Genomic DNA, 72,089 nt, shown 5'->3' with positions numbered 1-72,089 from the left:
TTACGACGAAAGTGTCACATGAATTTGTCTCCAAAATTAAACTGATTTATGGAACTATGAGTCGTGGTGGTCCATAAATCTACCTCAATTTTGGGATAGATTCATGATGTACTCCCAACTGATGCCTAGTGGAATCAAGGCATGGCCCAACGAAGCCAGAGACAGCTATGAGGAGTCACCATGCCTTTTTTTTTATTTTTTTTTAAACTTAGGTAATTTCAAAAAAAAAAAAAAGGGAAGATTGGAGGTATTTTAGGAAATTAAATGTTTTTGACATTTGAAATAAAACCAAGGGTAATTTAGAAAATCAATGGCATTTTGAAAATGAAAATAAATGGCAACCTATGGAATTTCCATGATGCATTAAATTTAGCGCTCAATGAGATCTGAAATAAAATTTTGTATTTGGATTACTAGTTTTGGATCTGAATGTGATTATTTAGATCTGAATGGAATTTGGGATCCAAAACAGATAGTTTGGATCTGAAAGTGATGATTTGGACCCAGATATATCTGAAACTGATGCTTTGGATCGAAATTGATCTGAAAGTGACATTTTGGATCTGAACAGATCCAAACGTGATATTTTGGATTTGGATAGATCCAAAAGTGATTTCTTGGATGCAAATGGATCCTAAAGTAATGGTCTGGATTTGGATGGATCCGATAATGTCAGTTTTGATCTGAATGAATCTGAAAGTGATAATTTAGATCAGAATGCATCTAAAAGTAATATTTTAGATCCGGATGATCCAAAAGTAATATTTTGGATCTGGATGGATCCGAAAGAAATGGTTTGGATATGGATAGATCCGAATGTATCCGATAGTGTTTTGGATCTTGCCCGGACTTGCATTAGTTGAAATGGTTTTTCAAAAGAAGACCATTTCTTCTTTAAGACCCATTACGAGTTAGGCCTTTCCCTGACTGATTCAATTTCACTGAATCCATTTTGAGTTCATCTTTTGAATACTTGAATTCTTTTGGACATTAAAAAGTTGCTTTGATGATTGCACCCTAGTTAGATCACGTCATATATTGAATCTTCATATAAAGAATAATCCTAATTTCATGACATTCACAATATGATTCCTTATTTGTTGCTTAGTTTCTGGATTAATGTGAGATTATAGGCTGAAGATCTCAATTCTTTCTAATTGAATAGATATTTGAAAAGGGAAGCCATGACAAAAACTACGTCTTCTTGACTCTAAAAGAATGCAGCAGCCATGGCTGGAGGCAAGATGGCAGAGGATGGAAAGCACCTGTTAATGGAAGATGTCAAGTCCAACGAGTCTGGACAGTGGCTTTCTCCAAGCTATGAAGTTCTTGCTACTGCCAATAACAGTAACAAGGCAATGAACTCTGGGTTAACAAATGATGATCACAGGTATACTTCCAGCACAAGAGTTGGAAATGAGCTTGGATCTGGAAGGCCTCAGCTGCACATATAGCAGTTCGAGGTTTTTGTTGTCACCATGACCATATATGGTATATGGGGCTATGCATTCAGCAATGATAAAGTTGCAAAATATGTAGCAGATGTAATGCCATTTCTTGCGATGGCAACTTTTGAGGATGGAATTGGATGTGTTTACAAGTTAATTTACTAAATGCTTTTCTTTATTCGGTTTTACAGTGAAAGCACCAATTGTTGTTCATGGATGCATGACATAAATGTAACATCTAATGAATGCTTAGCACTTATAATTTGCTGAACATAAAAAATTATGTAGAAAAACACCATAAGAACAGGTAGATGGGAAATCTTTTTCTGACATATCAGCTTAGATAAACCAGTCATAGTTCTGAGCGTAGGTTATCGGTCCCCATCCCCATATGCAGGAAGTCCTTATGTAGCCTTTTATTATTTCTGTTGGCTTACACTACTTTTTTTCTTATCGGAGTTGAATAGGGCACTCAAGAAAGGGGTTATTTCAAACGACAAATCTGAACTAGACATTTACCATCACTCGATGAATCCAGTAAAATGGGACAAGGAATCTGATTGGGCCTCTACTCAGTCTTGCTTGCACTAACTTGTGCGAATTATGGTACACAGTTATATAAAGACTTTCTGAATAATTTGTATGAATTATGGTGCACAGGACTTGTGCTAGTAGAGAATTTGGATCAAGCCGACCTATTGACACCCGTGGTACCACCCAAAACAAGTGATTTCAAATTTGTGTCTTCTCCTTTAAAGTTTATTCACTTAAGAGTGTATGTTCAATTAGCTTTTCGTTTAGTTTTTTATGAACATTAAAAGAATATTATATTGTTTAGGTGTGACTCTTGCATGTTAAATGGAAACGAATGGTTGCTAGTACTGCCATATTATTTAGCAAAACAAACACGTGCATACGTTTGTACTTAAATAAGTGACCAAAGCATGAATTTTAGGCTTGGGCTATATCCAAGGGATAAATTTCTGTGAGAAGAGAAACGTAGAGGAAAAGGGATGTTTTCTCTTTGCATATATGTCGTGGGGGCACATTGGATATCACTGATGATCTGCCTTAAAAGCATGCTGCTGTGTCATGATGGAGCTTAATTTGGCAAATATAGTTTCATTATGTTCATTACTTATACATAATGTGCATCCTTGTTGTAGTATTGGAGGGGCAAGTTGTCTAAAATTTCAACTTTGAGCATGGCTTATTATCATTGCAATTTCATTTTTGTAAATGCACATGCTTAATGGTTTTGTAGAATTATGAATCATTTTTAGGTTGTGTAATGTTGTTATTAATGTTGACCACTTCTTGTTCCAATTCCACAGCTAGCGAAAATGGCACACTCTTTTAAGTATCAAAGTTATCATGTAATGTGAATTATCAGCAGTCATTTTTATAGTAAAAATGGTCCAAATTCAAGGCTGTTATTTGATATGTACATATCGGTATGTATTGAATTGTTAGTTTGCAATACATCAATGATTGGCATTGTTCATATGCTATTTGTTAGAATATCAACCCCCATTCTTTAGGCCATGCTTAAAATCGTTTTGAAGATTCTTACAATCCAATGGAATTTAGAAACTCGAATGTTGAAAGATGCATTTAAAAACTTGAAAATTTAGCAAAGATTTACGTAAAATATGAAATCAAATCCAAAAAATTTGAAGATCTCACAAGAAATTGAGAAAACTCAAAGAAAATCAAAGCATAGGAATTTGAAGTCAATTTACAAAATTTTGGAAAACTTAGAAAATTCTTTCAAAGATTTATATAGACATAGTAACATTCTTGAAATGATTTCAAAGATTCATAAGGGTTTTGAAAAGAATTTACAATAAATTAGAAAACCTCTCATTTTGTTGTGTATCTTGACTATGTTTGGATCGAAGAAATAGAAGAGAGTTCTAATCTGTTCACAAAATTGGATTTGGGATTTCGTCCTAAGATTTGGATCAGATGTCTAATCTGATCCGATCTCTGATGTTGGATTTCAGATTTGGATCTATGATCTAGAACAGAGGTCAAATCTAATCCAATCTACAATGTTGAAACAAGTTTTACTAATTTGGGTGCCGATAGCACCACAGGCCATCCGCGGTCGATCTCTCGTTCGCCAGTGACTCTAACGGCCATTCCCCATCAGGTATTTCAATGTCTCTCTCTCTCTCTCTCTCTCTCTCTCTCTCTCTCTCTCTCTCTCGCGCGCGCGCGCGCGGGCGCGTGCGCGTGCTCTTTGATCTCTTTCCGGCTCTTTGTGGCATACGGATTCTTGCTACCCATCGCTGGACTCTCTCTCTTTTTCATATTACCAACCGTCTGGGACTGGGGCCTTTGGTCCGACATCCCAAAATTGACCGTTGGGTATTAGGGAATAAGGTCTCCAGTCGGCGTCTCCAAATCACCCCTGGGACTGGGTTGTCTTGCCTAGCATCCATAAAATGATCCTCGTGCATCAGGAAGATTATCCCCTGGATGATTCCCCAAATCCTCCAACCGACCGGTAGAGAGTGGAGGGACTCGGGTTGAAAAATATCCAAGCAAAATCATATACCAACTTTTGAAAAAATAAAGGAAAATTTAGTGTCGAATTATTTATCTCGTTACATGCTTGTCTGGGATTCGTCATATTGATATGAGCTCAATAGAGGCCAATGCTGGGGCCCTTAGCTTGTATATGGTCCTGTGTTCTATGTCAGTCATTATTCTGATGGGTGATTTGTCACTTCCTGTAGTAGCACAAAGATGCTTATCTGCATGTATGCATACACTTCCTGTAGTAGCACAAAGATGCTTATGTCCATGTATGCATACACTTCCTACATGTTCTGCACATCTAGCATGCTCATCTTGAATCATTTGGCATACGGTTGAACTTTCATACTTCATAATTCTTCGTCTGGATTCAATCTAATTAAGAAACAAGGGTAGACTCAGAGCTTCTCAAGCCCACATGGATTCCCTCTTAGGTGCTTCACCATATGCATGGCTAGTTGATCCATAGTTAGCAAAGGGGTAGAGCTCGGCGTGTGCCAAAGATTGAGAGAGAGAGACGAAAGGTGGTAATTTTAACTCCAAATACTGTTTACGGGGAGGTCTTTTATCCCTACCAACTGCATGGTATACTTACATGACAATAAAATGGACGAAAAACATGATTCTTCCAAAAGGAATGGCTCGTAAGCACCTTAACATGCACAGAGAGTTAGCCTCTAATCTCCTGGCAAATAACAAAGGTACAAAAATTTCAAATTCTGTGTGCCGTTATTTCTGGACCAGCAAGAGCTTACTGTGCAGTACCCAAAGTAAACAAATTATATGACAAGTGAAACACCAGAAACATAAACAATTCAGATACTGCCATTTAAGCATCAGAAGAAAGAATAAACAGTATCAATAAAGATAGAAAGGAAGATCCAGTTAATTGCCATGGCAGGCCAAGCAACTGTCGAAGCTGGAAAGGGAAATAAAAAGATTAGTACACATACACAATGTCTAACGCGCACACACACAAGGACATACATATGCAGCAATTTTGGATTCCCATCATACAACTTCAAAAAGCAAGCAAATGCAAGAATGGCCAAATCAGGATTATAACTTAGCCGTACTTGCCTGTAAGGTAGAAATAGGACCATCATATTTGTGTTCATGCTTGAACTCAAAATGATGGAGAAAACAAGAGATCAAATAGGACTTACGTTTCCAGCACTAGAATAATGTGAGCAATAGTGGAATTTTGGGATAGTTGGATCATCAAAGCTGGAGTATCTTTCTACAAATTTTTCCAAGCGTTCAGCATTCAGAGCACCAATGGGCTGCTAGAACATATATCTAAATTTAAAAACAAATACATAAAGCTCAAACTGAAGAAACAACAAACTTCATAAGAAGCAATGAAAGGATATTGAAAGGTCCCTGTACGAAGATGGATCATCCAAATCTAAATCCTTTGAACAGTAGTCCGCAAGAATCCAAGGGAAAACAGGATACTGTTACAAGAGGCAACTTGTAAGACAAATTCTCAAAGAACAAACAACAAACAGGCTTGCATAGTTATTTGACAAAAACCTGAGTGATGTCATTATAACACCGCCCAGCAAGAGTATTTAGCTGCATTAGATACTCAAAATTGCTAATCTGCATCAAACATTATTTCATAAGAAGGCAATAATCTGGGCTTCACTGTTACAGAAAGAATCACATCAATGATTCAATCAAAATTTTACCTCCCACCTAGACCAACGCCCCATAAGCTGAGTTCTCTTGAGCAGCTGTTCTGGTCTGTATGAATAAAAATAGCAAAGAGCAGTTTAGGTTTAGAAGCATAGAGCACTGATAAGATGGTCCATAAAAAGAAAGGCAACTTGAACTAACCTGTGTTGTCAAATATATGTTATTTAGATGAGGTGTCGGTCTTGAACAATTGCTCCATATGTGTTTCTGCGTCCTTCAGCAGTCTGCAATAAAAATCACAATAATCTATTAAGCATCAAAGTAGGACATGATACTGCTATGCAAAGCTTAATAAACGAAAAGAGCAGAGAGGGATCATACCCCAAAATCAAAAAGGAAGTTTGACTGGTCGATCGTAAACAACTCCAGTGCACTTCTCCGCAAAAGGTATCTGCATCACAAAGCAACTATTAATTGAGGATATTACACCACTGTTTTTCCTTTTTTTCTCTAATTTACTTTTTTCCTTATTTTTGCATTCTGCGTAGAGGCGTTTCGGGTCATTAACTAATTCAGCCCCTTGAAATAGCAACTGAATATGCCCAGTAACTTCAAGGGAGACCCTGCCATTCCTTTGTCTACAAAATGAGGGTATACCTCCTTATGTTGTATGCTACTATGAATATTTAAGTTTAATAAAACTGTTTGTCTATGTGTGTTCTACAAGGTTTAAGCCTACGTGATTATTCTTTCATATTCTGAATATTTTAAAAGCTTTTGCGCAATTGCGTTACTTGTCAAGTGATTTATTCCATTCTGTCCTAAGCACATCAGTTTTAAAAGTATATTAAATTATAACTAGAAGGGTCTACATTATAGAAAAACTGGCATCACTGTTTTCAAAACATTCAGGAGAACCAAGATCCAAGTAGTGATTTTCATCCATAATTTGCCATATCTGAGTTAGTGCAAACGGAGCCAAACTCAAACGAAAAGAAAGTATCCTTTAGGTGATCTAAATTAAAAAGTTCATCAAGGGTGAGATTTGAATAGATTGATGATCCTCTGTCAGAGAACTAAATAGATCGTGTATTCTCTTCCTATAAAGACAACATAATGTTGTGCAGCCAAATTGACAGTGAAAAGTTAAGCATACAACCAGAATGAAATGAATGCATCCAACCTTCTACCAAAAAACTTGATGAAGAGACGACGTAGGCCAAGTCCAATCCGTTTTGGCACTTACTCCATTGTTTGAAGGAACTTCATCAACTAATTTATCAGCTATGAAGTTTATTCTCTTTGTAGTTACCTGGACAAAATTATTCAAAAATGCATTACCAGCAATATTTGTCCCCAAATTTTTGTTGCAGGAAAACAACATAGAAATAATGATATTCAGATGCGATACTAATATATGACTGTGAATATGCTTGTGTGACCAAGTGAAAATACTCCACCAAAATGTTTGTCAAGATGAACTAAAGCAACCGCTCACCTGAAAGGTTCCTCGTATGACTCGTAAAGGACGCACCATTGGTGAAGAAAATTTGACAACGATTCTTTCATCTGATTCACTCAGCATGTGCCCAGCGGTGGAAGAAGTGCTTTGTCTTTGATGTGCTTCAGAGACTTCAGCAACAGTATGGTCCACAGGAATCTGAATAGGCGCCTCAGCAACCATAGTAGGCTGCTCGTGATGACCCTTCACCTCTTCCCCTCCGCTCTTCCTATCTTGGATGTCATCAGCTTCGTCCCGACCATCATCTTCATTGCCACCTTCAAGTAACAAAGCCTCAGGCACAAGAATCAAAGCGCTAGAAGGAAGAACACCAGACAGTGAGGCTTCTGCGTCATTTCTGCGATCGATAGGCTGCTCCTGATCAGGTCTTATTGAAATATGTTCAAAATTTGCAGCCGCACCAATGTGCTTAGATCCACGATAATTTCTTCTTAAGCATCTTCTCATTCGAGAAGAACTTTCCATAAAATCCAACTTCCAAAGCTCCTTAAGAAGCGAAAACGTTCTCAAGTGAATTAGTTTTCATCACTTTATGCACATTATAGAGTGATGCAAGGGCCTTATAAATACTAAACAGAAAGAAAACCTAGCGATAAGTATAGTAATATACTCCCATTTATATATAGGCTTATAGATTACCTCACAGCTATGTGGGGAAGGAAATTTTATTTTCAAAAGAGAAATTAATTAGATGCTATGTCACACATGGCTGCACCCATGTCAACACGACGCCGTGTCCTTTCTTATGCAAGTTCTCCTTTTTTTTTCGTCTCCCTGTTTCTTTGTTTATGTATAGTAATACAGATTCAACTAAGAAACAATCTAAAATTATATATATTATGAATAAACATATTTATATATATATATAATAAATATATTATATATTTACAATTATACACCCTCGCCGCACCCTTGCCGATTAACATGTATTCTCATTAATTGTATTTAGCCACACAGAGATATATGGGGAAAAGAAATTTAAGTTTCCAAAACAGAAATTAGTCAGATGTTTTGCTCATTAAGCATGATGGTCTCTCTCCCTCTCTCTCTGTGATGACCAAGAAAGAGTGAGTGAAACTCCCATTACAAGATACTCAAGTTTCTAGATAAGTATTAGTAAGATGATATGAAGTCCTCTCTTCCAAATGATATTTACTATTAAAAGGTCTTTCCAAAAAAAGTGAGACCTGCACAACATTTTCTAAGGAAATGAACACTAAAAGATATTTAAGTCTCCCAAAAAAAAAGAGTTATAAGATGACCTAAATGCATCTCTAGCTCTCAACAATACAATAAAGACACTTGCAATTAAAACAGAATACAAATTGCTATATATATATATTGGCCCTAAGCATAAACTATAACCCGAGTCCAGCCAGCTCATTATGGACGTGAAACCCTTTAAGGCATCTCCACGTATCACATAGCTACCAACAAAGCTACCCTTATAAAAGCATGGTTGATGTCTTCAAGTAACATGCAATAAAGAAAGCTCCCAAGCTTCCCAGACAATTCAATTATATACAAAAAAATAAAGGATAAGTCTATCACACCAAGTGGAAAAATTGAAGCATATTACATGTGGAATCATAGACATTCCATCAATTATAAGAATATGTAATCACAAAGCTCCAAATATAACGGTCAACTCACCTGATTGGAAGCATAAAAATAACTCCTGCCACAAACAGTATTTTGGTAAGCAAAGGAAGACTAGGCACTAAAATGCAGAAAAGAAGGTTGGTCATGCAATGAAACGTGAATTTAAATGTAAAGACCCAGCAATGAGCACTTACTCTTTGGTTGGCACATGAAGATACTTCATGAAAGCTTCAGAAAACTGCTCAAAAAGCTCATGAACAGCATCAACAAAATGAATCTGAAACCAGAAAGTGAAAATGTTGAAGGAACAGCAGATTATCAATCTAGAAGGAAAATTAATAAAGCAATCACACCATACTAAAATGTATAAATTAATTATTTCAGACACATAAAATAACTTGGTGTAAGAATATCAACTTAGAGCAACAATATCTCAAAAAACCAAGCAAAACTCATGATCTTTCCAAGCAAAAAGCTAAACACTACCACACTAAGATAATTAGATGAACGGCATACCTCGCCTAGACCATCACTTGCCCCAAGCAAGAAGCCAACAATTGCAGAAAAGAGTGTACAGAAAATCTGAAAAGAGTGTATAGTAAATCTGAAAATCCAGAAGATAAATCTGCAAATAATAGCATATCAGTACGAGACTGCAGGAAAAAGAACTATTCAAAATCAAAGACAATGAGCAGCTGCAGGACATTTTCATGAATTACACTGTCAACGAAAACGGGGAAAAATGGTTCTACAACAAACAATATGGAAAAACTTAACCACCTGAAACAAACTTTTTAGCTAACACACAGTCATAAGACCCCAAACTATTAAGCTTATGAATTTGACGGTATCCAAGAACCAGAAACACCCTATTCTCCTAAATCACAATTCACCTACAGAAGTTTTGACTTTGCACACCTTGACTAACCGCATAACATTAATCAATAAAATCTAAAAAATGCATGGATACAAAAGAATCATCAATAAAGGAAATTAACAAATTTCAAGCAAAAACCGAGCTGTACGAAACATATTGAGGTATATACAGCACTATCTGTAAAGAACTGCATCCACGTAGTCTAAGGCTCTCCAAAACCTAACGAAAGCTCAGCAGCTGATGTTCCCTTCAAAGCCAAAAAAGGTTTCAAGTACATAGCCAACAAAATTTCAGTGAACTTAAGGCACAAACCCATCTCCACACTTAGGCAACCCAAGCTAGGGCTTTAAAAACATAATACATGTGTACAGACACTCCAAAATTTGCTACACCACATGCTATCATGAATCATACCTCAATGTAGCATGGCCAAGCCCTTAGCACCAGGCCATGCCCACCTGCTAAGTCGCTAACTTGCTATCAAATGGCCATTCCATCATTGGCCCAATTCAACATCTGATGTCCACCCCATTATTCCAAGTCTTTGCCAACTGCCTTCATGCTTGGCCTTCTCATAGGTGTTGTGGGTGCTACATTCTCAAGTGCCTCAATGTATGTCACTAGAGAACTAGACGAAGCCGAGGCAATGAGTAGACCCTAGAGCTTAGGCATGCATGCCTAGGCTGGACTAAGCACTCTAAATGAAAAAATATATATATAAAATAAAAATGTAAAAGCTAATAAAATGAAACCAAAATATTATTATATATACACATATATAAACATATACATGATTATATATAGTCACAAAAAGACTGACAAAATAATACAAAACTAAAGATCGTTAAATAATAAAAAATTTATTCATATAAATACACATACAATAACATCAGGTCTCTCTCTCTCTCTCTCTCTCTCTCTCTCTCTCTCGCTGGTTGGTCCACCAAAACGATTGTGATAGACACCAAAGCTGCTTGCTTGTAATTGTGTCTCACTGAAGGATCTATAATTTAGTGGAAGAGTTGGAAGGGGAGAGGAAACAAACATTGGCCACCGACGAGGCATTGAAAAAGGAAAACCAAGAACCTAAGACAAGAAAGTCAAAACAAAACATGACACTATGCAGGAAACTATTAAAGCAGAAAACAATTGCCCAACTCAACAAAACTAAATAATCAAACTAAATCAAAATCTGATCCTACTGAATACAAATCAAACCAATGACCTTAACCGCTGAACGTGCAATAGCTAACTAAAGGATCTATTCAACTAACCTGACACTAACGTGACACAAGAGAAACTGAGCATTATCCTCGTCTAAAACCATGAAGGACCTGAGGATATAAAACCCAAAACCCATGCAACTTCGATGAATAGAACCTTTCAAAAATTGATTGGCCCTTTTGAAAAGAGATAAGAGGTTCCATGACAAACTCAACCCTAAGTCTGGATTATGTTGAAGACACTCGGTTAAGATGGAATAATGGGTCAGGCTTAATCACTTGTCCCAAATGATATGCATCTCTTGAGACAAAGAAAATGGAATTCGTCACACTCAACATGAGTTGACTAGCTTCGAGGAGTTTCATTTATTCCATGAATGGACTAATGGTTTGGTAATGGAATAGCCAACATCTTTCAAGGACAAAGGGGATTGGGAATGAAATGACAAACATATTTCAAGACCAAAGGAAATTGATTAGTTCCTCCTATGACTAGAGATGTCAAGTTTTTAGTTTGAAATAGTTAAAAAATGATCAATTTAACTAATAATCATGAGTGCTCATGTTGTGCAAATAATATGTCCTTCATTTACACATAGCACCTACCGTTCAAGCATTAGGATTCATTTCGTGTCAATGTCGTCAAATCTCTAGAAGGGATGCCTTTCAATTTCCAAAATATGAACATAAAGGAATCACCCTCAGCATCTTAGGTAATCAAAAATATGAGAAGATATTGACCCTAAGACCACACATCTACCAAAGATTTTCACATTCAATTCCTGCGAGTTCAGCTTTCATGCCTTTGATCTCTTGGCAGACACCTTTTGCTTTTTTTTCCTCTTTTTTTTCTTTCTTTTGCCTTTAATTTTTTTTTTTCCTTGATTTTTTTTTTAAGGCCGACCTTCACCTTTGAGGGAATACCTCACCACCCCAAAGGCTACTACGAAGCTCCAGCGCTTTGGTGGTTATGTGTAGCTTTATCGCATATCCAACCCACTTCACCTTGTGGGTTTTCGACGAGACAAAGGTTCATAAGTCGTTATCTTCGCGGTATAGACATAAATCACCTATATGCCTACCCAGTACTCTTGATTACTGACCCAGAGGAACGACTACACAAGCTTCGAGCCAATCTCTCAACTCTCATTTTGCTACATGCCAAGATCTTACAAAGGATTTTGGCTTCTCTCTCAAGATATCTTCCTGTTAAATCCTTGCAAATGCTTGATTACTAGAGTCAATAGCATTTCCTAGTTTCGACTTTCTCAACTTCACAGGACCTTTCCTTACTGCTCATATTCAAGATCTTTTCAGTTTTCTTCTTCCACTGTTTGGCAACAAAAATTTGAAATTTTATCCTTTTGCTCAAGGAGGTACTAAGAATAAAGAAAAGCCACATCATTGTGTGAGAAGACACTTTTAAAATGTTTTTAAGCAAAACTCAAAATTATCACTTTTACAAAAATTCTTAACATCAAATGGTATATCACTAAGAGGAAGGAATTCTACTCTAAAGAAGAAAGTGAATGCAAAATAGCATAGGTTGGTTGGGTAGAAAAATGAACTTCACCAACTCTCCTAGAAACTTCTATACGAAAGGTTGGTTTAATAGTGATGATTTTCAATAAATGTTTCAGTCCTCAACTGATTGAAAGTTTTACAAATGGTTTACGTTAAGCTCATATCTTTCCCCAAAGGAAGCCCGAGATAAACCAATCCAATGTGGTGGGTTTTGTAAAATCATCAAGTGCATGATAATGACAACTACGGGATTGGACTCTGTTAGACTCTAAATGTACGTCTATCCAGCAAAGTTTGATCAGTCTTGTGCCCTGGTTACATGATTATAAACTTCAATTTCACAAGCTAATTGAAGTCCATTGTCAAAAAAAAAATAACAAAAACTTTCTTAAAGGCAAAAGAATACCAAAGTACAAAATGCTTAGGTTTATAATAATCAAGAAACTCCAGTACTTGCCAAAAAATCGTCATGAAATGTAACCATCAGAAAAGAAAAATGAAATCAAAGTATGAATTTAGTGTGAACTGTCTCCCAAAATTATTCAAAAATAGCCAAATTTATGTGGAACAAAATACTTATACAATAACAAATTAATCAGAGAGAAATTGGCCTGCAGCCTGCTTAGCAGCAGAACACAACAGAAACAACATCAGTGATGAACTATCATATCATGAGGCCTGCAAGAAAGGATTCAGGAGAAGAGCAGCAATCTTTAACATTGGCATGACAGATGCATTGTTTCCATTGTTGTTAGGCATGTGAGCTTATGCAGGCCACAAGAACATTTTACCTTCCTAGTCTAATCCCTCGAAAGTATTTTATGACTAAACAAAGGCAACAAAAACTCATGTTTTGATACAAGATCATGCCATGAATACTCAAGCCCATTAAGATTTATAATAATTTTTGTAGGATTGACCAATGGCCTTATCTGCATATGTTGGAAAGGAAACAATAAGACAGATGAAACATAAACAAAAGAACCATCATCGACCAGTTAGCAATTGGTATCTGCTTTTACTTACGTGGAGGAAATAGGCAAATGAGAATTTTGCTCCAAATACAGCAAGCCAGAAAATCATATATCTGCATTTTATCAATATGAAAAAACATGAGCACCCTGTTCATGGGACTGTGTGCCAGTTCACACAATAAAGAGTCAGACTTCACAACAGCCAAAAAGATTCATCCAGTCCAATGTGCCTAACAACCAAAAGAGTACAAGGAAAATGTACATTCCAATTGCACACAATTGGGCTTCAAAGGACCATTTATGTGTGTTTATCTAAGCGTTATGGGAAAGTTAGGAGGGGCATCTGATCTCCTTGGCTTATACATGGCTTGGTGACTAGATCAAGCTCATATTACCCTAATCAATTCATCTTTCAATAAATTAAAAGACAAAGAGGTTGTGTGGTAAGAACATAAATGTATTGTGAATTCAAGGAGCAAATAATAATCAAAGCCATTCAACATCTATTCAATTGCCTACTTAATAAAAGAAGAAATCCTAAGTATATCTGACAAAGAAACTTCTTCACATCCATATTCCTGGCATGAACTTAATGCACCATCTTCAGGATGGAAGTCAATTGCAGAGTATTGCATTTAGACAATCACAAGCATGAGGATAACAACATCCACGGCCACGACAACCAAACCAGAGCAAGAATAGCTCACTGTTCAATCACGATCTCAAAACAAAGTATAGGCGCATAACCAAATATTGATGCAAAAAGAAGTGACACATAGTAATTTTCAAGCATGGATAACTAAAGTAAACCACACCATGTGTACAGGTCAGCCTACTATTCCTAGTGGTTGGTGTAGTAGAACAGGCTTCGACTGTTTGATGGACCGTGGCACCTCCAATGCCATGGGCCTAAGAATCATGTGTGCCAGCTGAAGCATGCACAGTTCCAAAAGGTTTGTAGGAATAGTAATTGCCGTAATAACCAACCATGCGAATGGTAACCAATAGGTTTGCTGAACAGTTCATAACAAGATAGGTTTGCTGAACCACTGACACCAAAAGCAAAAAGCAACATCCCCACTTTTTCCACTATAACATTCCAAGTGTTGACAAAAAAGAAAAACGCAAATAATTTGCAAAGGACGGTTGTAGCTCGTAAAGAGAGGTGCAAAACAAATGAAAAAATAAATTTCTGAAAGGCCCCAAAATTTTGGAAAAAGGTGAAAAAACAATTAATTTCTGATCAACAAAAAACGTAAGGAAAAAGGGAACAAAGCTGACCCAGAGGAGCAATTGTTTGGAGTTTGGATAGTTTTCAGTTCGGTACTCAATGTTTCAAGGCAAAAGATATGGTTCCTCCAATCAAATAGGAGTATAGAACTAACATACATGTGATGATGCATAGACCTTGAGTAACAGTATGAACAACTTTCTGAAGATGAAGCAAGAAAATGTTGTGTTCCAAACATTCTTTGGAAAATTGGCACACCATGAATCAAAATACATGGGATCAAAGAACAATACTACGTCCAACGCTTGTTATCACTTGAAGGATTACCAAAAGAGGAGGAGGCAACATGTTACTTATTCACAGATGCATAAGGTTTGCTCTATTCTGTTATTACCCGTACCTTCAGAAACCCACCTTCCTGCACCAGCATACCGACACAGGTACGGGGACGTTTCCCTTGTGACCTATATTTCAAGACATCTTACTTTTCTTATGCAAGCAAAACTGTGGTTTCAACCCATTAGACACCAGTTATAGCTAAGATATTTATAGGAACCACCAACTTTCTTCAACCATTATATTGCTTCCAGAAGATCCCTTTCCTTTTTCTCTCTGTCACAAAATCATAACTCAAGAAGTAGCCAGCAACAGAAAAGTTAGGAATCTCCAGACATTTTCAGGTCATAGACACAGACCAAGACCATTACATAGACATGTCAATTACATCTGAACTCTCACATGGAACACTAGGTTGCAACAAATCCATCTTTGTAGTGAGGTGATAAGTGTATGACTCTATTCTAAGACTAACACCCACAAATAGAGTACATTTTAGGTCACCAAACGTAAACCTGCTTTTACCTACAGAAGGTGATGGTGTGAAGAACCAAGAAAATGGTAGCCCATGTCATTGACATTATAAGACGGTCCAGTTAGTGTGCGTGTAGAAAAGGTAAACCCATTAACAATACAAATGTCCATGAAAACCCAGTTAATAAGGTCTTGAAACTCAGAACAAACATGATTGTAAGATCGATGATGAGGACTTGCCAAGAATATCCAAAGTGTTGAAATTTGTATTGTTAATGGGTTGAAAGCACAGCCGCACACTGACTTGCCAAGAATATCCAAAGTTTCATCAGTGCTGTGAAATTTTATGACAAGCTTAGAAGATATAATGCATAGCCATTTAAATGTGAGCCTCAACATTGTTGACAACAAAAAGGAACAAAAGTGCAGAACCAAAACGCCGCTAGTGAAAAAGGTGTAGGAACAAAGAGTTGAACTGAAGTATAAGAAAGACAGCCAGGAATGCACCAACCAGTAAAGGAACAGAACCAAAGGTGTTTCAGAAGGCATTCTCAACTGAAACAGAAGAACCTTTTGTGAAATGCATGAACTTGGTACAAGAAATAACAAGGTACCCATTGACAAACCAAGATGAGCCATAGCACATTTTGTACAGACTTTCAAGTACTAGTCAATTTCTAGAACTGCTTGCTTTTTTTTATTTCATCAGCATAATGAATACTTCTCAGGAAACACAGCATAATGTATCTGTCTATTATAAAAATAATCACCTTTCCTTCTAAACACGTAGTAACATGCAGTACATGTTAGGTACTCATGTATTATTGTTATATGAATCTGCATATTAGACTCCGTGCTTTCTTTTATCTTGTATTTACTGTTAACCCTTCAATGGAGTTACTCCAAACCCCATTGATATATATTATTTTTCCATGAACTTAAACAATTATTTTCTATATCTTCGTAGTGAGGAACTCTTTTTACTATCTTTACCTTGCTGGTAAAGAAAGAACCTTTCCTAAAGAACCACTTTTCCCTATACAAAAACTATTTGTATTAATACGTACATGACCAAATTGGTATCAATTCCAGAATTTCAGATAAATTAGAAGACAAAAAGATACTCGAACAGTTCCTAGGCATTCTCAACTATGCCAGACCCTATATCCCGCAACTACACCATCTAGTTGCTGGCTTGTATGCTAAGTTATGAACCAATGGGGTAATATTCTTCAACCAAAAAGATATAGAATGGATTAAAAAGATCAAAAATTTAGTTATTAAATTAAAACCCCTTACACCACGAACAAGTTATGCTGATTGTATGGAACACAGATTCCTGATTCATTCCCAAGTTGTTCTAGTCTAGAGGATAAATTCATCTACTATAAACACAGTATCTTTCGGTTCCTTACAGTAGTAAAATTAAAACACCAAGAACAGTCAGGTACATATGTATACTATATATGGCCAAAAGGTATATTTCCTTTGATAGGTAAAGATTATTTGCGATGAAGGTTTGGTATTAATAACTTTTTGGTGAAGAGTCTGAGTTCCTCTCAGTCTGTGTTCTTTTCATTGCTTCCACTATTATGGGGTGCCAAGTTTGTGGAATTTACACAAAATCCCATAGAAACTATTGACATGTAAAGAAGCCATTGTGTTTTATTGTCAATAAGCACTAAATAACAGGACTGCCAAAGAAAATATATTTGTATATCCACTTTTATTATGATGGCACCCCATTGTTCTATGATTTGGGGCCAAAGTTGGGGATCATGTGCTGTAGTATATCAATTTCATTTTCTTGGTTTAGGGTTCTTACCCTAATATTATCTTAAGAAAATCAAAGAATAAAGCTCCTTATCTAAATAAAGATAAACATGTCAGAAAATATGATAAACAAAGAAATTATAAAAACAAGTTAAGTTGTATTGTTTGTCAAGAAAATACTCATTTACTGTTGTCCCAAACTTCTAAATGCTTACACAAAAGAAGCCATTCTTGTCAATACCACAAACCAAGAACTTATTAATGTAGACGAATATGCTAGTGATACAAAATCAATTTATTCCATAATATCCATAGAAGATATAGAAAATACAAAAGATATAAGTTCTAAAGAAGAAGATTATCCACTAATAAATAAATTTACTAAAAATAAAAAACTAAATTTGCAAACAGATGTTTTAGATGAATTCTTAGAACTCTATACTTCTAACAATGAATGAACCAGATTGTTACCACGACTGGAAATTCAAGGAAGGAAATCTAAATAAACAATGTTTCATATGTTCAAGATTCCCAAGTATGGAAAACAGGTGGAAATGTTATTTATGTCACAAAGAAATCCATAGACTTCGCTTAACCATTTTAGAACCAAGTGTTGATTTACCTATATCTTTCTGAGGTGAAACTTTCAAAAGGAGATGAGACAGAGCCTCGTCAAGTAATCATAACCTTCAACTAGAAGAACTAGCTGAAAATCCAAGAAGATCAACAAGAAAGAAGACTTTGTCAAGTCTTAAAACCCCGAAACCCTCTACCACCATAATGAGTGGAGAAGATTACAGGGCAGATATACTTACAATAGAGAACTTGCAATGTCTGTTCTAGAAAATCAAATAGAAACTATGCCTTTGCTGAGTGCAGAAGGTATCAAAACACTTAAAACTCGTGGATACAGTCTGATCCACATAGGTTTAATTGTTGTAAAAATCATACCTCTGCATAGGAGAAATACAGGAGCAAAATGCTGCAATGGTGGCATTATAGGTACCCTATAATGCCATTGAGAAAAATATTATCATAGTATCCCTGAAATTTAACAATGAAGATTTTTTTCCCGTTTCGTGTAATTGTGCATGAAACTTTACAATGGCTTCACAGTCAGTCTGAATAGAAAATTGTTTTCTGAGTATGAATAATATAAAAGCTTTTAAGGAATAAGAAATAGCTAGAAGCTCAATATCAATCAAAGACTAGAACAACTAGAAAATGACATCTCTATAGGAGTAAACCCCTACAACTTTGTTTTCAGAATACAAACGATCTTGGCAGGAACCAGTCCTAACACGGGAATGGAGGAAGCCCAAAAAGAAGCAGTTTGTAGACTAGAACAACTGAGGTTAACAAGTTGGAATCATATTAAAGAATTTTTAAGGGCTTATTATTATTACACCATTATTTCTGGAAATTCCTATGACTATGGAATAGGAGAAAGACTTTTTCAAAAATTCTCAGGAGAATTAGGGCAATAAATTGTGAAAGGATGGCCTAAATACCTCCAAATAAATCAACCCCTTAAAATATCACAAAATATTGCTTATAGAATAGGACATATATGTAGATGTCTAGAAAAGAAATGTTCAGAAATAAAAATAAAAAACAATTAAAGGGAGACCACTCCTTTTGTAAAAATATTTATACTCCTCAAAATTTTCGAGTATCATATGAAACTAGGAAGCCTATAAGGCGAAGACGAAGAAAAGATACGAAAGAAAATTTTAGAAGATCTAAAAAATATTTCTTAATAAAATCAAAGAATCAGGTTCCTTATCTAAATAATGATAAACATGCCAGAAAATATGATAAATGAAGAAATTATAAAAGCAAGTTAAGTTGTATTGTTTGTCAAGAAAATACTCATTTAGGAAGTTGTTGTCCCAAACTTCTAAATGCTTACACAAAAGAAGCCATTCTTGTCAATACCACAAACCAAGAACTTATTAATGTAGACAAATATGTTAGTGATACAAAATCAGTTTATTCCATAATATCTATAGAAGATATAGAAAATACAAAAGATATAAGTTCTAAAGAAGAAGATTATCCACTAATAAATAAATTTACTAAAAATAAAACCCTAAATTTCCAAACAGATGTTTTAGATGAATTCTTAGAACTCTATACTTTTGACAATGAATGAACGAGATTGTTACCACAACGGAAATTCAAGGAAGGAAATCTAAATAAACAACGTTTCATATGTTCAAGATTCCCAAGTATGAAAAACATGTGGAAATGTTATTAATGTCACAAAGAAATCTATAGACTTTGCTTAACCGTTTTAGAACCAAATGTTGATTTACCTATTCAAGAAAATACAAGACACAAAGAAAAAACAGAAGAAAGCGATTTAGAAAAAAGAATTAGCAGACTGGAAAACTATAAAGAAAAGATTGAAAAATTCATAATGAAAACTCAAGAACAATTTCAAGACTTACAAAAACAAATAAAAGAAACTCGTTCTTCCTCTACTTTAATGCATAAAGAAGTAAAACCGATGTACTTAATAAGTTTTCTTCATAAAGAAGAAACTGAAAATTTTTTCCACCAATATTAGTACAGTGTAAAAATAACAATAGGAAAAACTCTTGTAGATACTCAGGCTTTAATTGACACAGGATGCACAAATACTATTTTAGATAAATCTCTAGTAGATCCAAAATACATTAAACAAATGGAAAAACCTATCCTGGCAGAAACAATGGCAGGAATAAAAATATCCTATTCCGAATGCATCCCAAAAGAATTGGTTAAACTTCAACTTGTAACTACACAAGGAAACTTAACTCAATCCATTGATTGTCCAAAAATTTATGTTAGAGATTTAGATAGTCATCCTACGTATTTTATAATTGTCTTTATAGGATGCCATGAAGGAATAGTCATCTCTAAAATTGGCATGCAGCTCCTCAGAGAACCTTATACTACCTTCAACGTGGACTATACTCCACCTCTGTCCAAGGGGTTTTGGTATAACACAAGAAAGTACCTTGAGCCCGAAGATTAAAACAGAGCATAGGCTTATGTAGTACTAGATAAACAATACCTAATGTTTATTGGCTTAAGAACATAGTGTAAACCTTATACTCGATATTACGTGCAGAAGGTATGTTCCAAGTTGTTTATATATGGCTGTAACAAAATCCAGCCATAACATATTTATATAACTCATATATAGTATACATATGTACCTGATTGTTCACAGATGCCCATATGTACATAAGACTGTTATTGTCCACATTGGAGTGGCGTATTAGTGAGGATTTTTATTATGAAGGAGGGCCCACCCAAAAACAGGTGGAAAAGAGCATCACCTGTGTACATATGGGCAACCTGGTTATTAAGGGCTTATAATAACACTACTGATAAGTGCTAAATAACACGTTATACATTGTCTGGTTATATATGTAGTGGTTAACTAGGTTTAATCTGTTAGGTTTGACGTGTATAATCTTTTTGTATCCTCAAATATTAACCCCTATATGGTCATGTACTATAGTGTAATATACTATAGATGTTTGGCCAGTAACTATACTGTGGATAGTGTATATAGTAGGGTTATATATACTATCGCCCCTATACTGGTAATAGTGTATATATAGTATAGTAACATTCTATACAGTACTATATTACTGTATAGCATTGGAGTTTACACAGAGTGTACACTATGTAATTATCCACCGTTTACCTTATGGGTATACAGTGTACAATGTACCCTTCTATCATACAGTAACATATACAGCTGTACACGCACTATGTACCAACTTGTACATATAGTAGCCCTATACAATATGTTTACAGAGTGTTATAGGACTATAACTATATGGATAATAGTGTATATGGTACTGGCCATATTGGAAATACCTATGATAGTAGACAGCAGGCATATGTACAACCATATGTATAAGTATGTACATACTTAATATTTGCATCAACATTTGTACCGCTCTGCCTACTATCATAGGTACACTTATACTATATCACAAGTGATATAGTATACCTGATGGTGTAAACCTTGTATAGGTATATATACAGTTATGTATAGGTATGTACATATACAATATACTTCATTATATTTAGTATACTGTCAGAAAGCATATTATGTCATAATCTTGTGGCTGTATAGGCATATTAATACATAGATTAACCAGAACTTACTAGTACAAGGTTTAGGGTTTTGACAATAACATACGTTATAGTCTGCAGATGGTAATAGTATATAATACTGTATTATAACCGTATGTACTGCCCTTTAACCAACTAGTCACTATCACATGCAATATAATGGTCATGTGTGGTAACCTTTGTTACCACATGTACACTATGCGCCTAGGTACTTGGGAATATATATATATATATATATATAGACAACAGTATGTTATACATATTGATAAGGTGGATAATATCTAGTGGACATATGTGAACAAATCAAGCGTTTTGGCATATTATCAACCTTATCCCTATGTATAACATACTGTTGTCTATATATATATTCCTTAAAGCAACGCACACACTTTCTTGGTGTATGATACAATGTTCTTTATAATGTAAAGCTATATGACATGTCCCATATTATGTAATATGATAGAAGAAACTATGTATTAGGGCATATAGTATATGTTATAACATACTACATATAAAATGGGCCCACATGATAACATGTGTCTACTATATAGGGGTTAAACCCCTACACAGTATGTAACATATATGGCTTTAATATGTCAGGTTATAAGTCATATAGCTTTACATATACTATATGCCCATATTATAACACTAATGTATAACATTGTATACAGTGTACTATTATTATACCTTATTACCAGTATAATACCATATGTACTATTTGTATAATAACATGGGTATAATTGCTGGATATCATAATGTGTACATAACCATATACCATATATTATGTATGGTACTATACTACTATGACATGCACATCCATATGATAATACTTATGCTACAAACGTGGCAATATAGTAGTATGTACTATTATACTGTACATATACCTATTATGGTATATAGGGTTATAGTCTACGGTGGTCATAACCCTATATACCATAATATGTTGTACTACATATTATATAGTGTATATAATATAGCATGCTATATTATATCAGTACTATCCCAGGTATAGTACTGATATACATATATTACCTGTATACAACATTATAAGTTGTATACACTATTATACAACCATCATTGTCCTCTACATAGTTAGTTGTAATATATATGTCTATGTATAAGGAATATATACACAACATGGTAAGGTCACCTATATATACTTAACACTAAACAGATAAGGGGACCATTTATATATATGGTAATCTCTGTATAACAAAGGACCCATCCTATACTGGTTGTTAAAATTAGAAAGTTTGCTTTAAGTGTGGTAGTCATTTGATTATTTAAAAGTTACAGTTCTCTTTTGTCTTTTTACTACTTTATTTGTCCTACTTTTGTAACTGCCACAACCGTGCCCTAATCTCTCTTTAAGTAGAGAATAGAGCACGATATGGAATAGAATATTTTCACCGTCTCTCTCCCTCTTTCTCGTGTTCTCCCCTTCTCCATCACGCAACAAGGTATCAGAGCCACTGCTGCCATGATCGTCTCAGACTGCTGGCGTGATCTTCTCAGGCTGCCGCTGGCGTGATCTCCTCAAGCTGCTGACATGATCTTCACAGGCTACTGGCGTGATCTTCTCTTGCTGCCGCTGGCGTGATCTCCTCAAGCAGCTGACGTGATCTTCACAGGCTACTGTGTGATATTCTCTTGCTGCTGCTGGCGTGATCTTCTCTTGTCTCTCATATTTCTTACTGCATGGAGGAGGACCTGATCTCGCCTATGTGGAAGGCGTGATTAGATCCTCAAGTGAAGTTGATATGTTGTTTGTGGTTGTGGTTTAAGGGATGATCAGGTGAAGTAGAATATATGCAGATTTTATCTACGCTAGATGTGGACTTGCTGTGTGAGAGTTGAGGCAGAATATATGTGGAACTTATTTACGCAAGATGTGGACTTGTTGTTTGAGAGTCGAGGTTGGGAATAGTAGGAGCAGCAGCAGACTTTGTTTGTAAGCAAGTTTTTTCCTATTTTCTTGCTGTTTGGGGTTGTGAAAGAAGCTTGTGCACGTTTCTTATTTTTTGTTCCTGACGTCTGGGTGAAGTTGCTGCATATATATTTTATCTTGGTATTCTCATTCTTGCTGTGATTTATTATGGCTGAGAACCACAAATCAGAGGGTAGTAACGATCATAAAGGAGTTGGAAATCCCTTCTCCTATGGATCTACGGTTAAATTAGATGGACACAACTATGAACTGTGGTCCAGATCCTTTATGTTGTCAGTCAAAGGACATCAAAAGAGACACATAATTGAAGAGGATGAGCCTATTGACAAGTCAGGGAAGTACATAACCTGGGAAGAGGACGACAACATGGTTATGTCTTGGATTATGAATAGCGTCCAACCACAAATTGCTTCTACTATTACTTACTATACTACTGCGAAGGAGATGTGAGAATTCCTTAGATAGACATATTCACAAGATAAGAATGTGAGTAAAATCCTTCAAGTTGAAGAAGAGTTGCACAACCTCCGACAGGAAAATCAGGATTTATCACAATACATTGCAACAGTTAAAACTACCTATGAACGTCTGAAATTCTTGCGTCATCTATGCAAATCTTGTTATAAGTCACACTTTGAACCTACTATGGTTGCAAAGTTTCTTGCTGGTCTCTCTCTAGAGTATGCTGCTGCTAAGGATCATATGCTCACTGGAAGTGAAATTCCTGATCTCTCTGATGCATATAACAGACTTAGTCATCTTGCTATTAGCTTGTCTCAACCAGTTGGTGTGACGCCTGCCTCTGCCCTTGCTGTGGGGGGTGGTCGTGGTCATGGCTCTACCTATAGTGTCAGAGGAAGAGGTATAGGTTGTGGAACTGGGGGGTCGTGGGAGGTTCCAATGCACCTATTGTGGATAGATTGGACACTTAGAGGATCGGTGTTGGGATAAACATGGTCGCCCATCCTCTTTGTTGCAGGAAAGAAATATGGTCACCAAACAGGGCAAAAGCCTACTCACTCTTCTATGGGCTCTGCACAGACTGCCACTCTTACTGTGGAGGATTCTTCATCTAGTATAGCACCAGAGACAGTTACAGTTAGCATTGACAGAGTTGAGTATGAGCAATTTGTAGCACACAAAGCCTCACAGGCTTCAGCTTCCACAACATTGACTGATCGAGCCTTCTCAACGGGTCCTTCCACGTCTGACTCAGGTACTTCGTGGATTATTGATTCAGGAGCATCGAGACATTTCTGCAGTAGACCTGGGTCTTTCACTACTCTGCATAAATTTTCTCAGCCACATCATGTAAAAATTGCAGATGGTAGACTGTCACCCATATTGGGTTATGGAGATGTGAAGATTTCTCAGTCTATGACTATCCCACATGTTTTATATGCTACTAAATTTCCATCTCATTTACGCTCTGTTAGACAGTTGACTACTGATTTACACTGTTGTATTATTTTTGACCCTGGTTCATGCTCAATTCACGACTTGCAAACTGGGAAGACGATTGGTGGCGGCTATGAGAAAGGGGGTGTCTACATCCTGTCGGCTCCTATGGGTCTTGCTGCTACCTCTTCTACATCAGAGCCTACAGTCTTCCAGTGGCATCTCCGGCTTGGTCACCCTTCAGCACCCAAGCTCCGTTCTCCTACCTAATCTTTCAGTTCCAAAGTCTTTTCAGTGTGAGGCTTGTCAACTTGGCAAGCACACACGTAGTAGTTTTCCTTCGAGTCTTAGTCCTTCAAGTCAAGGGTTATTTGATCTTCTTCATGTTGATGTGTGAGGGCCTAGCAGGGTTGCTAGCCGAAATAAGTTTAGGTACTTTCTTGTCGTTGTTGATGATTATTCTGGAGTCAGTTGGGTATTCCTTTTGAAGGAAAGATCTGAAGTAATTTGTATTTTCAAAAACTTGATTATTGAAATAAAGACTCAATTTGGTTCTTTGGTTAAGTGTATTCGCACTGACAATGCTCTTGAGTTCAAATCATCTATTTTAATGACCTTTTATGTTGAAAATGGTATCTCTCCACAATTTACATGTCTTCATACCTCACAACAAAATGGAGTCACCGAACGAAAACATCGGCAACTTCTAATTGTTGCTCGTACCCTAATTTTTCATAATCATGTACCTGCATACTGATGGGGTGATGCCATACTCATGGCCTGTTACCTGACCAATCGTTTGCCATCATCCTCCATTGACAACAAAGTACCTATTAAACTTGTTTATTCCAATCGAAGCTTATTTTCCATTACACCAAAAGTTTTTGGTTGTACCTGTTTGTTCACATTCTTGGGCCTAAACGTGATAACCTTGCTGCTCAAGCCATTAAGTGTGTGTTCATTGGTTATCCTCGAAACCAAAAAGGGTACAAGTGCTTTGATCCGGTAACTCACAAAGAGTATATCAATGCGGATGTCACTTTTTTCGAGTCTCGGTCTTACTTTAGTCCTACTTCTGCATCATCTGAAATGTCTTGTCCTATCCCTTTATCTATCCCTCCTGTCTCGTTGTAATCTTTTCCATCTCCTACTCTGACTATGAATAGGTTTCAGGATCCTCCATTAGTCTACACTTGGCGATAGGACCCCTCTCATGGTCGACCATCAGACTCTTCTCAAGATGTGAGCTCCACTGAAGTAAGTATACCTGATGTTGTTCCTTCCGACGACTTGCCTATAGCCCTGCGCAAAGGCAAAAGACAGTGTACCATGCATCCTATCTCTCACTTTGTTTCCACTGCCCATCTTGATGATAACTTACAACAGTTTCTTAAGGCTTTGGCAGTTCATACTGTCTCAACTTGTCATCAACAGGCCTTACTAGATTGTAAATGGCGAACAACTACGCAAGATGAGATGGATGCTCTCGTACAGCGTGGTACCTGGGAGTTGGTCGATCCACCTGAAGATTGTGACATTGTTGGCTCCAAATGGATATTTACAGTCAAATATCATTCAAATGGGTCATTAGAGCGATACAAGGCTCGATTAGTGGCTAAAGGTTACACTAAGACATACGGGGTTGACTTCTTTGAAACGTTCTCTCCAGTGGCCAGATTGAGCACTATTCTCCTTATTATTTCTGTTGCGGTACACTCTGATTGGCCTATGTATCAGCTTGATGTGAAGAATGCCTTTCTGTATGGTGATCTTGAGGAGACTGTATATATGCAGCAACCTCCAGGGTTCGAGAAATAAGGGGAGTGTAGTAAAGTGTGTCGGTTGAAGAAGGCTATCTGTGGACTTAAACAAAGTCCCAGAGCATGGTTCCACAAATTATCAGAGGTGGTTCCACAATGTGGATTTGAACGATCTCCTTTGGATCATTCTCTATTCATCAAGAGGACCTCCACAGGTATAGTTGTTATGATAGTATATGTTGATGACATTATCTTGACAGTGATTGTGGTCAAGAAATATCTGCTACAAAGGCTTTTCTCCAAAAGCATTTTGTCACGAAGGATCTTGGTCACTTGTGATATTTTCTTGGGATTGAAGTTGTGGAGAACAAAGAAGGTGTAGTATTGTCTCAAAGGAAGTATGTTCTTGATCTACTGCAGGACACAATGATGCTAGGGACCAAGCCGGCTAATCTCCCTATGAATCCACGTATTCATCTTCATGATGATCAATCAGAACTAGTAGATTCCCGATCTTACAGGTCTCTCATTGGAAAATTGCTTTATGTTACTGTAACAAGACCAGACATTAGCTTTGTTGTTGGAAAATTAAGCTAGTTTATGGAAAAGCCTAGAAAAGTCCACTGGGATGCGGCGTTGATGGTGTTGAAATACCTAAAATCATCCCCAGGCATAGGTCTCTTCTTTAAGAAAGGTGAATCTCTAGATGTTGCTGCTTACAGTGATGCTGACTATGTAGGGTCTGTTGATGATAGAAGGTCCACAACTGGCATCTGTGTCTTTGTTGGGGGTAATCTCTTATCATGAAAAAGCAAGAAACAAAATGTAGTCTCTAGATCAAGTGCAGAATCTGAATATAGAGCAATGACTCAAACGGCGACTGAGATGACGTGGGTTAAATCTATGCTAACGAATATGAGTATTCATGTTCCTCTTCCTATGAAAATGTATTGTGATAACAAGGCTGCCACTTATATTGCAAACAATCCAGTATTTCATGAAAGAACTAAGCACATTGAGGTGGATTGTCATTATATTCGGGATCTTATAAAAGAAGGTGTGGTGTCTACGGTTCATGTAGCTTCTAAAGACCAAGCAGCAGATATGTTTACGAAAGCACTTCTGATTGGTGATTTCTCTAGATGTTGTGACAAGCTGAGCATGGTTGATATCTATGCTCCAGCTTGAGGGGGAGTGTTGAAATTAAAAAGTTTGCTTTAAGTGTGGTAGTCATTTGATTATTTAAAAGTTAGAGTTTTCTTTTGTCTTTTTACTACTTTATTTGTCCTACTTTTGTAACTGCCACAACCGTGCCCTAATCTCTCTTTAAGTAGAGAACAGAGCACGATATGGAATAGAATATTTTCACCGTCTCTCTCTCTCTCTCTCTCTCTCTCTCTCTTTCTCCCTCTCTCTCTCTCTCTCTCTCTCTCGTGTTCTCCCCTTCTCCATCACGCAACACTGGTTATAGTATAGGCACTATTATTGTATGGTATACTGTTATTCTCTGGAATATGCTTATAGTACCCTATGTTATACACATATATACATTACAGTATATACTAGATTATCATATTACATAACAATTATGATTATGAATAAAGTAGACACAACCAAAAACCCGAGGAGGAAGGGGAAGGGTTGACGGCTCCCTGGTAATATAGAAAAAGGGGTAGACCCATTAAGCACACGACCAGACATACGATTGATTAAATATGTACTCGTGAGAACAGCATCACCCCAATACTATTTTGGAAGATTCCTATGAAACAAGAGAGCCCTGGTGACATTAAGTAACTGACGGTTCTTTCTCTCAGCCACCCCATTTTGGGGGGAAGTATAACTACATGATGTCTCATGAACAATTCCCTTCTTTCGAAAGAAATTATCAACAGACTGACACATATACTCACAGGCATTGTCAGTCGGAAGATCTTAACATAACTTTCAAATTGGGTCTCCACAAGAGTAAAAGTTCAGCAAAAATAAGTTCACAATTTAATTCTTTCGTATTCTTACAGACAGAGAAGAGATTCAAGGGAAGATGCGGAACATGTAGAGCATTGTGAACAAGGAATTTGTTCAAAAGTGAGAGACTCTCTTTTCCAGCCACAGAAATAGAAGAACCATCGGCTAGAGAGACACGTTCCTTTCCTGAGGAAAGCTTATATTCGTGAAAAAACTTAGGATTGCCAATCATGTGGTGGGTAGCACCGCTATCAACAATCCACTCTCCCATCCAAGAATTACCTTTTTTATTTGAAATAGCAAGGGCACGGTTGATGTTCACATCATCTGATTCCTCAGGCTGACCGATATCACACTGACTTAAGTATGCACGAAGCTCACGAATTTGTTCACCTGAGATAGGAGTTTTCCGACCATTAGGGTTATTAGCATCAGAGACATTCTTCTTCCCACTAGAAGACCTTCCTCTACTATTCTTCTTTTCAGGATGCAGGTCCCAACAAAACTCTATGGTATGACCGGTTTTCTTGCAAAGCGTACATTTTGGAGGAGGTCGGGCAGCTTCCATAGAGGCATGGCTAACCAGAACAGACCTTTCATTATATGAGGTATGATCCCCCTTTCTTCCAGTTATAACATGGCGCCTTTGCTCTTCAGCTTCAACACGGGAGTAGACATCTTCAATACTAAACAATTCTTTCGAATTAAGAATTTGACTCCTTATACTTTCAAAGTCATCATTTAGTTCGGCTAAGAATAAGAATATCCTATTCTCCCATTCTTTGGCTACATGATGTATCTGGTCTTGGGGCAATTCCAAGTATCATCAGAATAGTAGTTAAGATCCTCCCATTTGGATGTTAAGGCTGCATGAAAATCTGCGACAGAGAGATCCCCTTGCTGTAGAGTATAGAATCACATTGAGGGAAAACGGAGTTGGAAGAATATGTAACTTGACAGTTTACCATTGATCTAAATTAGTCTCATGGACGGTTCACAATTCTTGAATATTGTTGTTCGCAATAAGGTTCTGACTTTGTTAACAAAATAGGATTATGTTCGACCATAATTTGCTTTGAAACCAGTGAGGTAAATGCATTTATTTATCTGGATCTCGTATTGCAAAATAGATTTTTCCCAATCCATCCGATTTGGAAGGGATTGGATTTACACTACACAATCCCTCCCTTTCCGTTTCTTTCCTTTCCCTCTCCTCGCATCCATCCAAACAGATTTTCTCCCTTTCCATCATTTCTAATTAGCCAACCAAACACAGGAGGGATTGCTCAATCCCTCCCTTTCCTTCCAACCAAACAGGAGAAAAGCCCTTTGCATCGTCGATTACCCGAAAAGAAATGTCACCTTTGAGGCAGGCCGATGCTTCTATTGCAAGTGATGAGAAGATCGAGTGGAGGCATTTCATCGGTGTGGACGACAAAGGCATGTGTTCTATCTCGATTCTCACTCGCGGCTGGCAAGATACGCTACCTCTCTGCTCTTGTTTGCTCTGATTCTTAGGATCTTGATACATCTCTCTCTCTCTCTCTCTAAGGGCGTCCGTTCGCTTCCTCCTTTGGCCGGCAACCATCGCCGGTTTTCAATGGTTGTTGGCAGCCCTCTCCGCCCTTAAGTTGTGTTCAGGTGTGGTTTCCTATTGGGGTTCCTCTATAGTCCATTAGGTTTATCATTGCAGGCTGGGGTCTTTCATTTCGGCTATGCGCTGAGAGTTTCGGTTGGGTTTCTTCCGTTGAAGTTGTTGCTGGTTTCTGACATTTGGTTCACCATTGGGTCGGATGCTTTGGTCACCACTTGGGTCGCTGCTTTTGCTTTCGGTTAGTACGCCGCTTGGGTCCCTAATGGTTCTATTGTGGGTCGCTGTCACCGCTAAGGTCGCTGATGTCCTTCTGACTGTGTCTACCGCCTTGTGTCGTCCCTTAGGTTGCTGTTAGGTCTGACGCTTGTGTCACTCTTGACATCTACCTTTTGGTTTGCCGCTGCCGGTTGGGCATGCCGTTTAGTTGATGTTGCTGTTGAGTCGCCACTACCGCTTTTGTTTGCTGCTAGGTCGCATTTACCATCTTTGGGTTTGTTGCTGGGTCATCACTGTTGCGATGGCTGCTGGGTGCTATGACTATTGTTGTGCATTCATCGCATTTGGTCAAATTCTAACCAGTCATCTTGGGGAGATTGGGCGTTTTTGCTAGGTATTGCAATTGGGTCTCTTCTGATAATGATTTGTCTACTGGGTTATTCACGTTTCCTTCTTCAATTACAATGCTTTTTCATGGATGGGAAAGGTGGCACTCAAGCTATCGGGCATTATCCAACATGCCTGATACTTACAATTTACTATGTTCATTTTTTGTTTGGTTTGTTGGCAGTCTCACTGCATTACATTTGTATCTTACTAGTGCCAACCAGGTCAGTGTTTTCTTTTAATCCTAAAGTGATACGTTTTATCTACTGCATGTAGTTTCTTTTCTATATGATCATATGCTATATTTCTGTTTGTTGTTCGAATCTATCCTGGTCGTATTGTTTTCTCGTTTAGAATACTTGATGCATTTGACTTCAGCTTACAATCATAGTGTAATATGCTGCTTCCTTTGTTACTCCGGACATGGATGTAGGTGTCATTGCCTGTTGGACATGTATATCTCATGTTTAATAAGTCTTGTATAAAGCATACATTTGGGTGGAGAAGTTAACGCAGAAAATTAGTAAAACTTGTTTCAACATTGTAGATTGGATTAGATTTGACCTTTGTTCTAGATCATGGATGCAAATATGAAATCCAACATCAGAGATCGGATCAGATTAGACATCTGATCCAAATCTTAGGACAAAATCCCAAATCCAATTTCATGAATGGATTAGAACTCTCTTCGCTTCTTCCTCAAGATATTTTCCTGCTAAATCCTTGCAGATGCTTGATTGCCATAGTCAATAGCATTTCCTAGTCTTGACTTTCTCAATTTCATAGGATTTTTCTTCACTGCTCATATCGATGATTTTTTCAATTTTCCTCTTCCATTGATGGACAACAAGAACTTGAAATTTTCACCTTCCACTTGGAAAGGTACTAAGAATAGAGCAAGACACATCATTATGTGAGAAAACACTTTCATTTTAAGCAAAACTGAAAAGTTTCTCTTTTACAAAAGTTCTTGACATCAAATGGTATATCACCAGGAGAAAATAACTATACTCCCTAAAGAGATGGATGAATGTAAAACTTGGCTGGTTAAAAGAAACGAACTTCACCAAATCTCCCATAAAAGTGGTCTTCTGTACAAAAGGTTGATTTAAGGGTGGCTCAGCCTAATTGAAAGGTGGTCACCTAGGCCTGGGTGGGTGGGTGCCTAAGTGCTCTTTTGACGACTAAGCAAGTAGCATATTTGGAAAATCCACACATCAACATGAATCTCATGATTGCAAAGTGTCAACCAATATGTAAAAATATAGCACAGCAGACACTGTCCTTTGTTCTAATGTAGGCCCAAGGGAAATTGTAATTGTTGGAATAGGGAACAAATACATATGCACCATGCATGTTTGAGTACAAATGGCATTGACAGCTGCCAAATGTTATTAGTTCATTAAAAAAAGGAATGTAAACTTTGAATGAAAGTCTGAACAAAACAAAAAAAATTTGATTACAATGACTTTTACATGCCTGCGCAAGGCTAGCTCTTTTCGGTGAATAGCCTTTTCTATCCTCACCAAGTTGGATATAAATCCCATATGGTCCATTTTTCAATAAAATCTGCAAAGAGAAAACAATATGCATGACAAACAACAGGCACAAAGAAAATGAACTTCCCATGGATTTCATTTGTCAGGAACCAACATGAAATACCAACCTTTTCATTAGAGGTTTGGTGCAAACCTATTAACTTTGGTTGGAAGCACGAGTCTGGTTTATCAACCACATCATCCTCTTCATCACCAATAATTGTTTTAGCAATGTACCTACAAAGGACATCGCATATCGATTAGCTTGACTAGATTGTTGAACAGTGTTTGGTACCACAAATAGCATTATACTTGTTGATGTGTTTTAATGTATGGGTCTGGATCTGGACCTGGTCCAGTGTTACTCCTGTTTCGGCCTGTTAAGGCTCTACTTATGTCTTTGTTACCCTAGTTGTCAAAGTGTGAATGAAATTCTAGTGAGAGAGTGTCTGGCTGCGAGTGAGCGCCAGGTATTCCCTATCGTGGTTTTTTATCCCTCGAGTCGAGGGTTTTCCACGTTAAGATCATCTCTTCCAGTTTTTCCTACTTTCTACATGGTATCAGGCCGAGCAGTTTCTGAGATCACTGTTCAGATTTGACGAAGAATCCTCGACTCTGTTTGGTTGAAGAATTTCTGTCCCCATGAAGTTTCGGTGGACCCTGACGAAGCTTGCTGGTTTGTTGTGCCTGACGGTGCACCTACGGCATTGCCTCTCTGTGCTTCCAACATCGTCCGAGACTGCCGTTCACCTTCTCCACCATCGTCAGCCTCTTTGGACTCCTCCATCACCCGTGGTTGTCGCCCGCTTTTGCAAGCTTCTCCACTGTCGACGCTCTGCTACCTACATCACCCACTACTCTCGTTTGTGTTGCCAACTACCCAGGTTCGTGTTGTCACTGTTACTGGACCCGACTCTGCTATTTTTTTTTTTGTCGTGAAGTTCCGGCGTCGTGGGATTTTGGTCGTCGTCGCCTGAGTTCTCTACCCAGCGCCACCTGCCCTGCCCGACGTGCTCTGTCCTGGGCTGCCTCATCCGTCCAGTGTCGTCGCTGATCACTTCTCTCAACACCCAGCAGTCTGCTTGCTGCCGCCTTGTTCCACGCTTGTTTTTTTTGTTGCAGTGTGTTTCGTTAGGCTGTTGTTGGCTTGGATCATGATTATGGCTGAATCTTCTTTCTCTATGGTTAATGTTGGTCAGACAGATTTTGGGGCTTCTAGAACAGAAAACATTCATGTCCAAGTTACTACCATTCACCTCACCAAAGAAAATTACTTTCAATGGTCTGCTGCCATCACTATGGGGATTGCTGGTCGAGGCCGTATTGCCTATGTAAATGGGAGGAAAGTTGAACCTGTTGAGACTAGTGCGGCTTGGGATACTTGGTTTCTTGAGGACAACCAAGTAAAAACTTAGATTGTCAATTCTGTATCCTCCAATATTCAACCCCTCATCCTTCACATGAAGACTGCGAGAGATATGTGGGATATTTTAGAACAAATGTATGGCCAGAAGAAGAAGAAGGTTCTTGTGTATCAATTGATGAAGGAGGGCAACTATGGTACAAGAAATGCAACATAAAAGTTCACCATTCAATATCCTTTGCTTGACCTATAATTTGAAAATTGCAAAGCAAGAGATTTCTTAATAAACGCTAAGCAAACAATTCAATATACGAAAAAAAAACACTATTCTAAACATAGATCATGATTTGAAAAAGTGAAAAAGAAATATGACTGAACAGACCGGATCGGATTCTAGTTCGTGGTAGTTGATCAAACTAGTTTGACAGTAATAAACTAAACATGGTTGATATTCAAGACCCACATACAATGGTGTAAAGATGCATGATGTGATCCATATTGGTAGGATTCAAGGTTACATACACAATGTAAAAAATAGATAATTTAATTTTTAAACATTAAGAATTCACCTAAAAATTTAAAAAAAAAAACACATGGAAATAAGAAAAAGTAAAAACTAAGAAAAATTTTCTCCATGGACATGGAATGCATAGACATAAAAATAACAAGTAAATGCTGCCTACGCTTCCGACAAAATGCATTTTCTATTAGAAAAAACAGAAATGACAAGTTAAATTACTCTCAACACTTAGACGCTCATTGAAACGAGCAAGTTTTCTTTGTATGTGACACACTCCTTGGGACCTTTAAATAACTTAGAACCTCTAGAAAATCTTTGACAACAATAGACTCTGGTACACCATGGATGTTCTGTGTTCATTTTGATGAAGTCAAGCTTAACATTCAACCTTCAGAAGTTTTAATAACATCAAGAGAAATTTCACCTTTATGTGGCTGGCGGATGATCATAGACTTCAACAAGACTATTATAAGGGCAACTGACAAATAGCTTTATAACAAGGGCATCTTGAATTGTTCTTGTTTTCCTACATGATCAAATATTCACATCCAAATCCACAATCTAAATTCATATCCCTACAAAGCCTGAAATCCATAGAGTGCATGAGGTCCACTTTTCCAACTGACTTTGCCCTCTAAATAATGGTAACTTTATGTGTGAACAATGATAGATAAACAAAACAAGAAAGTAATAAATGGGGCTAATCCATAACCCTCCAAAGTAAAAACTAAGCAACAACTTGAGCATCGAACAAAGTGTTGTGTTAAGTACATGAAAAAAAGAATACCAGCAGAAATAAGTAGCAATAGTCTACTGCCCACTATGCAGAACTACATGCATCAATATGAATGAACTTAAAAGTGCAAAGCTGCTTCAGTTTGAGGGTCACAAATTTGTCCATAATGCACATAAAATATATTTGAATGTAACTGAAAACAATAGGAAAATCTAAGAGTTTTGTGAGAAGTAAAAATACATGCATATATTCCTGATAATGCAGGCAGTCACAGTAATGTTCATTTTGAAAAATCATATTGGGTTCAAAAGAGAGATCTACTAACCACACCATTGCATGTAGGTTTGTTCTATCTGATGCTGCATTGCAGATTCTAGATTGCTAGAGTATCAACAACTCTTATTTTTTTCCTTTCTTGATATACAGAAACATAGAATTAAAGAACAAGGAATTTTCCTTTCTTGCTTCCTTTGCACATAGGAAGAGTGCATCATTGTGGGTGTCCAACTGTGAACATGCATGTGAGTGAGCAATCAATCAAGACAAGGGAGGGAGGGAGGGAGGGGGAGAGAGAGAGAGAGAGAGAGAGAAGGGTAGGTATAGGGCGTTATGTTGGGATACCTTAAGTAAGGAATATTGTGGTGACCATTCGAGCTGTAGCCCTCACATAATCACGGAGAACTTCCAAAACAGAATGTAGCTTTTGAGATGTAGCTGCATTGTTTAAATACACCAAGCTGGAACCATTTACCTCATATAAAATTTATGTAGTCACTCTCAAATCCAAAATGAGAAATCAAGCCTCCACCAAGTAGAGGCCTCTTGGAAATAAAAGACAACCACAATACAATTCAGGATCATGTCCAGTCACATGTAAATTAAAATAAACGGACCACCCAAGTCCTAGAGGAATAAAAAAAACATCAAGCCCTAGATTGATGACATAAAAATGCATGGATACAGACATGGGTGGAGCCAGAAATTAGTAAGGTGGGGAAAGAGGGAGGGGCCACAAACCATTTTTAAACAAGTATTGAAATGTTTAAGAATCAAGAGGGCTGAAGGCCTCAGCTGATCCTTTTATTACAGAACTATATACATAAAAGATTTTAACTGCAGTTAGAATGAAACAAAGAATAAAGATGAAACTGATGAAATTTATATAACTCACAAAAACAAGATTAGGTGAAGCCAAGGACACACCACTATGCAACTTTGAAAAACTTTTGAAAAATATCACCTAGTGCTTTTGAAAAGAAAAACACTAAGTTTGGGTTATGCAGTTAAGATGGAATAATGAGTTAGCTTTAATCACTTGTCCCAAATGGTCTACCTCTCCAAAGACAACAGAAAATGACGGATAATTCCTCATTCTCAGCATGATTGGACTACGTTTGAGGGGTTTCATCTATTTCACGGAAGGACTAGCAATTTGGTAATGAAATGGGCAAACATTTTTTAGACCAAAGGAGGATTGGTTAGTTCTTACTATGCCTAGGAAGTCTGGAAACATACAAGAGACGTCAAGTTTTTACTTTGAATTTTGAAATAGTTCAAAAATGATCAATTCAACTCATAAGCTTGAGAGCTCGTGTTGTGCAAATAATATAATCTTCATGTACCTTTAGTACCATACAAGCATTAGGTTTTATTTTGCATCAATGTTGTCGAATCTCAAGAGGGAATGTCTTTCAATTTCCAGAATATGAACAAAAAGGAATCATCCTCGACATCCTAGATAATAAAAAAAAGGAACAGATATTGACCCCAAAATCGTACATCCACGAAAGATTGTCGCATTCAATTTTTGCGAGTTCAGCCTTCATGTCTTTCATCTCTTGGCAGGTACCTTTTGCTTTTTTCTTGTTTTTTCTACTTTTTGTTTTTTGCATTTGCCTTTTTGCCTTTCAATTTTTATTTTCTTGTGTTTGAATTTTTTTTTTGGGGCCGACCTTCACCTTTGAGGGAATACCTCACCACCCCAAAGGCTACTACGAAGCTTCACCGCTTTGGTGGTTATGTGTAGCTTTGTTACATGTCCAACCCACTTCACCTTGGAGGTTTTCAACGAGCCAAAAGTTCGTAAGTCATTATCTTTGCGAAATAGACATAAATCACTTTTATTCTTACCCGGTACTCTCGATTACTGACTCAAAGGAGCGACTACACAAGCCCCGAGCCCATCTCTCAACTCTCATATTACTACCTGCCAAGATCTTATAGAGCATTTTGGCTTCTTCCTCAAGATATTTTCCTGCTAAATCCTTGCAAATGCTTGATTGCCATAGTCTATAGCATTTCCTAGTCTTGACTTTCTCAATTTCATAGGATTTTTCTTCACTGCTCATATCGATGATTTTTTCAATTTTCCTCTTCCATTGATGGACAACAAGAACTTGAAATTTTCACCTTCCACTTGGAAAGGTACTAAGAATAGAGCAAGACACATCATTATGTGGGAAAACACTTTCATTTTAAGCAAAACTGAAAAGTTTCTCTTTTACAAAAGTTCTTGACATCAAATGGTATATCACCAGGAGAAAATAACTATACTCCCTAAAGAGATGGGTGAATGTAAAACTTGGCTGGTTAAAAGAAACGAACTTCACCAAATCTCCCATAAAAGTGGTCTTCTGTACAAAAGGTTGATTTAAGGGTGGCTTAGCCTAATTGAAATGTGGTCACCTAGGGCCTGGGTGGGTGGGTGCCTAAGTGCTCTTTTGACGACTAAGCAAGTAGCATATTTGGAAAATCCAGACATCAACATGAATCTCATGATTGCAAAGTGTCAACCAATATGTAAAAATATAGCACAACAGACACTGTCCTTCGTTCTAATGTAGGCCAAAGGGAAATTGTAATTGCTGGAATAGGGAACAAATATATATGCACCATGCATGTTTGAGTACAAATGGCATTCACAGCTGCCAAATGTTATTAGTTCATTAAAAAAAGGAATGTAAACTTTGAATGAAAGTCTGAAGAAAACAAACAAAATTTGATTACAATGACTTTTACATGCCTACGCAAGGCTAGCTCTTTTTGGTGAATAGCCTTTTCTATCCTCACCAAGTTGGATATAAATCCCATATGGTCCATTTTTCAATAAAATCTGCAAAGAGAAAACAATATGCATGACAAACAACAGGCACAAAGAAAATGAACTTCCCATGGATTTCATTTGTTAGGAACCAACATGAAATACCAACCTTTTCATTAGAGGTTTGGTGCAAACCTATTAACTTTGGTTGGAAGCACGAGTCCAGTTTATCAACCACATCATCATCTACATCACCAATAATTGTTTTAGCAATGTACCTACAAAGGACATCGCATATCGATTAGCTTGACTAGATTGTTGAACAGTGTTTGGTACCACAAATAGCATTATACTTGTTGACGTGTTTTAATGTATGGGTCTGAATCTGGACCTGGTCTAGTGTTACTCCTGTTTCGGCCTGTTAAGGCTATACTTATGTCTTTGTTACCCTAGTTGTTAAAGTGTGAATGAAAATCTAGTGAGAGAGTGTCTGGTTGCGAGTGAGCGCTAGGTAAGTCGAGGTTTTCCATGTTAAGATCATCTCTTCCAATTTTTCCTACTTTCTACATGGTATCAGGCCGAGCAGTTTTTGAGATCACTGTTCAGATTTGACGAAGAATCCTCGACTCTGTTTGGTGGAAGAATTTCTGTCCCCATGAAGTTTCGGTGGACCCCGACGAAGCTTGCTGGTTTGCTGTGCCCGACGGTGCACCTAGTGCATTGCCTCTCTGTGCTTCCAACATCGTCCGAGACTGCCGCTCGCCTTCTCCACCATCATCAGCCTCTTTGGACTCCTCCATCACTCGTGGTTGTCGCCCACTTTTGCAAGCTTCTCAACTATCGACGCTCTGCTGCCTACATCACCCACTACTCTCGTTTCTGTTGCCCGCTACTCAGGTTCGTGTTGTCACTGTTACTGGACCCGACTCTGCTATTTTTTTTGTCGTGAAGTTCCGGCGTCGTGGGATTCTGGTCATCGTCGCATGAGTGCTCTGCCCAGCGCCGCCTGCCCTGCCAGACGTGCTCTGTCCTGGGCTACCTCATCCGTCCAGTGTCGTCTGCTCTTGCCGTCGCTGATCACTTCTGTCAACACCCAGCAGTCTGCTTGCTGCCGCCGTTGTTCCACGCTTGTTTTTTTTTGTTGCAGTGTGTTTCGTTAGGCTGTTGTTGGCTTGGATCATGATTATGGCTGAATCTTCTTTCTCTACGGTTAATGTTGGTCAGACAGATTTTGGGGCTTCTAGAACAGAAAACATTCATGTCCAAGTTACTACCATTCACCTCACCAAAGAAAATTACTTTCAATGGTCTGCTGCCATCACTATGGGGATTGCTGGTCGAGGCCGTATTGCCTATGTAAATGGGAGGAAAGTTGAACATGTTGAGACTAGTGCAGCTTGGGATACTTGGTTTCTTGAGGACAACCAAGTAAAAAATTAGATTGTCAATTCTGTATCCTCCGATATTCAACCCCTCATCCTTCACAAGAAGACTGCGAGAGATATGTGGGATATTTTAGAACAAATGTATGGCCAGAAGAAGAAGAAGGTTCGTGTGTATCAATTGATGAAGGAGGTCTATGCTCTATGGCAAGGGGATCTCTCTGTCGTAGATGTTTATGCAACCTTAACATCCAAATGGGAGGATCTTGACTACTAGTCTGATGATACTTGGAATTGCCCCAAGACTAGATACATCATGTAGCCAAAGAATGGGAGAATAGGATATTCTTATTCTTAGCAGGACTCAACGATGACTTTGAAAGTATAAGGAGTCAAATTCTTAATTCGAAAGAATCGTTTAGTATTGAAGATGTCTACTCCCGTGTTGAAGCTAAAGAGCAAAGGCGCATTGTTATAACTGGAAGAAAAGGGGATCATACCTCATATAATGAAAGGTCTTTTCTGGTTAGCCGTGCCTCTATGGGAGCTGCCCGACCTCCTCGAAAATGTACGCATTGCAAGAAAACCGGTCATACCATAGAGTTTTGTTGGGACCTGCATCCTGAAAAGAAGAATAGTAGAGGAAGGTCTTCTAGTGGAAAGAAGCCTTTCTCTGATGCTAATAACCCTAATGGTGGGAAAACTCCTATCTCAAGTGAACAAATTCGTGAGCTTTGTGCATACTTAAGTCAGTGTGATATCGGTCAGCCTGAGGAATCAGATGATGTGAACATCAACCGTGCCCTTGCTATTTCAAAGAAAAAAGGTAATTCTTGGATGGGAGAGTGGATTGTTGATAGCGGTGCTACCCACCACATGATTGGCAATCCTATGTTTTTTCACGAATATAAGCTTTCCTCAGGAAAGGAACTTGTCTCTCTAGCCGATGGTTCTTCTTTTTCTGTGGCTGGAAAAGAGAGTCTCTCACTTTTGAACAAATTCCTTGTTCACAATGCTCTACATGTTTCGCATCTTCCCTTGAATCTCTTCTCTGTCAGTAAGATTACGAAAGAATTAAATTGTGAACTTATTTTTGCTGAACTTTTACTCTTGTGGAGACCCAATTTGAAAGTTCTATTAAGATCTTCCGACTGACAATGCCTGTGAGTATATGTGTCAGTCTATTGATAATTTCTTTCGAAAGAAGGGAATTGTTCATGAGACATCGTGTAGTTATACTTCCCCCCAAAATGGGGTGGCTGAGAGAAAGAACCGTCAGTTACTTAATGTCACCAGGGCTCTCTTGTTTTAGAGGAATCTTCCAAAATAGCGTTGGGGTGATGCTGTTCTCATGGGTACATATTTAATCAATCTTATGCCTAGTCGTTTGCTCAATGGGTGTACCCCTTTTTCTATATTACTAGGGAGCCGTCAATCCTTCCCCTTCCTCCTCGAGTTTTTGGTTGTGTCTGCTTTATTCATAATCATAATCCTACTGTTAAAAAATTTGATCATCGGTCGATTAAAGGTGTTTTTGTAGGCTATTCTCCCACTCAAAAGGGGTATAAGTGTCTTGATCCCTCTAATGGTCGTGAATATGTCACCAAGGATGTTACTTTTCTTGAACATGTCTCTTATTTTGGTGAGAATCTTCTTCGGGGGAGAAGTATATGCCAAGGGAAGAGTATTCTTCAAGTCAAGAAATTCAATTCACAGATTTTCTGGATTACAAACGTGAAGAGAGTCAAGTCATAGATGTGCTAGAACATGAGAAGGATGAAGACTGTGGTGATAGGATTGTGGAGGAACGTAATGAGAAGGATGAAGACTGTGGTGATAGGATTGTGGAGGAATGTAATGAGAAGGATGAAGACTATGGTGATAGGATTGTGGAGGAACGTAAACATTTGTCTGGACAGGTTTACTCTCGCCAAAGTCTACGTATGGGCCGACAAAACTCTACTCTCAATCCCAATGTTATGTCTTCCCTGGATGATCCAAGTCATGCCCTGGTGGAGTCAGCTGAAAATGAGTTCCAGACAAAAGTTGCTAATGAAGAGCTACCCATTGCCCTCAGAAAGGGTGTCAGGTCATGTACTCAACACCCTATTGGTAACTTCATATCATATTCTAGACTGAGCAAGGAATACAATTGTTTTGTATCATCTCTTTCTTTGGTTGTGATTCCCAGGATTGTTGTTGAGGCTCAGAGTGATCCCAAGGGGACTTATGCAATGCAAGAAGAGATGGAATCCTTGAACAGAAATAAGACATGGGAGGTGGTAAAGATTTCTGAAGCGACTCATCTGGTAGGATCTAAGTGGGTTTACACCATTAAGTATAAGCCATATGGGAATATAGACAGATATAAAGCTTGACTTGTTGTCAAGGGGTTTAGTCAGAAATATAGGATTGACTACTTGGAGACCTTTGCTCCTGTTGCGAAGATGAAGACTGTCAGAGTCATTATCTCCTTAGCTATGATAAAGGAGTGGAAGATGTACAGACTTGAGGAACCTGAAAAATGTTGCAAGCTAAGGAAAGCCCTATATGGGCTCAAGCAATCTCCTCGAGCATGGTTTGAACAACTTAGACTTGTAATGAGACAATACGGATATTATCAAGGAAATGGAGATCATACACACTTTGTAAAGAGGAATGAGCAAAAGGTTACTCTTCTGTTGGTATATGTTGATGATATGATTGTCAAATGAAGATGAAATAATTAAGTTAAAGAAACTGTTGGCGATCGAATTTGATCTCAAGGACCTTGGTAAGTTGAAATATTTCCTTGGCATTGAAATTTGTAGGTCTGGTACTAGCCTTGTGCTAAATCAACGGAAGTACACTCTAGATTTGTTAAAAGAGACCGGAAAACTGGGATGTAGACTGGCTTCTACTCCTCTAGATGTTGGCCATAAGCTGAGTCTTAGAGATGGGGAGCCTCTCTGTAAAGAGGCGAAGAGAAGATATTACTTTCGCTGTGAAGTTGATTTATTTTACTCTCACTAGACCTGATATTACCTTCGTTGTGAATGTGATGAGTTAGTACATGCATGCTCCCACGGATGCTCACTTGAAGGCTGTCGACAGGATCTTGTGCTACTTGAAGAGGAATCCTGGCAACGGTCTCCTGTATGTTAAGCAAGACACTCTTGGGATCGAAGGTTATTCAAATGCAGACTGGGCAGGCTGTATGGACATTAAGAGGTCCACCTCTGGCAATTGCAGCTATTTGGAAGGGGAATCTCATAGTGTGGAGGAGTATGAGGCAAGACGTTTTTTCTCGTTGCAGTGCTGAAGCAGAATACAGAGCAGTTGCTATGGGAGTTTCTGAGCTTTTGTCGTTGAAAGTATTGTTGATTGATATTGGTATAATGGTTGAAGAACCAATGAAGATGTATTGTTATAACAAGTCAGAAATCAACTTGGCCAACAACCCTGTGCTACATGACAGAACAAAGCATGTTGAGATTGACCGACATTTCATTCGAGAGAGAATTGATGCTAAAAAACTTATACTTCCTTACATGACATCTGAAGACCAAACAGCTGATGTCCTGACCAAAGCCTTGTCTGCAACTTCATTTGAAAGAAATGTATCCAAGTTGGACATGTTTGATCTGTATGCCCAACTTGAGGGGGAGTGTTGATGTGTTTTAATGTATGGGTCTGGATCTAGACCCGGTCCAGTGTTACTTTTATTTAGGCCTGTTAAGGCTCTACTTATGTCTTTGTTACCCTAGTCGTTAAAGTCTGAATGAAATTCTAATGAGAGAGTGTCTGGCTGCGAGTGAGTGCCAGGTATTCCCTATCATGGTTTTTTATCCCTCGAGTCGAGGGTTTTCCACGTTAAGATAATCTCTTCCAGTTTTTCCTACTTTGTATAATACTATTACAGTTTTCACTAGCAGCTCTGACAAGGCCAAACAGATGCACATGAATGTAATATGTAGGTGTGTGGGGGAGAGGGAGAGTTGTACTACATCAAACTACAGCTCATGAACAAAAATAGGGATTCAAAGACTTGCAGGCAACAACTGCTGGTCTAGGATAAAATGGACAAAAAATAAAATCTTGGTTGTTACATTTGACCAATATGAAATAAAAAATAACTAGTTTTACATGTAAAATCTGCAGTTGATTTAGCCTTGGTAGGAAATTTATTAATGTAACATGTAACTACAATTTAGATTTTAATAACCATGTTTGGTTCAAACTCATATGTAGATTCAGATGGAAAGCTGCTTATCAAACTTGGATTTGGTTTTGAATTGGATCATATTTTCTTCACCATATATGAAGGATTGGGATTTGGTTTCATGAAGTAATGAGATCTCATGTCATGTAGAATATAGGCTTCTCATTAAAGATGAACCACATTGGACTGTGTTTCTCTTATTTCCTTAAAATTTTACAATACTATATCCAACCTACTTGTTCTTGCATAATTAGATTTAAAGTGTTGCAGAAATGTTAGCAACCAAATGCAATTAACCTAATTCATAACCAAAATTTAGACTAAATAAACAAGTTCAATTCATAGTTTTGCTCTCCTCTTTCTGAAGATGGAAAATTTGTCTGATTAGGGCACCCAAATCCGTCGGAGAGGGGAAGGGCGATGGGCAGGTAGGGGAAGCGAAGATCAACAAAAACACAAAAAAAGAAGAAGGAAACACTCACCTATTTCTGTAGGAGAGAAAAACGATGGGGACAGGCGCAGAGATGGAGGAGAAATCAGGGGCGGAGATGGAGGAGGAGAGAAAAGCAACAGGAGGAGAGAAAGGCAACGGGTCGAGGGCTGGGGGTCGGGGGCTCGAGGTTGGGGGCGGGAGGAGATGTTCTGTCTGTTCCGAGAGTAAGCTCGGATCACCGTGGAACAGAAATTCAATTATACTCTTGTTCAACCGTCTATTCTGTCCAGCCTGTCCTGTGTCCGGCGTTTGATGAAAAAATCAACTAAACAGGACACGCGTGTCCTGTGGCCATCAAACGACCTCTTAGGATCTTTAAGCCCTAATGGTTGATGCATGTGGGCCTCTTCTTTAGAATACCATGTAGGAATGCATGGTTGGTATCCAATTGTTTCATCCTTTATTCACAATGATAAACATGACAACTTTTCCAGTCATTGGTTTCACAATAGGATTATCTAGGTGTCAAAATAAGTTATTCATTCTCTTTGGTTGTACGCTTTGACAGTTGATTAAACATTGAACCAAGCAATAGAGCCACATACATGTCTTTTAGTTTTATGGATCAACTTGCAACTATTTTGTTTTCCAAGGGCAATTGACCAATTGACAAGTGTCATCTTATGAAGTGCATTCATCCCATGTAGTCATATGGTATCTATTTGAGCAGCTTGAAGAGTAGTGGGTTCAACCTCTTATTGGTCTCTTGGATTTTGACAAGGGATACCTTTTTAATTCAGGAATAAATCTTCTTTTCTACTTCCATCTTATGACTAAGTGATCATAGGATCAATCATAGCTGCTAAAAGTGGACTTCTACATGTACATGGGTTTAGTTTGGAGAAAGAAAATGGAAGTAAACTAGTGATTTAGATTGAGTTTGTGCAAGTTCGGGGCAAATGATCAAATAAATGGTTGATATTAGGCAAAATTTGGTGATGAACTATAAGTAGGTAAGTGTTGACTCTCCACAAAAGTACTTGGTGCACAAGATATGTATAACGAACTCAATGAAATTGTGATTGATTTCTAATAAGTGTTATGCAAACGCCTTAACGACCAACAATTTCACCACTTGCTATTTTGAGGGAGATTATGCACTTCTCAAATATAAAATTGACTGCTGTTTAAAAAAGACATACCTCAAAATAAATGAATATTTTGTGCTCCACTACATTGTAATATATGTATTTGATGATGGATGCCCATCACTATTGATGTCTGAACATTGTTTTATAATGCAAGCAAGAAGATCATGCCAAACCATAGGTGTGTGCAAATGGGTGGTGGAGCTAATAAACAACTCGAATCATATTGAAGAAGGCATGTTCAAGCTCAGTTTTATATGAAAAGGAGTTAAAAGCATATGAAAAAAACGTACCAAAGCCAAGCTCATTTATGAAGATTGATGCTTCACCCATTGATAGTGAATTGTTTGGTTCATTTACAAGCATTGACTTGGTATTACTAAAATCAGTATGTCATTTTTTTGCCTTATCTTGTTTCTTTCCAAGATAAAGTTTTCCTTTAGAAAAATGCTTTTGCTACAAAGAAGAAGGTTTGTTGATAATTTTTAATTATTTTTCATGTGAATTTTTTATTTTGAAACTAATATTATTTTTGTTTTATTGATTTTGAAGAGAGATTGTTTCATTAACACTTGTTTAAGTCCAAAATGGATTCATAAACAAAGGTAATGCTTAAAAGGTTGATTAGGGATGTTGGCTTCCAAATTACGACTAATTTTACCAGCATTTGGGAGGATATGTGAATGTAGTAAAACATTCATTAGCTTTGCCATGCTAATAAGGTCGGCGTTGGTAGGAATACCAAATATCCATGTTTATCATTAACTTCTGCATCAAACTTTGGAGGATGTTTTGGATAATTTCATTTATATTGGAATTTGAACAAGCTACACTTGTTGGTATCATCGTGTTGAGGTCACATCATTATCTTAATTTGTCAGAAAACTTCATCTCCAAAATCAATGAAGATGCTTCATATGGATTGTTGCATAATATATGTCAAACATTTAATGCAAATATCAGTATGAATGACTAAGAAGATAAATTTAGGGGACAGAATGAGAACCTTGAGTCATTTTCCAAGTCATTGAAAGATACCAAACACAAATTATTTCCATGTTGCACAAGATTTAGCAAATTGTAATTTTGTATGTACTTATTTTGTTTAAAGTATTTTAGTATGTACAGTGACAAGTCATTAACATGATACTAATTTGCTTAAGGAAGCATTACTTGAAGGTAAAACATTACCAAAGTTCTATTTGTGAGATGAAAAAAAAAACTATTGCACAACTATGTCTTAGCTATAATAGGGTTGGGAATGGGCATGCCCGACCATCAAGCAGTAATAGGATTATATTTATTATGTAATAAGATTATATTTACTAGATTATACTATATATATATAGGATAGTTCAATTTTGTTTGATACCAAATATTGCTAGATGGCTAAAAATTAAAAAACATGTCACTAAAAAAGTCGTTAAGTTGGCATTAGCCATGATTTTGGAGTCATGACAACTTATAATGGCTTTAGCAAGGACTTATGGTCCTTTTAGCATACATTTTTAAATTTTAACAATCTGACACATGATAACATTGGTGCCCAGCCTATGCAAATTGAAAGTTTTTCAAGCTGACTCAAGTGCCAAAATTGTAGCTAGAGCATGTCTTGTGGCATTTTCTGTTGATATTAAGGTTTCAAAGGTTATACTTCTTTATAATAATTGCTTCATCAATGAGATAAGATGAAAAAGGTGCTTGAAGGACAAGTGCTCCTGGAAATTTTCTAACATTGAGTTCTTTTGATGAACTAAACCCATAATTCATTATCATACTCATCATATTAGGTTTGATATTAGCAAATGATCAATTTAATTCATTTAAACCAATCAATTCTATTGATAGCAGAAGGCCAATCATTCTTGTATCATACAAGTTGATGTGCATAAAACAACTATATATTATATTGTATTTGCTTAAGTTTAGTGATCCTAGCAAGTATATGGATGTTGCAGTTTCTTATAGAAAACTTGAAATAATTGTGGAAAAATGGTGTTCAAATATATGATGCATGAATAAATGAAACATTTCAACATAAGCAGGTGCACTATAAATGACTCTCCAAGATATGCAACAAAACATAAAGAAACATGTTCTTTTTGCTCAAAAAATAGTTGCAAATTTTATTGTATAAGAAATTGTAATTTCTTTTCAAGAATATATTTCTTCACGATAAGCTTTCATTTTATGGCCGCATTGGATTTAGAGATGCTCTTGCTCTTCTTTTAAAGTTAGTGTTTCAAATTTACCATTTAATTGAAAAAATTTCCCTTGAATTACCATATTAACAACATAATTTGTTGAAACTTGATATAATGCATTTTAAAAGAATATTTATGGTTGTTTGTTTGGACACTAATGAACATTGAAGGAAAACCAAAAGAACACTTTGAATGCTTGTATGAATTTGCAAGGTATGTCTACATGAAAATTGCTTCATGCGATACAAGTTTAAGGTACCGATAAAATATATTCATTTTGCATGCTTTTGGATGGATAAAAAGCAATAAGATATTTTTTGTAGATTGATAAAACATGTAAAAGAGTCATATGCTTATGCAACAAACATTCATTGATGCGTTCAAAGGAAAGAATATAAACTGATAGGATTTAAAAATAATGAAATTTAAAAGTAATGAATGTCATATTTTGTTGCACCAGTTTCTTCTATTACCTAAAAGAAAAACATTATTGATAAAAGAAAAACATTATTGAAGAAAGTTGGCTAAGTAATTGTTGAATTTTATAGTTTTTCAGAGGATTATGTTCTAAAGTTCTACAAGAGAAAGAATTAGAAAAGAAATTTTTTCATACATTCTTTAATTTGAAGGTGATTGTTCCACCATTATTCTTTAATATTATGGTGCATTTTTCTATTCATTTAGCAAAAGTGGCAGCCTCGTAAATGTATCACATTGAAAGGTATACACTTCATTTTATAGTTTCAAGTTATACCGCTATAATTTTTTGTTTTTGTAATTAATCTTACGTATTTTAGAGATATTTGTGCAAAAGGTACACACTTCATTTAGTTGTGTTTGTAAATGAATATTAGTTATTGTTGATTATACTTTAATTTAGTTAGTATAATGTTTGATTTATGCATGTATGATAGATTAGAGTAAAACCGGAGGACATTGATTCACTTATTTCTTTTCCAAGCCTCCGTTTCTTCTTCTTTTTTTAAAGCTTTTCAAGGACTAGATTTCAGGGTTTTTCAAATTCAAGTCTATTTTGACATGTCAAATGTCTATATCTCATAATCTAGGGGGAAGTTAAAAAAAGGTTTTTTTTTTTAACATGTTAACTTTCAAGCAAATCCAATTTGTTGGATTTGGGCACCATTTGACCTCCGAAGTTCATTTTTTTTCGAAAGACTATCTAGAGACCATTGTTGCACTGTAGCAGGGGCATTTTAACAATTTAGCTAGATAGTTTGTTCTCTATGTTTGTTCTACATTAGTTCTCCAACAACTAGAATAATCATTTTTATGAAGTTCTTTTCTTAACTAGTTTTTTATTTAGTATTTAGTGTGGTTAGTTAGAAATTGCAAAGTAGGAATATTTAGAACTAAGTTTTCATTTTCTGATAGATTTATTTGTCTTCACTATCCTATTGTTTTCATTTTTGTAGGTTATCTTTAATACTTGTTCATCATGTTAAAATCTCTTTTAAAATCTATTATTGAAAAAAAATGCACCAATGTCAATGTTTTGAAATTTAATGATAGGCTCTCTCTTGTCCTCAAAAGAGAAAAGGAAAACAATAGTAGAATAGATCATATTCATGAGTTTCAACAAAGTTTGGGAACTTATAGATCCTTAAGAGAGGAAGGCTATTGGGAATAAATGAGTTTTCTATTAAGACTAATGAATAGTCTATCAAGAGACTTTAGGCTCTTACAAAGGGGGGACAGCTTTTGAGCTTGGAGACGTGAAAGACAGGGTGAATCAGGCTTCCTTCTAGTAGAATCAGTTCGTATATGAAGGTCCCTATCTTTCTCTTGATCTGGTAGGGCCGATGAATTTTGGTCTCAATTTCTTAGAACCCCATAGGCGTTGAATGGACCTGTGAGGTTGTTGTCATAGATAGACCTAGTTTCCCTCCTGGAACTATTGGTCCCAATGTCATCAATTATACTAAATCGTCATTTTGTTTCTGGCCGCTGCTTGTGGTCCTTGATGATAGCGTCCCTGCTGACCCTGACTGGTAACAAAGTGTGAGCATGTGTTATATACAAATTTTGCCCACGATAGGTAATCAGCCCATAGCTTGGGTCGCTGCCCTACGAAGCAATGCAAGTAGGTTTCTAGGCTTTTATTAACTATCTCTAACTAGCCATCCACTTATGGGTGGTAAGTCATGCTCATCTATAATCTTGTTCCCTGCAGTTGGAAGTGCTCTTTCCAAAACAAGCCAAGAAACAAGGAATTTCGATCACTAACAATGGAGTGAGGAAGGCCATGAAGTCATCCCGTTGTATCTTGAAATGCACATGCCACGGTTTTTGCCGTGTATGGGTGTGATAATGCTATAAAGTGTGAATATTTGGACAAACGATCGACAACCACCAAGATAGTAGATTTTCCTTACGACTTCAAAAGCCCTTCGATGAAATCCATTGAAATGCCTTCCCAAATCTAATCAGGAATTGGTAGAGGTTGCCGCAGGCCAGAAGATCTCTTTGTCTCTGACTTGTTCCTTTGACATACATCACAGGATCTAACATACTCCCTGTTCATGCCTACGAGAAGAAGTTGGCTCTCAAACGGCGATAAGTGCTCTCATGGAAATGCTCCAAGAGAAGCTGTGGGAGATCAAAATCTAGGGGAATGAAGATCCTTCCATTATATCGCAAGTATGGCTCCTTATAGCATTGTATCGGGCTGTTTTGTAGCGGAGTTCTAATTCTTCTTATTGACTCACTTTGTTGGTGGCCTTCCTTAGTTTTGTGCCATAAAGGAAGTTGTATCTGAGAGATGGCCATGAAGAGGTGGTCGGGCGGTGCACTAGCCTGTGATAGTCCGCCTGCTGCCATATTTTCTTTTCCCCTCTTGAACTGGACTTCAAAATCGAATCCCATTGCTTAAAGACCCATTTCTGTTACGTGGGGGATAAGACCCGTTGTTTTAGGCAATATTGCATACTATGGTGGTCTGTCAAATTTTGGAAGTGTTGGGCCAGCAAGTAATACTTCCATTTAAGCACAGCCAAGACAATCGCTCTGAGTTGTCTTTCATAGGTGGACTTATTGTGAAATGCAGGACCCAATGCTCTGGTGAAGAACGCCAGTGGATGCTATTCTTGGCTAAGCAATGCTCCAACTCCCTGTTCCAACGCATCTGATTCTACTATGAACATGAGCTTAAAGTCTGGCATTTAGAGAACTGTTGCCATACTGATATCCTCGTTTAGAGTTAGAGTGTTGAAAGGCTTCTTCAGTGGTCTGCTCCCACACAAACTGGTTCCCCTTGATAAACTCGATCAGGAGTGTGGCGATGATCCCAAATCATTGTGCAAATTGACAGTAGTATCCTACTAGACCCATGAAGAATTTGAGCTCCTTCGCTGACCTTGGCTGCTTCCATTCGCGAACTGCCTTCACCTTCTCCTCCTCTATGCTCACTCATCCTTGGCTGATCACGTGTCCTAGGTATGTCATTTGTGGCACTCCCAAGAAGCACTTGGACAACTTGGCATGGAGCTGGCGTTCTTATAGTGTCGCCATCATAATCCGTAAGTGCTGGAAGTGCATCTCCTCCGTTGCGCTATAGATAAGGATATCGTAAAAAAAAAAACTAGCACGAAACTGCGAAGGTAAGGCTTGAAGACATTGTTTATTAGTGACTGGAATGTAGATGGCATGTTGGTTAGGCCAAATGACATCACCCGAAATTCATAATACCTATCATGCATTTGGAAGGCCATTTTAGGACGTCTTCTGCAGCTACGCGGATCTGATGGTAACCTGCATGTAGATCTAGCTTGGAGAAATGGGTGGCACCATGGAGTTCGTGGAGCAGCTCCTAAATAGTGGGTATTGGGTACCTATCATTTAGCGCTCTGCACAAAAGCAACAACTCCCATCTCTCTTCTTCACCAACAGCACTGGAGATGCAAAGGGGCTTTTTTTTTGGCAGAATCACTCCTTGTGCTAACATCTCTCGAGCTTGCTTCTCCAATTCATCTCGCTATTATGGGCTATAGCGATAAGGGCGTTGCTTCACCATTGTTGCTCCTCACTGTAACTTGATCTTATGGTCACATGATCGTGGGGGTGGTAGTCCCCTGGGAGGGACTGTCAAATACCTGCTGGAACTTTGCTAAGAGCGTCTGCAAAGCTTCTTGGTAGAAGATGCTGGTTCTTGGTGACTTTCTGTTATCTCCTTGTGGTTTTATTGACAATAACAAACCAACGATGCAGTCATTCCCTTCATCATCTTGGTTGATGTTGTTTCTTTTGTGGTCTTTTTAGGAAGTGCTGCTTCTAGCGTGAAACGTTCATTCTCCTGTGGGCAAAAGTGCATCTTCATTCTCATGAAATCCCAAATGACCTCCTCAAGCTCCTCAGCCATTGGATCCCGAGGACCAAATCAGCTCCCGCGATGGCCAGTGTATACAGTTCTTTCAAGAATTGCTGACCTTGTATCTCCAAGACCTCCCATTCGCATTTGCCACAACATTTGAGGACGCTTCCACCTCCTACTACCATGTCGAATGTTGGTTGATTTTCAATCTCACACCCCAAGGTTTTTGTTGATTTCTCACAAATGAAGTTCTGAGTGGAACTTGTGTCCACCAGAATACTCACTTGTCTCCCTCTTAAGCACCCTTCCACTCTCATTAGCTGGGGCAGTTCATTCCCTGCTAATGCATGTAGTGAGATCTCTAAGGGTATCTCACCCGCTCCTTCGACCCCATGCTTCGTCAGCTCTTGTGTTTCATTGCTATCACCGGGAATTTCTTCCTTTTCCTCTACCAAATACATGTGGAGATATGAGGAAGGACCAAACTGTGCTTTCATGGCCTCCACTAATTCTTCCTAGTTGGGCTTCACTTGCTATAACAGTAACCAATGATACCATCGAATCGTCGATCCCTCGAAATGTACTGCCACGTAACTCACCTTATTTGTGTCAATCGTTCCTTAACATTCAAAGAACTGTTCTGATTTGAAGATCCAGCTTAAGGGATCTTATCCTGCGAATTTGGGGAAATTCATTTTCGCCGGCCTCCAACCATCTAGCCCATCGAATTCCTCCATCTCCCTTTCACTGGTAGACACCGATGGATTTGCTGTCTCATTTCCTAGAGGGTTGGAGGGCTCCTCACCTTTTCCTACTAGGTCATCTCTCGATGAATCTCCTGTCTCCATTCTCCTCGTGTTGGGGGAGTTAGAGAACCTATCTTGCTGGAGGGTTCTCCTTTATCATGGTTGCCAGCGATTGCTGGCCTACCATGAAGGTCTGCATCCTTTCATCTGCTTCTTGATTTTGTTGTTTGACCATCTGCAATTGGTGGTTCATGGTGTCAACTGCTTCTTCCATCCATGTGCGATGAGCTTCCACCACAGCGATGACCTCACGTGAGGTTACCTTGTCACCAGTTGGCTCTGATACTGTTGTCAGCTTCTTAGCTAACAAGAGGAAAACTCGACTACTTAAGGGCTCAGAGCCTCTTAGCCAGCCACACTACTCACGCGACCCAGCCACTACAAGCCCGAGCTTCCAGTGATTACACTAATCTCCCCTTTAGGATTACCCTCCTTCGACTTATATACAGCTCAATATGGTTGGGTTTATTACATGCCGAATCTATGTCTGACCTGCCAATCCCAACTCTAAACCCCTATCCATTAACTCTGTGACTATTACCATATACCATATTGACCCCTCACTGTCATACACTGTTGGAATCATCTTGTCGATCTCTACGACATAGCTCAAACCCAAAGATGGATGTCGCCATCAATGCTGACAGTTGCTCACCAAGTCCTTTGGCAAACACCACCTGTGCTAGCATTGTGCCCACCGTGAGTCCTCACCCAAACCACACTTGTGCCACATGCTAGGGTGTTGGTGGCCATGTTTTGAGGACAAAGGCTTCCAGTCGGAATCAATCAGAGATGCAAGTGAAACAGTCCCCAACCATTAGTGAATACCCTCCTATCCCCTTTTCGTGTTCGTTGGCCCTACACTAAGACTTCTATTCTATGCTTGTTCATTTCTCCCTTGAAACCCTACACCTAACCATTGATGGCTCTGTCCATGGCCGACCACACTTGCCAGGCATCTCTCAGCCCAACCGATTGCTTTCTAGTGTGGCTGGGCCTTGCTCAGTAGGTGTTGACCACTAATGAGCCACGCCTGGGTCGATCTGGCTGTAGTCGAGCCTAGCCTAGCCAGGATCAACAGTTATCGAGTCTCACCTGGCTTGCCCCAACCTTGGTCGAGCCCAGCCTGGCCAATGTCGAGTCTTACCTTGCCTATCTTGGCCCCGACCGAGCCTAGCCTGGCTAAACCCGACTATTGCCGAGCACATTTGATTTGTTCCAGCCTCAACCAACCCTGCTCCGGCAGCCTTGACCATTGCCAAGACTCACTTCCTATCTCAACCTTGGCTAATCCTAGGTAGGCCAGCCTTAGCCGCAGCCGATCCTCACCTAGATGGCCTCGGCCTCAGCTGAGCCCCATCTGGCCCTGCCTGGGTGGCCTCGGCCATGGTCAAGCTCAGCGACCCTTCATATAGCTGTTTCTAAGCCACGCCCAGCCCGTCCTAGCCTTGGCCCACACCAGCCCAACCAATTTTGGTTGTTGCAGAGCCACGACTAACCTTTCGTGGCCTTGACCGAGCCAGACCCGGCATCTATTGGCTCCCATCAAACCTGGCCCGCCCACATAGGCCTCTACCAAACCTCGGCTAGCCTGCTCCGACCACTACCACATCTAATCAATAAAACAGAGACCTTTGCTGAGCTCCATCAAGCCAAACTTAGCCTCGGTCAAGCCTGGCTAGATTGCTAAGGCCCGGCCCAAGCCCACTTAGCCAATGCGATATATATCTTAGCCTAGCTGGCTGGAGACTCTGAGAAGGACACTTTGCTTGGCCAGCCTCAGTCCCTAGCCACCATCCTCCCAGCCAGCCTTGGCCAGAGCCCAGCCAACCCTGGCCAGCCCTTGCCCTCTTCAACAAACTCTCTTTGTGTACACGATTATCTCTCTCCATCTCTACCTCCCTTCCTTCTCGTGTATGGTTTAGCTGATTGAATACTTACATATCTAGAGAGAGCGCATTGTGTCCTTTGTAGATAGTCTTTGTAGATAGTGGGTGGGTTATTTTGTACTTGAGGTCTATTGCTTTGGGACTTGTCTGGATGGGACGCTTGTATACTCATATCTGATTGACGCTAAGTGCAACTATGGATCCTAGGAATAGGTCGCACCACATCGAGAGTCACAACATGGAAGGGTTCATAACAAAAGAACGCCTTGCCCCTATCGTAATGATTGAGAATATAGAAAAACAAATACTTACAAACCCTTTATTCATCTCATAGAGGAAGTCTGATCAGCTCTTGAAGGGCTGGATAATAGCTACCTTGACTGACTCAATTCTGGTAGTTGGCCGTGAGACCTCTAAAGAGATATGGGACACTCTTATGACTTGCTTTGCTCAAGATTCACAAGAACATGAATTTTGTTTGATCTAACATCCTCCAACTGTATCAGGCCATTTAGATCGATATATGATGACTTGTGCACTATATGTAAACCTGTTGAGGATCGAGTAAAAGTATTATGGCTCCTACAATGATTAGTGCCTCAATATGCACACTTTGTAACTGGCATGCTAAAACCATCTATTCTATTATATCGTGATATAATTCCTCTTCTCTAAAGCCATGAAACTAGAAACAATGTTCATGATATGCTAAAAGCACATGTTTCGTCATATTGTGATCCTCTTCTCCAAAGCCATGAAACTAGAAACGATATTCATGATTAACAACCGCAGCTTGCCTATTTTTTTAATCGAAACAAATTTTCCAAGAAAAAACATAGTTACAAATTCAATAATAAGGGTCAAGGTTTCTCTCATGTAGTGTTTGGCAACAACATAATTAAAATCTTGAGATTTTGATCGCAAGATTTTAATCCTGGAATCAGCTGAATAAGGATTTGCATCCCTTTTAGGAAGAGATCATGTGTGGTTCATAGGAATTTTAATGCCAAGGATTCCATTTCACTGTTTGTCGATAGCTTGGAAAAGAATATTGATTGGCACTAACATTAGTTAACAAAATAAGTCCAAAATAATCTAATTTCTTATTTACAACAAAATAAACAAATAGTGTCACATCAAGTACAAAGGAAAAAAGAGCACAAATTCTTTCTTCTTGAGAATGCTTGTTTTAGCTTCAAAAGAGGTCAAGTAAAGTCGCAACAACAAAGTAAAACATAAGTTTGACCTTACAATATGCAAAAAGCACAACAAGGTCACCCTTGATATTCTCTTGAAGAAGATCTAGGGCAGGTTCCACTTCAAAATCGGTTAAAATTTAAAATGGGTAACAACTTTTTGAGGTCTTCTCAAGAACAAATGCCTACTATTACAACATCCTACAAGCAGTAGTACTCTCCTACACCAAAAGAGTGAAGAGGATACATGACTTTGAGACCCTTCATCGAGCATATACTATTGATTGTATTTTCTTCTTTTCTTCCCCCCTTGACCAGTACTGGAAACAAAACCCCTATGAGCAACAGTAAGCTCCCAAGACAAAAAAAAAAGGATGGTGAAAGTGCAGAGGAAGATGGGAAAACCATGAAATTGGAAGATGTGAAAACCATGACATTGCAGAGAGAATGAAAAATGAAAAGGAAAAGTGAAAAATTTTCACTTCAAAATCAAAGAAAGCTATGCTCGATTGTTGTCAATGACCAGACGATGAGATTTTTATGATGACCAGACGGAGAGAAATTTGGTCCATGGAAGAAGAATGGAGGAGAGAGAGAGAGTGGGTGGATGGAACCTGCTGTGATAGAAGGAAAGGGGTGTGATTTTCCTGATGCTACTCTCGGCTCGGCTAGTGAACAGGAAATGCAGCTACTGCGAGTGCCCGATTGATGAACAAGAATCATAATTGCTGCTCTCGGCTGGTGAATAGGCATGAGGGAGGCACAACAGTGATGTGTCTTGTCGTGCCCTAACAGATACTTTTTTTTCATGGATTATAATCACACCCTCCAACGCAATATGTGGGCATGAATGCCAGTTTCACCTCTCAAATTCACAATTTGTTTCCTCTGTTTATTGGTAGGGTCGATTTTTTTTAAAATCTAGATTGAGATTCCACTTGAACAAGGGAATCCTCAGCCAACAAACAAGCCCTCAAGGATATGGCAACAGACAGAAGCAAGAATCTCAAGGTTCCCCCCTAAAAGACGTCTCAAATGCATCTAAAAGTCCAAAACAAGGCAAGAATAAGTTTTGTGGCACGACCTATCAAATATGTGGGAAATAGGACCAGTCAGTGCTTAACTGCTACCATTCGTATCAAGTCAGTGACGCCTCTAGATTCTCAGGGCACGGAGTGGTTCACAAATACTGGAGCCTCCTCTCACATAGTAGGCGATGGCGGTAAGTTAGCAAATCTTAAACCATGTTTAAGCAGTAATTATGTTATAGTAGAAAATTTTCAAAATTTACATATTTCCAATATTGGCATTGGCAAACTAGATACTAAAGGGTCTTCTCTTTTCTTGAATGACATTTTGTATGTTCCAGAAATGAAAGTAGATCTCCTTGTAGTTAGCTGAATTGCTACTGCCTTTCCATATGAGTTTGTTTTCACCTCTTGTGGTTATCATGTTAAGAAACAGAGAACCAGCCAAGTGACAAAGAGAGGAAGTAAGCAAGCAATCTTTAGACCATGGGATACAACAAACCTGTAGTATTTTTCTCCATCAGGCGTAGATGAGTGACATTTAATCACTAGCATGCACGCCTTGGGTACCTTCAATACAAAGTTGTGTCTTTTTTGAAAGAGAGAAATTTTATTTATGTGATTAATGACAATGATATATTAAATGTTTGTTCTAGTTGTCAATGTGGAAAAGTATGTCCATTGCCTTTTGTTTCTAGGGATGATCATTGCAAAGAAAATTTTGAGAAGGTGCATTTAGATCTTTGGGGACCTGCACCAATTGTTTCCAAACAATGCTATCAGTTCTATGTAATTTTTATAGATGCCTACAACAGATTCATATGGTTTTATCTGTTAAAACAAAATTATGATTTTCTGCAGGTTTTTCAACATTTTTACAAGTTCTTTATGTGCCAATACGATATAAATATTATAAATTTTTCGATGTGATGGCAGAGTTGAATTTTCTAGTTCATCTTTTATAAGATATCTTGCTAATAGTGGGATCAAGGGACAAGTTTCATGCCCTCATACACATGAGCAAGATGGGTATACAAAACTAAACTTAATTTAGATGGAATTCTCGAACGTTTCAAAGCTAGGCTCGTTGCTAGGCTCGTTGACGAGCGCTTCACCCAAAGTTGAAGGAATTGACATCCATGAAGCTTTTGCTCCTATAATCAAGTCGGCAACTATAAGTATGGTGTTAAGTGTCGCTCGTATATCACACTGGGGAATTTGACAGCTTGACATAAAGAAATGCCTTCCTGCATGACAGCCTACATGAAGATGTATCCATGAACCAATCCTCACAAAGTTTGCCATCTCAAGAAAGCCCTCTATGGCCTACAACACGCACCCAAGGCCGGGCTCAATTGATTAAGCTCATTATTGTTCTCATATGGATTCTTCTATAACACTGCGGTCCCTCTATGTTTATATGGAGGTATCAAGAAATGGTTATGATTCCACTTATATATGTTGATGATCTCAAGGAACATCCTATGCAATTAAGGATATGGGGGCAACTCCATTATTTTTTTGCTTTTGGGAATTCAAGCCATTTGAGATGACTCCCGTATGTTACTGAGCCAGCAAAAATATGCACACGATTTGTTTTCATGATTCAACATGATGGACTCAAAGCTAGTGAACACTCCAATGCCACAAAAATTGTCCCTTACTGAATCCAAACTTAACTCCTTTTTCAGATGTAAGCAGTTACTGAAGCATGGTTGGAGGCTTACAATACTTAACAAATACATGACCTGAGATTTCTTATAGTATTAATTTCATAAGTCTATTCATACAAGCACCTATAGTTGGTCACTTTCAACTTGTCAAGTATATTCTATCATACATCAAAGGTATCTTGAACACTAGACCACAAGGGTGTGGCCTGACATAGCACCCAACTCGGTTTGATTGAGTCAGATGTTGTTGACCGCACTCTTGTTTTTCTTTTTCTTTTTTTTCTTTTCATATCTTTTTCTTCATCTTGTTTACCATCTTTTCTATTTCCTTCCTCATTTTATTTAATAAAACTTTGAATGTTGTATGAGATAAAGGTATATATACGTGCTTGCTGCACTTGCGCTCATTTTTTTTTGGAACTTGCCACATCCTGCATCCACACCAACACCTGCACCCGTGTGACATAGCTTGAACATGTTTTACAACTACTCTGTCATGGTCATTTTCAACAATATCCATTCTCCGATGGAAGCTAGGCAAGCTGCGGTACTACTTGGTGCTCAACATCATGATTTTGTACATTTATTGGTGGCAACTGCATTTCATAGAGCCCAAAGAAGCAACAAAGTGTGGCACAATCAAGCACGGAACCCGAGTATAAAGCTATTGCTGACACGACTACTGAACTTGCGTGGCTAAGTTTCATCCTCTAAGAAATTGGAATACCACGAAGGCAACCACTAATGTTTTATTGTGATAATCTCAGTGCTCTACACCTCACCATTAATCTGGTATTCCATTAACAAATGAAAACATATTCAAACTGATTATCACCATGTAAGTCCCGGGTAGGGAAGAGAACTAAAAAGGTCATAAATGGTGGCCGTGGTCAGTTCAAGTGATGCTTGGAAAGACAGAAGGCAGTTAACGAGCCGTAGGCGATGAGGAAAGATCAATAGTTTCTCCATGCTTTTGTTGGTAATCCCTTGAATTTTTTTTTTTCAGAAAATGTAGAGTGTGAGCAGATAGATATGCAACAGATCTTATTGCATGGTTGGCAAATAATGGTAGTAGTGCTCGTTGACTGTAAAAACTTGCTTTTTAGTTATTTGGACAACCATGTCATCTTGATGTTGTGAGAGAAATTGGAATATATTTCTTGTATTTACATTGTCCAAAGGAACAAGATGATGCAAGGGTAGAAGACTTAGTATATGTGCATTCCAATCTTATGTTACTTCAAAGGAAGCTATCCAAATGTAAATGTGATAATCTAACTAGTGTTATGTTGAGTGTGATGAATTCTCCATTATTTCCATTGTCTGAGAAGAGGTGGACCATTTAAGACAAGCTATTAAATCTGACTCGTTATTCCATCTTAATCGAGTGTGATGGATTCTCTATTGTTTCCTTTGTTTTAGGAGAGGCATACCATTTGGAACAAGCAATTAAAGCTTGCCCAATATTCAATCTTAACTGAGTGCCTTTAACTTGCATAACCCAGACTTAGAGTATTTCCTTTCAAAAGCACTGGGTTGATTTTGAACGGTGACATTCTTGAAAAGTTTTGTTGAAGTTGCATAGGTTTTATGTCCATGGTTTCATCTAATCTTTATCTTGGTCGTTTTGCAATAAGTGTTTTTTGCAAAATGTGTTGTTCTTTTATTATTCGAGGTAAAAAGGAGGTCGAACGCCCCATATCTCTAGCCCCCATATCTCTAGCCTAACCCATCCCTGTATCCGGTGCCACAATATAACAGAAAAATATAAAGATCTCCATAGGTATCAAAGTGGTGATGACTTTCCAGATGTCTATTTATGCTGATCTTTCGATCATAATTATGAAAAACCAAATAAAATCTCTCTCTCTCTCACACCGAGTGCACAGACATGTGTATGCACATATGCACATACATGTGTCAACAATCGTGTTCAAATATTCTTCCTTCGTGAATGCATGTGTGTGTGAGATCTCAGTAACTGCATTGGTGGAAGACTAATCGCTTGTGCCCCGGACCAGTCAGATGATGCTTGCACTATCTGACATTTTATTATCCTTATCCTTGAGGCAGCGACGGCCATGGACAATGCTGTTTGCATCCCAAAGAGAGCAAGTGGCTCGTGGGAAACTGGTGACAAAGTTTGTTCTCTCAACCTTACAACATGCAGATTTGTTTACAAAGCCTCTCACTAAAGATTGGTTGATAGCTTGAACAAACAAACTTGGCCTACTATAACGAGGGGAAGTGTTGAGCCAGCTTCATCACATGGCAAAGTCAACCATGGCATCACACATGCTGAAGTTTACAAGACCAAGGACATACTCATCATAATGACAGTAAGCAAGAAAAGGATGCCGCTCATAATGCTCTTCTAAGTGAGGTGACCTGCCACAACCATCAGGAAGGAGAGGAAAACAGAGATAAAATAAATATAGAAGGTGACTGTATGTTCTTTCGAATATCTAATTTGTGGCCTAGGCAGTGCTACTGTTTCTGTGCATAGCTGTGCAGCAGTTTCTTTTTCTTCTTGTTCGCCTGAATTGTAAGGCTAGATTTTTTGCTCAATAAAGGTTGGGAGACCTCCCTCCGCTGATTTGCGTCTGAACCAATGTTTCAGCAGTCAAGGTAAAACTAGTAACAAGTGCAGTAATAAGGTGAAACTAGTAACTGCACATGAGAAGCATGTTCTTGAATGCTATAACTCGGCTATAAATGCATGCAACGGTGCCTCCATGTGTCAAAGCAAAATAGAAAATAGACACCTAGCAGTGAATACATGTTTTTTCTTTCCTCTCCAACATCCAGAATTTATTACTCTTCCAACCTCAAAATTCATTAGTCTTCACCATAAGAAACCAGCAGAAACAAGATGACAATATGATCCACCACTCCTCAAAACTAGACCAGAAATCGGAGACGCATCTTCTGTGGCTCTGATACCATATTAAAATTTCAAGCACATACAAAAGAAAAGAAAGAGGTGAGGACTGACGTGGTTCGGCACAGAGGTGCTTACATCCATGGTGATGAAGGTTTACTCGATATTGTTCAACCACAATCACGAAAATGTATATTTGACTCTCGTTTGTTACAGTCGGTTACAAATTTTCTTTTATCAATATAGAAAGCATTGATCTTGTTTACGGATTTATCCTTCGTGAAGCAGTTAGAATGCGATCCTTCCTTCTTTAGATAAGGCAGCCCAAATTAGAGTACTGTTGGTTTCCATATCTCGAACGGAGCCATTATCGTTTAGTTGAGATCGTGATCCATCTGGCAAGTTTCAACATCAGATTCGGATCTAAAATTTTTTTGGATCCATTATCACCTACGCTAATACAGTCTTAGTCCAAATCTATTTATAAGACTTTAAAATATCAATCATGATCCTTTTAACGAAATGTTAAAACTCTAAAGAATAGAAAACAGGAAATGACGTTGGGATCTATTCAAGTTAATTTATTTTAAAGCCACTTTTTGCTAATCACATTTCAAAGAAAATATGACCAACAACTATTAAAAAGAATGTATTACGGAGGTGGAACCGGTTTTCAAATCATATTTAAATCCAATTTTGTATAGATCAACTAAAATATGAACTAACAGTTCTGTTTCAAAAGAAATTGGATCCAGATCCGATTTTAGGGTTTCTCCATACTGCAGGTCTTTTATATGCTATAGGATAGTTAATTTTAAAATTTTTGATATGTGAAATCACCTTACAAAGATAAGTGTAAGGATATAGTACTTAGTGGAATTAGCCAAGTTAGAACTAGTTCCAAATCCTGATCAAGGTTAGTGAACAAATTTGAGCATGGGATCACTGTTTTGCAATCAACAGAATTAAACAGGCGCCAAACAGTTACCCCTCAAAATTCAACTCTGGTTTGGAACAACTAAAGAAGATAGAATTCAGTTTTTGCAGAAACATGTCTGAAACCCCTCTTCTAAAATTTGTAAAACTTAAAGTTAGGCAGGTTGAGGTTTTCCGATTTTGTTTATTGATCCGACTTAACAAATCTGGATTCTCGACCCTTGGCTTTGGCCGACCGGTTGACACCCCGGACGTAGTGAAAGGGAAGAATCAACTGCATACCGCCGTCAGATTCAGGGAACTGTCAAAAGGGCCTTGGACTTTTCTCTCCAAGACGGGGTAGCGGGATAGCGCAGAGCCCATTCATAATCATGAAAATTTGGAAAAATTCACTTTATATATATATATATATATATATATATATATATATATATATAAAAGAAAATTAAATGGTGACCTTAGCTTCTTAGAGTCATCTAACCTGCATCGTTCGATCCAACATGATGGATGGCTATGAAAAAAATTTAAAAAAATGATGGCATTTCGTTATTTAATATTAGTTTATATTTTTTTTCTTGTTTTTCTCTCAATCATTATATGTTTTAAATGGATGGCTTGGTTAGATAATTGGGTGATGGATATATATATATATATATATATACATATGATCACAACAGCTGACCTTTCATAAACTTTTTTCCTTTGTATTTTTGTTGATTTCCCAGAAGAAACTCCTGAAAATACTTAGTTTGGTATCAAAACATGAAATATCTACTACGTTCTAACAAAGTAACTATCATGAAATAACTATAATTCCAACTCAAGCTGTTGAGAAAAGAGAAAATGGTAAAGTATTCAAACTACTTATACCATAAGAAACGGATGAAGATAAAGAAGCTAGAATAGAAGCCAAGGAAGCTCACCTCTCAGCACTTGATTAAGCTTTGGACTTGAGTTGAGATCAAGTTAGAAATGTAGTTGCTGCGTGCAAAAGAGTTTTGTTCATCAAGTTTTGGCACTATTATACTTTTTAACATATAAGTGTACTTGACATTAAAGTTGAATATAATGAAAGGGAGTGTACATCTCAGCACTTTCCCATGGAAGGGACCCGACCGATGGGAGCGCTAGTATTGGTAATTGCCCAAACATGGCATGGCCAGTCGGAAGGAACAGAGAAAAGAAAGGAGAATGGAGAATAAAACGGCATCGGACTTGAAGAAGAATGCCGCCCCAAATCACCGTCCGATGAGAGAAACTGACGGCTCAGAAAGGCTGTAGTGTTTGAGTAAGTTTAGTGTATTGGTGGGAGCGCCCGGAGAGGGGTTCTACGTTGTGGGACCCGTAACTCGTCGGTGGAGAGGGGTTCTGTTGGACGTCCGTCTCGCCTTACATCGCCACAAGACAGATCTCCCATAAACCACGCAACTCCTTTTCCCATCTCCTTTTGTTCGTTTTTCTCCCCTCCCTGTCTTCCTGCCCAACTCCCCACCCATCTGATCAAAGGCACGAATCCATCTCTCTGGCGAAGAATTCGCTTCACTAAATCTCGAGTAGAATCAGATTCAGAAGATCGAGGTAATGTTGCTTGGACTTGCCTATTGTCAGTTTCTATCTAGTCTCTTCTCCATCTCAATTATGGGTAATGTGGGCGTTGGATTCATTGAGTGTGGGTGTAACGCTTGTATTCTTGTTCCTTCTGGATCATTTATTGATCATTTCTGCTTTTGAACGTCCGTTTCTTCTTTCTTCCCCTTCTGTTACTGCCATTTATTAGGATCGACTGAGGCGCGCCAGAACCACATCGCATCTGTGCATATGTTTTATTTTGTTGAAACATGTGCAGTAAATTCTCGTTCTATTTTCAGCTGAGTTGGTAAGAGGCGCTTGTCTCCTTTTCCCCTTCCGCGGCAATTAGGTTGACTCTGATATCTCTCCCCAATCGAATTGTAATGAGGTGCTTGATTGCTTTTGATGGCTCCATATGGCTGATATTGCAACCACGCTTTGCCAATTGTTGGCGCCAGAAATGTCATAGGGGTGACGAGGTAGTAAGGATTTGGATTTCTTTTTTTTTAATTTGAAGGTTTGATGATCTCAGAATGGGAAATGCACAGAATTAGGCTAGAGATTCCCATCATTTGTCAATGTGATTTACATTTAATATGAAACTGGTGAACCAATACATACCAATAAAGGTATCTTGGACCTTGAAACAAATTATTAGCGTCTGAGTTTTTAATACTCTAGTCCAGGTACGTGGTTTTCGGAAGACATAAGCTGAATGAAGGAATTCAATGTACCTGGGATTCCATTAACTGCATCTAGTGTTCGTGTCAGGGAATGGGGATAATGAAACTGAACGAATGAGGTAATGGGAGATAGTAAAAGAGAATATGCTTGGAGGTATTTGTAATTTTGTACCATTTTCGTGAGAGATGAGGCAGATATCTAATTAGTTATTAAGGAGAGATCAGTTGCACCCTGCCTAACATCCTCAAGAAAGCTGTGAGTTTTCTGCTGATTGAGGATTTCTGAAGGCTGAAACCCGTGTAGGTTTTGCACGTGAAAGAGTTGATCCTTCATTCAAAAGATCGTAAAGTTTGTATCAATGTTATAAAATGTGAAAGCAAAGCAACGGATTGAGCCTATCACAAGGTGAAGGTAGGCCTCGAGTTATGGAGGCATAAAATGTATAATATGCATAAAAATAATGAAAATTTTGACAACAGGATATAATTAAAATAAAAACATATAAGTAAAGCACATTACGGAAAACACATTTAACTCGCACTAATCATCTAAATCATCCAAATGTTGGTGGTCGTTAAATAATTTCTACTTTTTCATTCAACAAGTTACGCTCACCATTGAAATTTGTATAGAATCTGGTCACCAAAAAATTTAACAAAATATCATGTCTCGTTTATTTTTGAAAAGTTTGACATTGTCCATTTGAACTTTTTGAAAGACAGCATATTAAAGTTAAAACAAAATTATTGACTACTTTTGCCAGTAAAATAAAAAATATAAAAATACTTTGTTTAATCATTAATTATAAAAGTATGAGTTTCGTGAAAGAACAAAAGAAAATTATTCTTTTTAATTTTATATTACTTACTGTAAGCTGGTATTTTGCATCAAAAGCTTGGGGGGGGGGGGGGGGGGGGGTGTTGTTATATTCAGAAAAAAAAAATTCTTTGGTGTTTCTATAATCAAAATGTGCAAAGTCAGTCACTTCTAGCTCACATTTTGTCACATAGAATGGGTGCTTTGCATGTGGTGGAATGGCAATATGTCATATCCATCCATTTAGTATTTGCATGAGCCTAAAAAAACCATACATAATGCCTCTTGATAATAGTTCTATAAGGCATATCATGTCATCTCATTTTGTTTTGATTTTGTAATAAAAAATAACATGGTTCCTGAAGCATAGACGGGTGAACCATGGTGAGGCTTGCACTTTGGCCGGTGAAGCATGAAGCATATGCTTCAGTTCAAGGTGCATCTCACTGTAATGCTTCGAAGTGTTTTTGTCTCTGAAAAAGGTACTGAAGAGCATGCATCACACCTCGAAGCATACACCTTTAATAATACTGGCCTATATTGCTGCTCAAATTGGTGAGTCCTTTTCTTATATGTAACCAATTCCAACTTCCACTCTGAATCCAAAGGGTATGCAAGGTGGCAAGTCATATTCCAGGCTCAGGGCAGGTGGCAACAGCAGCGTCAAGATAGAAACCATTTCAGACCCTTTATATGACAGGCCGGTAGATTGTGCCTGGGGGCATTTGCTCCATGATGTCCTTAAAAGTCCACTGCTTTTACATGAGCAGATTCTATTGTACTAAAATCCTTAACAATCTTTCGTATGAACAGCTGTCACAGACTTGAATTTCTATACACAAATGGTGGGTCAGAATATTTACCACATATATGTTTAGTGGAAATACCATAATTTTCTTTGGAGGAAGTTTTTATGTGTTTTCAATGTACTACTTGCTGCTGCTGCCATTTTATTTCTTAGGTAGCTCTATGCACATATGGCTCTTAGTTGGAGAAGTTTTGTTTTTCTTAATTATTGTAGAGGTAGGTTGGTGAATCTAACAAAGCTGACTTTAACTTGATCATCACATTCATCAGTGAACTCCCTTATGGTAATTGCCACGAGCTAGCTTCTCATTTTTTAGTTTCCTTTTCAGTTTTTCTCAAATTGATTGTGTTGGTTACAGGAAACACATCCATCTAATGCCCATTTCAGCTAATCTGATTGGCATGCTTAACATACATGGTCAATGTTATCTGTATCATACGCTACACATGTATCGTACGATACGTATTGTATAGGTTTAGGAAACCTATATGGTATGCTTACGATACATGATATGTGCATGTATCGTAATTGTATCGTACGATACGGGCACCTTACGTATGATACGGGCGATACACTCCTGTATCACACGATACAGGGAAAAACGTAAAATTCATTATGTTTTAAAGTTTAAACGCTCCTCCCTCTCTCTCTTCTTGTGTTTAAAGCAATGTTGTAAAGAGCGTATCGTAAACCGTATCAGTCTGGCTTTAAGATACGCTGTATCGTAAAATATCGTAACGTATCGTAACCATACCATTTTTTTTTAATAAATCAGAAAAAATAGGAAAAAAAATTCATAAAATTTATAAAAAATCAGTAAAAAACAAGAATAATATGTTCTTCATAAAAAACACATAGATTTATAAGTCATAAGGTCCATAAGTCTATGAGATACCACATCAAAAAACAAGTTTTAGATGTTATGTATTACATCACAAGATGATAATGAAATTGTGAAAATGTTCAATGTCAATACATATAAAATGAAATCACTCTCGACTCTCATTCATAATCTTCATCATATTCATTCTCATCCTCATCTCCATCTTCTTCTTCATTTTCATCTTCACGATTTAAAAAAACCTCTTTCCTCCCAACGAGAATCAGCCACCCACACACAAATCCATGGTTTCATCGATGATTTCATTTTGAAAATCGATGATTTAACGATGGAAATCGATAATTTCCCTCCATGGCGGCACAATCTCTAGGTTAAAAATGAAGAAGGGCCGGGTTTTTATAAAAAAAACTCGAAAAGGGGGGTTCCAGCCCCCATTTTTTGAAATCAGCCCGTATCGTAAGATACGGGCGTGTATCCTATTTTGTAAAAGATACGTATCATATCGTATGTATCAGCCCCATATCGTACATATCATACAACACTGGTTTAAATACTCCAAGAGACGTGGGAGGGAAAGATTTTTGCCCATTTTCATAAAAAATAACTGAGGATTCATCAATTTGAAAGATATTGTTATTGAATCATGAAAGATGATAACTATATGTTTTGAACTTATGAAATTGTTATTTAATCTAAGTCCTAAGACTCTAAGTTTAGGATTTTATAACTTTCAAGTTTAAAATTGTGATGGATGTTTATTATGTCATTTTGAATATCTGATTTTTTTTTTGAATGTGTTGTTGATACACATGAATGTTCCTTATGTATGATCTTTTTTATATTTGAATACATTTTTCTTGATTTCTGATTTTTTGTTTATTTTTTTTGTTTTTATTTTATTTTTCTTTATTTTTTCTGATTTTTAAAATTTTTTAAATTAAAAATTAATTTTAGGAATACACTACGCTACGTTTGCGATACGTTATGATACGGCATATAGGTCGGCCCGACCGATATGTGTTACGCTACACCTTTTACAACATGGTACATGATACCTTAAAGGCTTGAACATCATTTTCAGCGTCGCATCTAATCTGCATCCAATTTTTTGTTCAGTGCGGTCCTCCTTAAGACAATCATGCAGTTGTTTATTAGCTACCACCTTGATAGATTTATGTATATTTTCCTGTTTAGTTGTTCACTGGTTGTGCTATCATCTTGAGAGTTTTGTATCTACTTTCCTATTTATTTGTTTCATTGGTCATACCATATTGGTGATGGTGGTTCTTGTGTCAGCATGTGCATGGTAAATTCTGTAGATTCCTGTAAACCTATTTGTTTGTAACGGATGTAGGAATAGTCTTTTGTAATGGGTCTAGGAACTCTCATTTGTGAGCCAAGTTTACTATCAACAGATGTGAAAAGTGATGGGTGAAGAAGCAGTTTTTGGCTCGCCAACTTCTATGCGACTTCTTGAGGTGATCGATACCCTCTTAAGGATCATACTGATGTCTTATTACACCTGAGGCCAGATTGAGGACAGAGCAAAGATGGGAGAATGGGTTATTGGAGCAATTATTAATCTCTTCGGTAGTCTTGGCATAAATTTTGGAACAAACCTCTTAAAACTGGGTCACAATGAGGTAAATCTTCTTATTATTCATGTTCTACAACCTCTTTTGGACTGCACATCTCTGTTTTGCTTAAAAGAAAATTTTCTTCTTTTTTTTTTCGTTTTTTTGTTATAAACTTCTGGGGCCTAATAAAATTTTATGTGTGTGTTATATGCTTAATGTCCTTGTTTGTTCACATGAATTATATTTTTCTGTTTATCTTTTTCCTGTTTATGTTCATCTGCTTGGCATTCATGCAGAGAGAACGACTTGCTGTTCTGGATAGAAGTGGGAGTGGTGAAAAACTTGTTATGAAGCCAATAATATGTTTTCAAACATGGCGAGCAGGTACTTTTATTCCTGTGTATGTACAAAAGCTGGCTTATCACTACAAGCTTTTTTTCCTAAACTGTGTCTGGGGACTCTTTTCTTGCAAAATTTTGCTCCATGCCTCTGGGAGGCATATTAATTGAGGGATTTGATCGACAAAATGAGGAACATATTGCAGCATCTATTGCAAAGTATAGTTGCTATTTGATGTCATCATTTTTACAAGATGAGACTTTCTACTGCATGGAAGTTGGTTATTCACAAACTTTTCATTTCTGGTACAATTTCAAAGTTTTTTAGTGCTAGAATGATGCTTTCCCATCAGCACCAAGTCATGCTAGTGCTATCATATGTGATAAAATGCAGAAAATTAACTAAATGGTTTCTATCTTCAGGCCTGCTGATTTTTGCTCTGGGAAACTGCCTGAATTTCATCTCCTTTGGTTATGCAGCACAGGTCAGTGATTTTTTGTGCATCCTGCAGAAATCAGTGAATACAGCTGTTATTTGTTAATCAGATCTGTGGAAATTCTTTCTATGGTTTAGCGGACTTTCATGTTTTGAGCACGAGTTGGGTTTTTTATAATACTGGATGTTCTTACATTTGAGCACAAATATCCAAATTCCAACATACTGCTAACTTTCAAAAGGTCATATTGGTCTCCTTGTCTGTTGGTTGCACTCACGATTATTTGAATGCCTAACTAAGTCAATATGGTTTACCATGCCTAGTTTCATTTGAAATATTTTTTCTTTTGTTTGATGACTTGATCTGAAAGGCTCATGCTACTTTGACTTTCTTATTTTGCAGTCACTTCTTGCCGCACTTGGGTCAGTTCAGTTTGTATCCAATATTGCTTTTGCATATTTTGTGTTAAATAAAACAGTCACGCAAAAGTACGTACTTTTTTTGTGAATGTTTTCTGGGCTTTCATGGTTCAATTGAGCTATATTATATCCTCAAGAAATTAACGAAAATATTGGTGGTTTGCTTACAGGGTAGTAGTGGCCACTGCTTTTATAGTTCTTGGGAATCTTTTTCTTGTTGCTTTTGGAAATCACCAATCTCCTGGTATTCTTCTGTTCACTGTTTACCAACAGCTTATTCTTTTATTGAATTGTATCTACGTTCCTCTAGCTTACTTTCAATCTGAGAACTTGTAAAATTTTTCTATTTTATTTTGCTGAAAACTATTCCAAATATCAACAGAAAACGCATGGAAATTTTTGAAGGAAAAAAAAAAGAAAAATATTGATTTTATGGCAAATTTGGAAAGATAAGAACAGAGCAAAGGAACTGAATTTTCTATTGCTGCAGTTTACACCCCTGAGCAGCTGGTGGAAAAGTACAGCAACCTCATATTCCTTTTCTATCTTCTGATTTTGATGTTCATCGTTGGAATAGCTCAATACACATATAGGTGCAGATAAGTCCTTTGTTTTCATGGTAATCAAGTTTCAGATGTTTAGGATTATACAAGCTTTTTGTTTTATTAATCATTGCTTATGGTGACAAACTGCAGGAGGGCTGAACTTTCACTTTCAGTTTTTAGTTTTGACCTTAGTCCATACTGGCATACACTGCTGCCTCTGTCCTATGCTATTGTTTCAGGAGCGATAGGGTCATGCTCAGTGTTGTTTGCAAAGTCACTGTAAGTTTCATTAGGAAAACACAGTGGAAGGAATCTAATTACTTATCGTACAAATTTCTGTAATTTTTTATCATCTCATTTTGCAGTTTGTTGCTTGTTTCTTTCTTTTCAGATCCAACCTGTTGAGGCTGACAATGAGTAGCCGCTATCAGTTGCATAGCTGGTTTACATACTCCATGCTGTTATTTTTTCTCAGTACGGCAGGTTTCTGGGTAAATATTCTACATGAGGCAGAAATTAATTATTGTGATGCTCTTTTCCTGGTAACATATTCATGTTTAGGTATTGTTCTTTCTGTACCTTCACAGATGGCCAGGTTAAATGAAGGATTAGCACTATTTGATGCAATACTTATAGTGCCGATGTTCCAGATTGCCTGGACCTTCTTCTCCATCTGTACAGGTTTTGTATATTTTCAAGAATACCAGGTGACATGTAATCTCCTGCACTTCTCATCTCCTCCTTGCAGTTTGAAGCACTGTTAAACTAAGTTAATATTCTGTAGGTTTTTAATTCATTAAGGGCAACAATGTTTCTACTTGGGATGATGTCAGTATTTATAGGCATTTCCTTGCTTGCACCAGAGGATTCTAAAGGTAAAGAAGTTTGTTCTTCAGTTGCATCCTTTTGGTTTCTCTTTTCCTCCTACAGTAATCCAGGTGGAACTAATGCGTTGTACCTTTCATAGGCAGTGAAACCAAGGATTCTGCTCCTATAGGTTCTAAATCAAGTGTTGCTGCAAGCATGAAGAAGTAAGATATGCAGTCCTTGAATGCCCAGAAACTGAAATGAGACCTTAATTTTTTTTTCATATTTGAAACCTTTTACCAGATGCAGGTCTGAATCCTAAATATGATTACAAAAGGAAAAATGTTTTTTAGAAGAAAGATTTTGCTTCAGTGGTCACATGAATTTTTCCGATATAGTCTATTGGTCTTGTGGTTTTTGTTAACTGTTTGTTTGTATACTATTCTGTTTTCTGCCCTACTGCCTCATATAATTTGTTGCGCTTAATAGCAGGTCAGTTCCTTCATCTCCAGATGATGCAGAAATCAGAGACATTAGGTCACTGGGGCAGGCAGTACTGTCAAGGGCAAAAACAATTGCAGTCAAGGCAAAGGTGCTCTAGACATCTATAATTAATCTTTGTCTTTTATTATTCTGGATGAGTTGAGTTTTTCAACATGGTGGTTTCTCCGCAGACTGCGTGTACGCTTTCCCTAGGTCTTGGTGAGGACCAGATAAGTGCATCTTCAGTGCTTGCAATGCCTATGGTTTCCTCAAAGATGACTGGGTTCAGGGGTGCAAATTTTGATCGTGCAAAACTGTATGCCCTATCAAACCCTGATTGGAGCAGGCCTACAGCCGATGAAAACAATTCAGATCTGGAGACTAGTTCTCTGCTTTCACAAAGATGAGGCAAGAAGTAGTGATGAAGATGTACAGCTGATTTTTCATCAACTACTGATTCGTGTTGGAAAACTGTTCCAAGTCTTGTATTTTTTGAAGATCAGTTGCTATAATTGTTCAAATTCTTGTTTAACGAGTAGTATAATGAGAAATGAAGTTGTTATATTTATCCCCATTACATTTAGGGGCAAAACGGTGGGTCTCTATGTGTTGCATGAGTGAGGATATGTGTCACACCCCAACCTCAACCTTTTAACTTTCAAATAACTTTTTTTTTTCTTTTGTTAAAACATAAAACGTTGAGGTGCAACCATTAAATGATTCAAATGAAAATGAGCTATGCAAATCAAAAACAATGGGGCAACTTTTCATTATATGATAAATTTAATTCATACAAAATTCACTTTGTATTTCTCAATAATACTTGACAAAAATGCTTCAAACCACAATATTAGGGGTGGGTATCGGGCCGGCCCGGCCCGGCC

General features: G+C 37.8%; 1 protein-coding gene across 2 annotated transcripts; it reads left to right on the top strand.

The window, feature by feature from the left end:
- The first annotated feature begins 63,233 nt into the window (after nucleotides 1-63,233).
- Nucleotides 63,234-71,773, top strand: LOC116267899 (probable magnesium transporter NIPA8). 2 transcript variants are annotated; one of them, XM_031649827.2, is made up of 14 exons: nucleotides 63,234-63,459; nucleotides 68,015-68,242; nucleotides 68,473-68,560; nucleotides 68,938-68,999; nucleotides 69,354-69,439; nucleotides 69,541-69,614; nucleotides 69,861-69,963; nucleotides 70,066-70,194; nucleotides 70,307-70,406; nucleotides 70,503-70,622; nucleotides 70,700-70,790; nucleotides 70,883-70,946; nucleotides 71,215-71,314; nucleotides 71,397-71,773. In XM_031649827.2, the coding sequence occupies exons 2-14, from the start codon at nucleotides 68,150-68,152 to the stop codon at nucleotides 71,610-71,612; spliced, it is 1,326 nt and encodes a 441-aa protein (XP_031505687.1). In that variant the 5' UTR covers nucleotides 63,234-63,459; nucleotides 68,015-68,149; the 3' UTR covers nucleotides 71,613-71,773. The 2 variants fall into 2 exon arrangements, with proteins under 2 accessions (XP_031505687.1, XP_031505686.1); XM_031649826.2 differs by having other exon boundaries at nucleotides 71,212-71,314.
- Nucleotides 71,774-72,089: the final 316 nt, after the last annotated feature.

This window comes from Nymphaea colorata, unplaced genomic scaffold (genome assembly GCF_008831285.2).
Source record: "Nymphaea colorata isolate Beijing-Zhang1983 unplaced genomic scaffold, ASM883128v2 scaffold0001, whole genome shotgun sequence".
In the NCBI taxonomy this organism is placed as follows: Eukaryota; Viridiplantae; Streptophyta; class Magnoliopsida; order Nymphaeales; family Nymphaeaceae; genus Nymphaea; species Nymphaea colorata.
This window is presented reverse-complemented; position numbering and strand designations above follow the sequence as displayed.

Excerpts from the sequence above, each read along its gene's own strand:
- LOC116267899 (XM_031649826.2), top strand. The coding sequence starts at position 68,150 with ATGGGAGAATGGGTTATTGGAGCAATTATTAATCTCTTCGGTAGTCTT. Across the intron at positions 69,000-69,353 it reads CCTTTGGTTATGCAGCACAG|TCACTTCTTGCCGCACTTGG; the intron begins GTCAGTGATTTT and ends CTTATTTTGCAG. Across the intron at positions 70,195-70,306 it reads GTGTTGTTTGCAAAGTCACT|ATCCAACCTGTTGAGGCTGA; the intron begins GTAAGTTTCATT and ends CTTTCTTTTCAG.